Source organism: Mus musculus, chromosome 7, assembly GCF_000001635.26.
Source record: "Mus musculus strain C57BL/6J chromosome 7, GRCm38.p6 C57BL/6J".
Taxonomy (NCBI): Eukaryota; Metazoa; Chordata; class Mammalia; order Rodentia; family Muridae; genus Mus; species Mus musculus.
Genome location: NC_000073.6, coordinates 15,868,308 through 15,933,247, shown reverse-complemented (window position 1 = coordinate 15,933,247; position 64,940 = coordinate 15,868,308). Strand labels below are relative to the sequence as shown.

General features: G+C 45.8%; 3 protein-coding genes and 1 pseudogene across 7 annotated transcripts in view; 2 read left to right on the top strand and 2 right to left on the bottom strand.

Annotated features, from left to right (window-relative positions):
- The first annotated feature begins 10,876 nt into the window (after positions 1-10,876).
- On the top strand, positions 10,877-16,040 carry Selenow (selenoprotein W). Its single transcript, NM_009156.2, has 6 exons — positions 10,877-10,996; positions 12,775-12,799; positions 12,890-12,943; positions 13,131-13,205; positions 13,302-13,400; positions 15,709-16,040. The coding sequence occupies exons 1-5, from the start codon at positions 10,968-10,970 to the stop codon at positions 13,383-13,385; spliced, it is 267 nt and encodes an 88-aa protein (NP_033182.1). The 5' UTR covers positions 10,877-10,967; the 3' UTR covers positions 13,386-13,400; positions 15,709-16,040.
- On the bottom strand, positions 25,656-26,567 carry Ass-ps1 (argininosuccinate synthetase pseudogene 1; annotated as a pseudogene).
- On the bottom strand, positions 29,218-50,631 carry Crxos (cone-rod homeobox, opposite strand). 4 transcript variants are annotated; one of them, NM_001033638.2, is made up of 5 exons: positions 36,991-37,124; positions 35,696-35,844; positions 34,632-34,803; positions 30,241-30,398; positions 29,218-29,548 (listed from the first exon to the last, which is right to left on the bottom strand). In NM_001033638.2, exons 1-5 carry the CDS (start codon positions 37,013-37,015, stop codon positions 29,312-29,314), a joined length of 741 nt encoding a protein of 246 aa, NP_001028810.1. In that variant the 5' UTR covers positions 37,016-37,124; the 3' UTR covers positions 29,218-29,311. The 4 variants fall into 4 exon arrangements, 3 of the variants coding, with proteins under 3 accessions (NP_001028810.1, NP_001138662.1, NP_001192203.1); NR_038092.1 differs by lacking the exons at positions 29,218-29,548; positions 30,241-30,398; positions 36,991-37,124 and adding exons at positions 42,599-42,653; positions 49,705-49,729; positions 50,464-50,631 and having other exon boundaries at positions 32,949-34,803; NM_001145190.2 differs by lacking the exons at positions 34,632-34,803; positions 35,696-35,844; positions 36,991-37,124 and adding an exon at positions 31,511-31,602.
- A 2,661-nt stretch (positions 50,632-53,292) lies between these two features.
- Positions 53,293-64,940, top strand: part of Crx (cone-rod homeobox) — a 14,009-nt gene continuing 2,361 nt past the window's right edge. The window contains exons 1-4 of one of the 2 annotated variants that reach the window (NM_007770.4): positions 53,293-53,432; positions 61,972-62,104; positions 63,754-63,905; positions 64,821-64,940. The exon at positions 64,821-64,940 is cut by the window's right edge and continues 2,361 nt beyond it. In NM_007770.4, the coding sequence (NP_031796.1) occupies positions 62,005-62,104; positions 63,754-63,905; positions 64,821-64,940 (372 nt within the window). In that variant the 5' untranslated portion in view covers positions 53,293-53,432; positions 61,972-62,004. Of the gene's footprint in view, positions 53,433-60,862; positions 60,975-61,971; positions 62,105-63,753; positions 63,906-64,820 lie in introns of those variants that run through there. The other variant, NM_001113330.1, reaches the window with a different exon arrangement.

Sequence of the window (64,940 nt, the reverse complement as noted above, 5' to 3'; positions counted from 1 at the left end):
GAAAGAAAGAAAGAAAAAGAAAGAAAGAAAGAAAGAAAGACAGGGCATGGAAAATTTAAACCACTGAGTTCTGCCTGACAAGACCCCATCTACAGCCCAGAAACATTCTGAGAGGACTGTAACGTTCCTGACAGAATTCAAGTCCACCGCTAAGAGCTGCTACAAACAAAACCACAAACACCCCTGGAGGAAAATAGTCTGAAGAATTGAGACAGCTGTGTAGAAATACAGCGGATTGTAGTCACAGGAAGAAATTCTTGGTCCTGGTTGCTCCAGAGATCTTATTGCCTATGGCTCCTGAGTGCTGAGACTGAAGGTATATGCCACCATGCCCAGTCAGAAACAATTCTTGACTTCTTTGGCAACTAAAAAAGGAAGATTTATAATGGCTACCTTCTGAAGAGACATGTAGCGTAGCTTACTAACCTTATGAAAAGAGTCAATGTAGACTATAGGGAGAATGAGTTAGCTGACTTCTAGAGTCCCAGCTAGAACATAGGGCCTGGGAGTGTGGCTCAGTGGTAGAGCACTTGCCTAGAATCCCCCAGTGAGGGGCTGGGGTGTGGATGGCTCAGTGGTAGAGCCCCTGCCTAGAATCCCCCAGTGAGGGGCTGGGGATGTGGCTCAGTGGTAGATCCAGCTGCTGGGAATTGAACATGTTTTTTGGAACAGCACATTCTCTGAGCCATTATCCCATCCTTGAAGTATTTGTTTTGGTCCATAGGTTTAGAGGCTCAGTCAGTCCATCATGGTGGGGAGGGTATAGCTGAAGAGAATAGTTCAGGCAAGGTGACCCAGAAGCACAGAGAATGAACAATGGAAGAAAGCAGGACAAGCCCTGGTCATAGTTTCTCCAGCTGGGCCCCAGCCCCTAACTTTGCCCACCTCTTGGATATCAGTCATATTGTGAACCCACTGAGATACCAGTGATGCACAGGGTCAGAGCCCTTGGAATCTAATCCTTTCTGGGAACTCCTCACAGACACACTCAGAAGTGTGTCTTTTTTTGTTTGTCATGGGCACATATAGGTGTCACAGGACAACTTTTGCAGGAGTTGGTTCTCATCTTCCACCATGTGGGTTCCAGGGTTTGAACTCAGGCTGTCAGGTTTGGCTGCAAGCACCTTTACCTGCTGAGCCATCTCGCATTGAGATTAAAACTATACATTTTAGAATTACTTTGCCAAGTGAGAAACCAAAGGTCAAGTATCTTAGGATCCCATTTGTAGGACATGTTCAGAATAAGCCAATCCACAGAGGAAGAAGTTATGTGTGGAGAGAAACTCCCCCCCCCCACATTTCCCCTGACCCCAATAGCCATAGTCATTGACTCTGTTCTGTTTCTGAAAAATTCACTCTGGAGCGCAGGTGGAGTAAGAGCCAAGGTTTATTTTTAGCAGGAGAGAAATCGAAAGTACAGAGCAAGGCCTGCCACTGGCATCTGAATTGGCAATCTGAGTTTAGGACTTCCCTCCCCTGGGAGAGTTGGGTGGTCTCTTTCTTGGAGTAGGCAGCAGCTTTCTTAGAAGCTTCCATACCATACCAGGACTAGAGAGATAGCTCAGCGGTTAAGAGCACTGACTGCTCTTCCTGAGGACCCAGCAGCTTACAGCAGTCTGTTAACTAACAAGATCTGTCACCTTCACAGACATACATGCAGGCAAAACACCAATGCACATAAAATAAAAATAAATATAAATAGTTTAAAAAAAGCCTTTCCCACAGTTCAGTCTGTTACAGATGCATTAAATACAGGAATGCTGCAGTATGCAGGTAAGCTGAGGAGCTCATGGTCTAACCTGGGCCACACAGCAAGCCCCCAATGTGTGTGTGTGTGTGTGTGTGTGTGTGTGAGAGAGAGAGAGAGAGAGAGAGAGAGAGAGAGAGAGAGAGAGAGAGAGATTGTCTTCTGGAGAGGGCAATGGTGTCTCGTGTAGGCTCACAGCCTCACAGCCTGTGTATGCAGATAGCTCAGGAGAGCTGTTTGTGACCCAGTAGGTGCCTGTAAGACCAGCTTCCATATTCTTCAAATAATCCTTTTCTTTCTCTAATCTGATCCATTTGGCTATTTCAGACACCAGCTGACCTTGCTTTAAAAAAAATAAAAGGCCAGGCTTTCTCTCTCTCTCTCTCTCTCTCTCTCTCTCTCTCTGTGTGTGTGTGTGTGTGTGTGTGTGTGTGTGTGTGTGTGTGTGCGTGTGCATGCAACTGCAGAGGCCAAAAGAGGGCATTAGATCCCCCAGAGCTGGAGTTACAAGGGTCTTGAGCTGCATACTTGGTTTCTGGGAACAAAACTCCAGTTCTTTGGAAGGGTAGCAAGCCCTCCCAATCATGGAGCCATCAATCCAGCCCCTGATCTTGCTGTTTGGGCCCTAATAAAAGGGCTAGAGAGATGACTCAGTGGTTAAGAACACTGGCTGCTCTTCTAGAGGACCCTGGTTCAATTCCCAACACCCACATTGTGGCTCAAAGCCATCTGTAATTCCAGTCTCAGGTATCTACTGCCTTCTTTTGGCCACCGCTGGCATTGCAGTCATGTGATACACATGTAATGCAAGCAAAATATACACATAAAATAAAAATAAATTCAGAGCTGGGCAGTGGAGGTGTACACCTTTAATCTCAGCACTCGGGTGGGAGAAGCAGAGTTTGAGGCCAGCCTTGTCTATAGAATGGCTTCCAGAACTACACAGAGAAACCCTGTTTTGAAAAAAAAAAAAACAACAAATCATTATCATTGTAGTAGTAAGTTCAGAAATTTATTTCAACTAAAAAAAAAGGGGGCAGTGTTGCATAGATTGGGTGTGGTGTCCAAACATCTGCAGTCCCAGAACCTGGAGACAGAGGCAGGAGGATGAGACCTTTAAGGCCATCCTTGGCTACATAGTTCAAGGCCAGGCTAGGTTACATGAGATCTGATTTGAGAGGGGTCGGGGGAGAGGAGAGGAGAAGAGGTGAAGGGAGGGAGAGAACAGAGGACGGAATGAATTAGGTGTGCTTCTGCAAAAGCAAGAATCCCATGTGGCCTCGGCTGGGTGGGGAAGGGACAGGTAGCAGAGGCCAATCAGAGATAAGAGGCCAGATCTTGCAGAGACTGTTGACTCGTGGAGGACTTTGTCAGTGGAGAGAGAGCAAGCTGTGGCCAGTATGACCTGGTGCCCCCTGGTGGCTGTGTTGAGGACCAGGCACACCTTCAGTCCTAGCACTCAGAAAAGGCTGAGGCCGGTGGATCTCTGTGAGTCTGAGGCCAGCCTGGCTACATATTTCCATATTACCATAGTTCCATGCCATTTGGGCATATGCAGTGAGAATCTCTATATTTTTTTAAAGATTTATTTATTTATTATGTAAGTACACTGTAGCTGTCTTCAGACACTCCAGAAGAGGGTGTCAGATCTTGTTACTGATGGTTGTGAGCCACCATGTGGTTGCTGGGATTTGAACTCAGGACCTTCAGAAAAGCAGTCAGTGCTCCCAACTGCTGAGCCATCTCTCCAGACCCTTCTATATCTATTTCTATGTTTTTGTTTGTTTTGTTTTTTTTAAACTATTTTGACTATTTTTGTTTATATGTATGTAATGCATGTGTATGCTACATGTATTCAGGTGTCTGTGGAAGTTAGATCTCTTGGAGCAGGAGTTACAGGAAGTTGTGAACCGTCCTAACATGGATGCTAAGAACTGAACTCAGGCCTTCTGGAAGAGAAGAAAGTACTCTTAACAACTGAGCCAGCTCTCCAAGCCCCTGTTTTTTGTTTCATTGAGACAAGATTTCACTGTGTAGCCCAGACTGGCCTGTAGCTCACAGACTTCTGCCTGCCTCTTTGAGTGCTGGGGTTAAAGATGTGTGCCACCATGCCTAACTTATGAGACCCTGTTTTTAAAAAATAGAAAAACGGTGACTGGAGAGAGATGGCTCAGAGGTTAAGAGCACTGGCTGCTCTTCCAGAGGTCCTTAGTTCAGTTCCCAGCAACCACATGATGACTCACAACTATCTGCAGTGGGATCTGATGCCCTCTTCTGGTGTGTCTGAAGAGAGTGATAGTGTAGTGATATACAATTAATTAATTAATTGATTAATCTTTTTAAAAATTAGAAACACCAGGTATGGAGAGTTAGCTCAGTGGTTAAGAGCACTTGCTGGTCTTCCAGAGGACCTGGGTTTGATCCCAGAACCCAAGAGGATGTACAACTGTCTGTAACTCCAGACCTAAGAGTCCTATGGCCTCTCCTGGTCTCCTTGGGCACAAGGCATGCCCACAGTGCATACACATATATGCAGGCAAAACACCTACACATTTAAAAATAAAATTTAAAAAGTCTTTAAAAAAATAGAAAAAAAAACCCAACAACAAAAACGGGCAGTGGTGGTGCACGCCTTTAATCGCAGCACTTGGGAGGCAGAAGCAGGCAGATTTCTGAGTTCGAGGCCAGCCTGGTCTACAGAGTGAGTTCCAGGACAGCCAGGGCTACACAGAGAAACCCTGTCTTGAAAAACCAAGAAAACAAAAGAAAACAACAAAAAATATCTTTAATAACACCTATTATATGATTTGTGTGTGTGTTCATTGAGTGTGTATGCCTATATGTGTATGTCTGTCTGTGTATGTTTTGTGTATACAGGTCAGAGGTCAATGTCAAGGGTCTTCCTCAGTTACTCTCCACCATATTTTTTTGTTTTGATTTTTTTTGTGGTTCTGAGGATCGAACCCAGGACCTGATGCATCCTGAGCAAGCACTCTGCCACTGTGCTACCTTGAACCCCTGCACACACACCCCAGTGTCTTTCTTTGAGACGGGGTCTCTTATTGAACCTAGAGTTCTGGACTTGCTTAGGCTGGGTGGCCACCTAGCTCCAGGGCTCTCTGCTTGTCCTGCTTCCTTAGTGCTGAGATTACAGGTACCACAACAAGTTTAGCTGTTTTGTCAGCACTGGGGGTCAAACTCAGGACTTTACCCACTGAGTCATCTCCCTAGCCCCTATCTATATGATTTTGGGGCTTAGGAGGTTATGTTGCTCAAAGGATGTAGTTTTACTAAATTTAAAATTAAGGTTTTTTTTTTTTTTTTTTTTTTTGGTTTTTCGAGGCAGGGTTTTTCTGTGTAGCCCTGGCTGTCCTGGAACTCACTCTGTAGACCAGGCTGGCCTCGAACTCAGAAATCCGCCTGCCTCTGCCTCCCAAGTGCTGGGATTAAAGGCGTGTGCCACCATGCCCGGCAAGGACAACTTTTATTTGGGGCTGGCTTACAGGTTCAGAAGTTCAGTTCATTATCATGAAGGTGGGAACATGTCAGCATCCAGGCAGGCATGGTGCAGGAGAAGCTGAGAGTTCTACATCTTCATCTGGAGGCTGCTAGCAGAATACTGGCTTCCAGGCAGCTAGCTAGGATGAGGGTCTTATAGACCACACCCACAGTGACACACCTACTCCAACAAGGCCACACCTTCTAATCAGGCCACTCCCAGGGCCAAACATATACAAATCATCACATTCTACTCCCTGGTCCAAACATCTGAGTCTATGGGGGGCCATACCGAAACATAACATAATAAAAAAATACATTTAGTCCAACTTCTAAAGTCTTTATAGTCTATAGGAGTCTCAACAACATTAAAAGTCCAAAGTCTCTTCTGAGATTCATCCAATCACTTAACTGTAATCCGCAAAACTAGACAGGAAACCAGGTAGGCAAACTCCAAACTCTGTATCTTTGTGGCTGATGTCAAAGCAGTTTTCAGGTCTCCAACTCCTTTTTCATCTTTGTTGACTGCAACAAACTTCTTCCTCCTGGGCTGGTTCTACTCCCTGTTAGCAGCTTTCCTCAGCAGATACCCCGTGGTGCTGGCATCTGGAAGGGGTCTCCAAGGCAACTTCAATGTTACAGCTTCTTTTTTTTTTCTTTTCTTTTTCCATTTTTTATTAGGTATTTTCTTCATTTACATTTCAAATGCTATCCCAAAAGTCCCCTATACCCTCCCCCCACCCCGCTCCCCTACCCACTCACTCCCACTTCTTGGCCCTGGTGTTCCCCTGTACTGGGGCATATAAAGTTTGCAAGACCAAGGGCCTCTCTTCCCAATGATGGCCAACTAGGCCATCTTCTGCTAGATATACAGCTAGAGACACGAGCTCTGGGGGTACTGGTTAGTTCATATTGTTGTTCCACCTATAGGGTTGCAGACCCCTTCAGCTCCTTGCATACTTTCTCTAGCCCCTCCATTGGGGGCCCTGTGTTCCATCCTATAGATGATTGTGAGCATCCACTTCACGTTCCAGCTTCTTGTTTCAATGTCTGGGATCCACATATGATCTTCTGAGATCCTCCAAAGGGCTTAGGTCACTTCTCCAGCTCTGCCCTCTGTAGCAGTCTAAGCTCAGGTTGATCCACTCCACTGCAGCCTCTGTTCTTGGTGATCATCCCATCTCCAATACACTGGGTTCTTCTACTGCAACTTGGCTTCACTAATAGCCTCTCATAGGCTCTTTTCATGGTGCCAAGCCACAAATCCTTTGCATGACCCCTTCAGTCCTGGGCCATCGATTGCAACTGTGGCTGTACTTTCACCATTGGCCTTCCATGGCCTCTCACAGTGCCAAGCCTCAGCTGTTCTTCATAACCCCTTCATGCTTTCAAAACCAGTACCACCTGGGGGACTCTTACACATTACCAAGTACAGCTGTAGCATGAGGTACAACCTTGGCTATCTCTGGAAAACAGCTTCTTTGCTCTCTTAGAAAACACTTCCCTGGGCCAAGCATATACAAACCATCACAAACTTATTTTATTTTAAAGAATATCCTGGGCTGGAGAGATGGCTTAGCGGTTAAGAGCACTAACTGCTCTTCTAGAAGTCCTGAGTTCAAATCCCAGCAACCACATGGTGGCTCACAACCATCTGTAATGGGATCTGACGCCCTTTTCTGGTGTGTCTGAAGACAGCTATAATGTACTCATACATAAAGTAAATAAATCTAAAAGCTCTGGGTTCAGCCAGAGACCCTGATTTATTTAGTATGTGTGGTACAGAGCAACTGAAGAAGACACTCAAGATCAACCTTTGGCCTCCACACTCTTGTATGCATCCATACACACACCACACACATAAAATGCAAAAATGAATAAGAGAATTTCCTATCCCTCCCCTATTGACACTGAGCTTTGAACCCATGACCTCAAACGTACCAGGCAATCACTCTTTTTCCCATTAATTAATTTTACTTTCTTTACATCTTGATCCCTGTCCCCCCTCCCCATTATTCCTCCCCTTCTTCTCTGAGAGGGTGGACCCCCTGGGTATCTCCCCCAAACCTCCACAAATCGAATCTCTGCAGGGCTAGGTTCATCCTCTCCCACTGAGGCCAGACAAGACAGCCCAGTTAGGGGAACCAATTCCACAGACAGGCAATAGCTTTAGCGACAGCCCTGCTCCAGGCGCTGGGGGCCCACGTGGAGATCAGGCTACACATCAAGCCCTCTACTTTCTAAACCACATCCCCAGCTCCTCTCTGGTTGGCTCCAAGCAGATTTGTTTTTCAGTGGGGGAATTTATCTTTTAAAAAATTATTTTATTTGTAGGAGTATTTTGCCTGCATGTCTGTGTGTAGACCACATGCATGCATGATGCCCACATAAAGCCTGAAGATGCTGTGAGCCAACATGTGGGTGCTAGGAACCATACCTGGGTTCTCTGCAAGAGCAGCCAGTGCTCTTAACCCTGAGCTGTCTCTTCAGTCCAGATCTACCTTTTTGTATATTGCTGTTTAATTTATTCATTTCAGAGCTCAAGGGATGATTTATTTATTTATTTAAAGATTTATTTATTTATTATATGTAAGTACATTATAGCTGTCTTCAGACATTCCAGAAGAGGGCATCAGATCTCATTACAGATGGTTGTGAGCCACCACGTGGCTGGGATTTGAACTCAGGACCTTTGGAAGAGTTCAGTGCTCTTAACCATTGAGCCATCTTTCTAGTCTTCAAGGATGATTTATTACAACTTAAAAGTGGAACAATTAGGTCGCACAAACTGGAAATCGAAGGAGCTGCTCTGAGGAGGAAGATAGAGGAGAGAAAGAGAAGCTAGGGCTTTAGAGATGGCTCAGTGGTTAAGCATACTGAGTGCTTGATCCTAAGTTCAATTCCCAACACCCACTGGTGGCTCGTGACCCCAGAGAAGAATTCAACGCTGTCACAGCTTGCTAGCAATCCAGGCGTGGTGAACATCCATAGTGCAAGTGCCACAGATCTCATACTGAGCATCGATAATGCAGGCTTGAATTTAAACCTCTCACAGAGTACACTAGATACACACTAGAGACTCCTTGTATTTTGGAAGCAAGAAGAGTGGAATCTGATTCCTTTTTCTAGAGTGCATGAAAACAGAACATTCAATAACATAAAATAAATACATCTTTTAAGAAAAGAGAGAAAGCTTCGCTTTCTGTAAGCAGACAGGCAGTTACTTTTTAAGGGTGTGTGTGTGTGTGTGTGTGTGTGTGTGGTTCCTAGTGTGTTTCAGGTGTGTTGTGTGCTTGGAGTTCATGTGCTTGGGAGTTCATGTGCACAAAGTGTGTGCAGTGAGTACTCTCAGAGGTCAGACAAGTGCATCAAAGTCCTTGGAACTAGAGTTGCAGAGGCTTGTGAGCTGTAACGTGGGGGCTGCAAACTGAACCTAGATTCTCTACAAAAGTAGCCAGTACTCTTCACCACTGCGCCATCTGTTTAGCCTGTGCGTAATTCACCTACAAGCCGAGTAGCTCCAGCCGTGGCCAGTGACCACCAGAAGTGACCCCAGAGCTGTGGGGTCAGTTTTCTTTTCAATCCTCAATGTAAGCCAGCTCTGCAGCTACCTGATCTCAGATTTCTGCCCACCAGGAGCACGAGATGAGGTGTGTCTGCAGTGTAAGCCACTGGGGTTAGGGCACTTTGTAAGGGCAAATAAACTGGTACAACTTGTGTCGAACACAAAGCAGACTTTTTCCAGAAAGAATTGTTTTTCCTCCATGGTTGCAGCTGATTCTTGGAGGAAAAGCAGGACTCGGGGTGAGAGGGCTAAATCAGCATGTGTGAAGGCCCTGAGACAAGAATGTGGCTAAGGTCCCAGTGGTCCCTGTCACTGGGGTGTTGGGAGAAAGGGTCAGAGGGGCCATCCATGCTAAGGTTTGGGATTTTGTTCCAAGGGTGTTGGGAACCACAGGAAAACTCGGGACTGTGGAACATTTATTCTTGACCCTTGACTCAGTCTCTGTTCCTGGTTCTTCCAGACTGACTCTTTATTCCTTTTCAGACTGTGGTCACAGGTCCTCCGTCTCGAGACAGAGAGGCTGCGACACTGAATTTAGCCTGTTGGAGATGCCCAACGAGGACACAGAAGGTTCCTGGTTATCTTCACTGAGTTCTCCCCACCACACACAGCAGATTCTGGCTCTCATTCTTTCCAGGAGTCCAAGTGCATGAACAAGCATCCTTTTAGGGAAATACAGTTTTCTTACTGCTTTTAGGCCTCTGAATCCTCAGTTGCCAACGCACTCCTATGAAGTCAAATGGGGAGTGAATGATTCAAATTTCATTTTTCTGTGGGTAGAATCACAGCCCATCATCTGTGTGCAGGGTAGGGTACTGATGGGGAACCAGAGGGCTAGGTGGGAAAATTTCCTTATTTGGTCCCTAGTTAACCATTGGCGGGGATAGCCGGTTGAAGTCAATTAAAGAAGTCAGGTGACAGATAAACATCTCTGCTGGTGAGCCATCCTTGGTGGTGGTGGTGGTGGTGGTGGGAAAGTAGAGAGAGGGGAGGGAGGGGGTGGGCATGCCATTGCCGTTTGTTCATAGGGTGTGGAGGATAAGAAACTAGAGAGCAAAAAAATTCTGTGGGAATGACTATCTCCTGTTATCTGTCCAGCTTTCAAGGAGGAGAAAGTGAGGCTCAGGAATCCTAAACTCAAATATTTTGTCCACTTTTACCTTTTTCTCCCCCTTGAGACGGTCTCTCATGTCTGTCCTGGAACGCTCTACGTAGGCTAGACTGGCTTCGAACCCACAGAGATTTCTTGACTGCTGGCATTAAAGGCAACGCCTGGATTTTTTGTTTCGAGACAACTGCTCATGTAGCCCAGACTAGCGTCAAACTCCCTGTGTAGCAAGGATAACCTTGAACTCAGTCCTTCAGTTTCTTCTTCCCAAATGCTGGGATTACAGGCTTGTACCACAGCCCCCAGATAACAGTGTGCTAGGGACCCAAACTAGGGCTTTATACATGGTAGGCAAGTTCTCTACCAACTGCGCTACAGTCCAAGCCCCATTCCAGGACTTTCTATATATCCTTCTGCTGGAAGGCAGCTGGAAGGGAGCGGGAAGGCGCAAAAAGAGGGGTTGCATGGTTTTGGGGGTGCGCAGGGGGTCTGTCGGTGGTGAGACAGCTGGACCTAAAGCGCACACTGGGACTCCTAGTTTCAGTTTTCCAGACCTAAGGTTCATTTAGTCTGGTCCAGTTAGCGCTGGGGAGGAGGGATCCATCCCAATTGCCTGTCTCCCAATGCGTCGATTTCCCTGCCCTGCCCCTCTCAGCCACTCTGTAACTGAACTTCAGTCTCAACCAATTCTCTGCCTCGAGCCACCGCCCTGAGGACTGAACCATTATGGCATAGAGAAGGGACGGCGAGGGGCTCTCAGGTTACTGGTCCCAGAGACGCTGTCTATGGAGACAACCCCAGATATCAAGAGAACCCCAGATATCAAGATATCATGGAGTCTTGCGTTGAGGTTCGCGCCCCTGGCCACAGACCCCGCCGTGCTCCGGAACCTCGGTCCTCCCGTAGCTCTGCCCACTCTCCACCCCCGCACTTGGTTTGCTCTGACTCGTGAGGCAGTCGGCTGTGCGCACGGCCCCACGCTCAGAGCTTGAGGTCCTTGTTGCTTGTGGGTCGGGTCCTCGTGTTGTGCGGGGATGCGACGTGCAGCTATGGCGCTCGCCGTTCGAGTCGTGTATTGGTAAGTCCGGGTGACTGCAGTTCCCCCTTTTCCTGCTCCCGGCTCGTTGTGCCCTTTCTCTGCTCCCCAACCTTTGTGCCAGGAGACCCTCTCCCACCCTTTTCTTTGCCCCTCCCCCTATCTACCAGGGTCTGGTAACCGAGTACGATGACTGTATTTCAGACCCAAAGGGAGGGATTTCCAAGCGGGTGGGATGGAGGTAACAGAGACTTGAGCCCGATCCCTGGCATCTGACATCTGAGTGACATCTCACCAGTGAAAATGGAAACTGATACTTGGGGCCACTTTGAACACGTGACTCAGCGCTGAGGGGAGGGGAAGGGTAGCATCGGGTTTCTCTGGGGACCTTTCCTTCCCGACAGGCTGTTTCCCTTCCCCCTCACTGAGCGGCATGAGTTAGAGAATACAAGGTGTGGTGTAGTTGGGGGTTTACTCATAAGCGCTGTTGGGAGGTCTGGGGATGTCCCGTACCTGGATTGTAGTGTGAGTTAACAGTGGTCGCACCTCCCAGTGTGTACATGAAAAGGGCGAACTGAGTCACGGAGTGGTGGTGTTGATGCACACTTTTAATCCCAGCATTCGGAAGTAGAGGCAGGTAGATAGTTCCAGGCCAGCTAAGCTGCTTGTTAGAGGCAACCGGGGTGATGTAGTAAGACCCTGTGCCCCGAAAAGAAAAAGTAATATAGGATAGATTGTAGGGTGAGGGTGTAGCTCAGTGGTAGAGTGTTTGCATGAGATGCACCAGATCCTGGGTTCGGTTCCCAGCAATACAAATAACAAAACAAAAAACTCTTACTGGTTTCTGATCAGTGAGTGCCGGTGCTGTTAACCCCAGTTCTTTTCTGGCCTCAGTTTCCCCTTCTGTAGTGTGAAGGAGGTGATGATGTTGGTTAGTTACCTGCCAGCGCTATTAATTGTGCCCCTGCTAGAGGCAGGCGTAGAAAGACCAGCCATTTTCTCTTGATGACTTTTTCCTCCATCTGCATCTGATAATCAGCTGGCTTGCAGTAAGTGATTGAAAAGTGCTTGCTGAATGGATTCTGCACCCCTGAAGTCCATTGAGGGGCTCTCCAGCCATTCTGTCTCCATCTTACAGGGGAGGAAACTGAGGCTGGAAATGAGGCAGGGCCAGCCTGAGGTCCTACTACCGATAACCCTGTAACTTGAATCTGGGGTCCGTGGTCCACCTAGCTGGGTGTGGCCTCCTCCCTCCCAACCCCCTTGAGGGGTCTGATCAGGCCCTAGTTATCAGGATGTCTTTCAACAGCCTGCTTTGATAAATTGAGGCTCCCATGAGGCCACTGCACCAGATTCCAGGCCCAAAATGGCCTGAGGTAGGGGACATGGGGTTGGGGAGCTTATGTTTTGTACTGGGTGCTGGAGAGAGCTTGGATTCCTGAGTGACAGCCAGGCGGGGGAGGGAGTGGGTGGGTGAGATTCTACTGAGGCAGCATTTGTCCTAATTTACTTCCCTGCTTCCCTCCCCATTGGCATCTCTATGTGGAACCTGTGATCTCTTTGCCATCCCGCCTCTCCATCTTGGCTCTTTTGTTTGGGGTGGGCTTTCTATGTATCTTCGCACTGTCGCACACATCTCTCTGTGTGATGAGCACATCTTCCCCTCTTTTGAGGGTCTTTGTTACCTCTGCGTTCTCATCTGGATCTCTGTCTCTCTTTACCTTCATCGCACTGCTATTGCCTGCCTCCCTTGGGTACCTGTCCTGCCTTGGATCCATGCTGTCTTGGTGGGCTGCGACAACCCTGGATTCACCTGACAGTGGAGCTTGAGGCTATAAGCCCAAGGTGAGTGAAGTAGGTCAGGGTGGGTAGGGTAGGGGGGTTTGCTGGGCCTGGCTGTGATAACCCCACCCCCACCCTGTACCCTGTCTCCAGTACCTCCAGCTCAAGGAGAAGCTAGAACATGAGTTCCCCGGATGCCTGGACATTGTGAGTCTTAGAATGGGCATAGGATCATGACGTGCCTTGTTTGTCCCTTGGGACTGGGAGGCAGTGGGAATGGGTTAGGCCAATCCTCTCTATCCTTTTGCCCTATGTTCTTCACTCCCTGGGATGTGATGGAGAAAGTATCCCAGAGAGGTCATCTTAGCCCCGTCTTAATGCCTTATTTTCTCAGTGTGGCGAGGGGACTCCCCAGGTCACCGGGTTCTTTGAAGTGACAGTAGCCGGGAAGTTGGTCCACTCCAAGAAGGTAAATCCGAGTCCTGCCTCGTGGGGGTTGGGTGGGGTGTCAGTGTGGGTTGGTCGGTGTGTGGAGATTAGTTCAACTCTCTTCTCTGCCCCTCAGAGAGGTGATGGCTATGTGGATACAGAGAGCAAGTTCCGGAAACTGGTGACCGCCATCAAAGCTGCCTTGGCTCAGTGCCAGTGAGCCCTAGAGGCAGGGGTAAGGGAGACTGTTTGGGGGGGGGAGGGTGCCACCTTGCGGTGTCGTATCTTTCCCTGTGTATGGACTCTCTGAGTGGAGAGTGGGAGATGGCCACATCCCAGGGGTCCCTGGAGCCAGGAGGGTTGGGTGTGATACTTGGTAGGTTGCAGAGTGGTACTGGGGAGGGGATGGGGACAGGGGTGGGGGTGGGGGCAGGGGCTTGCCTTAAGTGCCCTTCTTGATTCAGGAATGGAGGATGCTAAGGGAAGTTGGGCTTGGGTTGAGGACATTGCTCCGTCGGTAGAGTGCTCACCTACCATGCGGGAAGCTCAGACTTCCGACGCCAACACATAGAGTAATGCAGGGGTAAAGTGACTTCCACCTATAATCTTAGCACCAGGGGAGGGATTGAGTGAGCATCTCTAAGGCTGAAGCAGAAGGATTGCCACGAGTTAGAAGCCAACCAACCCGGACCTCAGGAGACCGTGTCTGAACAAAACAAAACAAAACAAAACAAAACAGTGAGGCTGGAGAGTTGTCTCGGTGGTCAAGAGCACTGGCTGCTCTTGCGGAGGATGTGGGGTCAGTTCCTGGTATTGATAAGGTGGTTCCTAGTTATCTATAACTCCAGCTCCGGAGGAGCTGACAACCCCCTCCTGACCTCTGAAGGCACGGCACACACATGGTGCACAGACATACATGCAAACACTTCATACACATACAGAAACAAAACATGTAAGAATCGACGTGGTGGGAAAAGCCTGTGACCCCACCATTTTGAAGGTAGAGAGGCCTGAGGAACAAGCGTTCAGAGTTACGCTTGACTCCACAGTGAGCTCGATGCCAGCTACAACCGTGTCTCTTGCCTGGGTCCAAGTCCCAGCACCATGTGACGGTCCCCAATGCTTCCTAACTCCAGTTCCAGGGAATCTGATGTGTTCTTGTGACCTCCATGGGCACCAAGCGCTCAGGTTCTTACAGGCACAACACTAAACACGTAAAATAAAATGAAGAAATCTAACAGCAACAGGGGCTGGAGAGATGGCTCAGCGGTTAAGAGCACTGACTGCTCTTCTGAAGTTCAAATCCCAGCAACCACATGGTGGCTCACAACCACCTGTAATGAGATTTGACTCCCTCTTCTGGGGTGTCTGAAGACAGCTACAGTGTACTTACATATAATAAATAAATATATAAATCAATCTTTAAAAAAAAAATCTAACAACAAAGTGCTAGCAAAGAGCCCTAGCAGTTTGGCCCTGGGTCACCTTTGCCCCTTTGATATGACCTGGAGCCATGCCATGTGGGAGCAGGCCAAGGACTTGTGTCTAACCTGATGTCTTCTGGAATACAGCCCTGTTCCCTCTTCACAGCACATTCTTAGTTTTATTTTATTAGTACTGGGGATTGAACTCTGCCTTACACATGCCCTACCACTGAGCTATGCCCCCAGCCCCTCACTGGGGCATTCTAGGCAGGGGCTCTACCACTGGGCCACGCCCCCAGCCCCTCCCTGGGGGATTCTAGGCAGTGGCTCTACCACTGAGCCATGCCCCCAGCCCCTCACTGGGGGATTCTAGGCAGGGGCTCTACCACTGAGCCATGCCCCCAGCCCCTCACTGGGGGATTCTAGGCAAGGGCTCTACCACTGGGCCACGCCCCCAGCCCCTCCCTGGGGGATTCTAGGCAGTGGCTCTACCACTGAGCCATGCCCCCAGCCCCTCACTGGGGGATTCTAGGCAGGGGCTCTACCACTGGGCCACGCCCCCAGCCCCTCCCTGGGGGATTCTAGACAGGGGCTCTACCACTGAGCTAGCTGAATTTTCATTCTTTTTTTTTTTTTTAAATTTGAGACAGTTGTGTCAGGTTGGCTTACACTGAGAGGGGAGCCTTGGGTTTCCTTTGGTTTTTGTTTTCTCGCCAGTTGTTGCAGATGTGCTCTAAACTCAGCCTTCTTCACAACCAGGCAGTATGAGGGGGCCCAGTCCGAGCTGAGTTCTAATATCTGACCCTACAACCTAGAAGATACATCCTTCCATCCTCGCGGCCTTGGTTTTGGTTCCTCTCCCTCGGCCTAGAATTGGGCATCATGCCCCGTTTCCCATGGATTCGATGTCTGCTCTCAGCACGCTTTGCATCAGGAATCTAGTTAGAGTCTCTGCTCGGCCACACACAGTGGCTCGTCTGTGAAAGGAGCATTTGGAGGCTGAAGTAGCACTATTAAGACTGTAGGTGTATAGCATGCCAGCCACACCTGGCTCAGCCTTCCCTTCTACAGCCCCCTCCTCTGCCTCTCAAGCTGACTGTTCCCTCTCTTTCTCTGCAGTCCTGAAAGCTCCTGGCCGGCCTTCCTTGGCAGCCGCTTCATGACAGGAAGGACTGAAATGTCTTAGACCTGTGGTCTTTCCTCGATGTTCCTGCGGCCACCAAGTCAGGCCAGAGATGGATTCTGGCTGTGGGTGCCTCCCCAGAATCTACCCGTGCACGCAGCCTGCCCTGCCCCCCTGCCCTCTTCCCCACCTCTCTCTCTGAATTCCCCCATTGTTTCCCACCCACCCTCCTGCTTTGCTTTCCCTTTCCACCTCAAGACTTCAAGAAGACAGGCAGCCATGTTTCCAGGTGTTCCCGGTTGAATAAAGTTTGGATGAGGTAACCCAAGGGAGATGTTTATTTTGGCTTGCAGTTTCGGGTCACAATCCTGGATGGGGAAATCAAGGTAGCAGAGACTTGAAGAAGCTGGTCACATTGTATCTGCAGGCAGGAAGCAGAGAGAGGTGCTGGGTGAAACAGCCCAGCAGGCAAAGGCAATTGCTGCCAAGACATAGCAATCCTTGAGACCCTTGTGGTGGAATGAGACAACCAACTCTATTGACCTCTGTTGCCTGCTTTGGCCCCCTGGGGAGTACACAAATGTATATGCATCATGTGTTCTCGCTCGCTCTCTCTCCCTCTTCCCTCACTCGTGAGTGTACACACACACACACACACACACATGAGAGAGAGAGAGAGAGAGAGAGAGAGAGAGAGAGAGAGAGAGAGAGAGAGAGAAACTGTAATAAGCAGAGTGAAGAACACAAGAAGACATGTTACTACTCAGCTTGCGTAGTCCAAGATCTCCTGACTGGTTCCATAACACATCACAGTGTTAAAAACACTGGCTGTCCTTCCAGAGGACCTGGGTTCAATTCTCAGTACCCACAACCATTTATAACTCCAGGTTCAGAGGATCTGATGCCCTTTTCAGGCCTTCTCAGGCACTAGGCATAAACCTGGGGCACATATATGCAGGCAAACCACCATATATGCAAGATGATGAAATCATTTTTTTTTAAAAAGATGATTATTCCTGTAGGAGCCAGAGGGGTCAAAGACCACAGAAAAACCCATAAAATGGAGCTTATAGGGACTCAGAGTCTGAACCGACCATCAGGGAACTTGAGTGGGTCTGATCAGGCCCTCTGCATATGTGTGTTATGGTTATGTAGCTTGGTGCTCCTGTGGAACACCTAACAGTGGGAGCAGCGGCTGTCTCTCAATCTTTGCTTGATTTTGGGACCTTTTCCACCTACTGGATTGCCTCGTCCAACCTTGATATGAAGGTATGTACCTAATGTCATTGTAATTGTAACCTGTTAGGCCATGTTTGGTTGATACCCTTGGGAGGCCTGCTCTTTTCTGAAGGGAAATAGAGGAGTGGTTGTGGGGAAAAGGGGAGGTGGGGGAAGGGACTGGGAGGAGAGGAGGGAGGGGAAACTGCTGGGGTGTAATATATGAGAAGAATTTTTTTTTAATGGTCTTTTCGAGACAGGGTTTCTCTGTGTAGCCCTGGCTGTCCTGGAACTCACTTTGGAGACCAGGCTGGCCTTGAACTCAGAAATCCGCCTGCCTCTGCCTCCCAAGTGCTGGGATTAAAGGCAAGTGCCACCACGCCCGGCTGAGAAGAATTTTTTAAAAAGGTAACCACCCCCCATAGGCATGGCTATATTCCCATCTCCCAGAGGAGTCTCAGTTTTGTCAAGCTGACAGACAGCTGGCTGGCCTTGGAATTTGCTATGTTGTCAAGGACAATCTTGAAGTCTAATCCTTCTACCTCTACCTGAATGGCCAGACTTCAGGTATCTGTCACCCTACCCCTGTCAGCACATCATTATCATTAATGTTGATGGTTATACAATACTTTTTTTAAAAGATTTATGTTATATATGTGAGTACACTGTCATTGTCTTCAGACACACCAGAAGAGGGCATCGGATCCCATTACAGATGATTGTGAGCCACCATGTAGTTGCTGGGATTTGAACTCAGGACCTCTGGAAGAGCAGTCAGTGCTCTTAACTGCTGAGGCATCTCTCCAGCCCATCATCCATTCTTCTATTGGGGACTTTATGTGTATGTGTTTAAACACCTGTGTTCAGTTCTTTTGGTATGTACCAAGGCCTTGAATTGCTGGCTCTACAGTGCCATTCTCTCACAGCAGAGGTCATATCAGGACAGTTGTAAAATCCACTTTCTTCTGAATTGAGGGACATAGTTCTTCCTCTGGTCAGGAAGGGTAGGGGGACTGGAAAAGTTTAAATTTTGTCTGAAATGGCTCAGATCCCACATATTTGGAGAAGAGAAGAGGACTGGCCAGAGAGCTCAGGCCTGCGTTTGGTCTTTAGCACCCATGTAAAAATCTAGTCATGGTGTTGGTATGTGTACCTCTAATGCTGATGGAAAGGTGGAGATCTCTTGGACATTGTGAGTCACTGAGTCCCTGGCCCAATGAGAGATGTCTCAAAAATCAGGTGGATAGCTGGCAAGATGGCTGTGTGAAGGTGACTGATGCCAAGCTTGGTGGCACAAATGACATTCCTGGAACCCATTTGGTAAAAGGAGAGCATCAGAGGCTTTTGACCAGCCCGGATTCCACAACACAAGGTCTTTAAAAAGCAGTACACATTGAGGACTACTAGGGCTACAAAGAGAAACTGCCTTGAAAAAACCAAACCAAACCAAACCAAACCAACCAACCAATGTCCCGAGGGAGTCTATGGGGGTAGACAGCTGGCAGTGGGGGATATGGAGTCCAAACTGGTCACCTCCAGGACACCCAGTGGAGGGATAAGGATAGCAACCCACCCACAATACCTTTGTCCCAAAATGTGTCATATTTACAAGATATGTGGGGACAAAAATGAAGCAGAGACTGAGGGAATGGCCCAAATTGAGATCCATCCCATGGGCAAGCACCAATCCCTGACACTATTAATGATACTGTTATGCTTGTGGACAGGAGTCTGGCATGGATGTCCTTAGAGGAGAAGGGAAGGAGGTTTGGGGGAGGAGATGTGGGAGTGGGGACAGATTTTGGAATGTAAAGTGAGTAACGAAAAAAGAAAAGAACTCCACAAACCCTGAATTCTAACAGTGCCCACTTGTGGTCAGGCCTGAGAACTGCACCATAGCAATTGATAACCTCCAAGCCCAGCAACTAACCTCTTACCTCTCCAGTCTGCCTATTTCAGAAGGCCGTGCAGTTGGAATCACACAGTCTATAACCTATTCAGATTTCCCTTTTCCACTTAGCAAAGGCTTTACAGGCTTGTAATTCCAGCTACTTTGGAAGCTGAAGGGCAAAGACCTCAAGTTCAAAGCTGATATCGGGCTCCAGACTAACATTCTGTCTTAACAGAGTAAAATGTGTTGAGGATCTAGCCATGTGGCATGATGAAAATATCTCCATCATTCTAGAAATCAATGCTTTTGGAAGCATTGATCTACATTCTAAATTTAACCTTTGTTTGTTTTTTTTTTTTTTTTTTTTTTTAAGATTTATTTATTTATTATATGTAAGTACACTGTAGCTGTCTTCAGACAGTCCAGAAGAGGGAGTCAGATCTCATTATGGGTGGTTGTGAGCCACCATGTGGTTGCTGGGATTTGAACTCTGGACCTTCGGAAGAGCAGTCGGGTGCTCTTACCCGCTGAGCCATCTCACCAGCCCTTTGTTTGTTTTTTTTGAGACAGGGTTTCTCTGTATTGCCCTGGCTGTCCTAGAACTCACTCTGTAGGCCAGGCTCAGAAATCCACCTGCCTCTGCCTCCCAAGTGCTGGGATTAAAGGCGCAAGCCACCACTGCCTGGCTTTTTTTTTTTTTAAATTTATGTGTATAAACATTTTGCCTGCATGTATTGACTGTGTAACATGTGTATGCCTGGTGTCTGCTGAGGCCAGAAGAGTGTATCAGGTGCCCTGGGACTGGAGTTACAGATGGGTGTGAACAGCCATGTGGGTGCTGGGAACTGAATCCAGGCTCCTCTGGAAGAACAGCTAGTGCTCTTAACAGGGGAGCCATTTCTCCAGCTCGGATTTAGCCTTTTTCCTCCCCAAGTGTACTGGCTGGTTTTGTGTGTCAACTTGACACAGGTTGGAGTTACCACAGAGAGAGGAGCTTCAGGTGAGGAAATGCCTCCATGAGATCCAGCTGTAAGGCATTTTCTCAATTAGTGATAGGGGATGGGGGGAAGAGGGCCCCTTGTGGGTGGTGCCATCCCTGGGCTGGTGGTCTTGGGTTCTATAAGAAAGCAAACTGAGCAAGTCAGGGGAAGCAAGCCAGTAAGGAACATCCCTCCATGACTTCTGCGTCAGCTCCTGCTTTCTGACCTGCTTTTATTATTATTATTTTTTTTGAGACAGGGTTTCTCTGTGTAGCCCTGGCTGTCCTGGAACTCACTCTGTGGATCAGGCTGGCCTTGAACTCAGAAATCTGCCTGCCTCTGCCTCCCAAGTGCTGGGATTAAAGGCGTGCACCACCATGCCCGGCTTTTTTTTTTTTTTTTTTTTTTTCTGACCTGCTTGAGTTCCAGTCCTGACTTCCTTTGGTGATCAACAGCAATGTGGAAAGTATAAGGTCAATAAACCCTTTCTTCCCCAACTTGTTTCATGGTCATGATGTTTGTGCAGGAATAGAAACCCTGACTAAGACACCAAGTAAAGATGAGGGTTGGTAAGAAGGCTTAGCTCTCGCTGCAAAGCCCGATGATGTGATACCACAAAGTTGTCCTCTGATTTCTATGTGTGCCCTGACTCCTATGTGCTCCACTCACAGCCCCCACCCCCAGCGATAAGTAAATAAAAATATTTTAAAAGGAGCACTCTGGCCTCTAGGTTCCACCCTCAGCACTGCAAACGTAAAAAGTCAAATCTAAGCAAAAAGCAAAATCGAAGGACTCCCTGGTCTTCTGCCCAGTCCATAGAATCTGATCTTGTCCCTGAGCGGATCCGAGGGTTTGTCAGGCTGTGTAAATGTTTTATGCAAGCTGCCAGTTCCTACTCCTTTCTCCAGTAGCCTGACACTCGTCTGCCCACACCAGACCTAATTCTGTCTTTCCCCCACCCTTCCCTCCCAACCCCCATCCTCTCCTCCAGGCGGCCAGTCTGGACTTAGAGCATTGTCACATTTGCTAAAGGGGACCAGACAGGGTCAGAGAACCAGCTGTGGGGAGAGCTCGGGGCTGTGAAGGCCACTAGGGGGCAGCAGAGATTCTTCAGATCTGCAAGGAGCTGGTTTTGAGAACCAGAGTCACTTTCTGGGGAGGGGTGGGATGGAGTGTGACTGCACAAAGGGACATATGAGCTCACTGAGACGGAAGCAGCAAACACAGGGCTTACATGGAAATGCAACAGGTCCTCTGTGTATATATTGTAGTACCAGCTTTTGGTATTTTTATGGAACTACTGAATGTGAGAACAAGTGGGTCTCAGATTCTTGTACTTGCTCTTGAAAACTCTTTCTCCTGTGGGGTTGCTGTGTCGTCTAACTTCAATGTGATAAGTTTATGCTTTATCTTATTACATTTTATTTTGTCATGTTTGGTTGTTATCTCTTAAAAGCCTGTTCTTTTTCAGTGAGAAAAAGAGGGGGAGGGAAAACTGGGAAGAACTGAAAGGAACAGAGAGGGGAAACTATACTCGGGGTGTGTTGATATTGTATGAGAAAGGACTCTTTCTTCCTCTCTTTTCTTCTTTCTTTTTTTGTTTTTTTTGTTTGTTTTTTTTTTGTTTTTTGTTTTTTTTTTTTTTGAGATAGGGTTTCTCTGTGTAACCCTGGCTGTCCTGGAACTCACTTTGTAGACTAGGCTGGCTTCAAACTCAGAAATCTGCCTGCCTTTGCCTCCCGAGTGCTGGGATTAAAGGCATGTGCCACCACCGCCCATCTCTTTTGTTTTTTGTTTGTTTGTTTTTGTTTTTTTTTTTGAAATAGGGTTTTCTCTGTGTAGCTCTGTCTGTCCCGGAACTCAACTTGTAGACCAGACTGGCCTTGAATTTAGAGATCCACCTGCCTTTACCTCTCAAGTGCTGGGATTAAAGGTGTGTACTACAACTGCCTAAGAATCTACTTTCAATAAAAGGAGAAAAATAAAATAAATACTGCCAGCTGGAGAGGGTACCAGACATGCACACGGTGCACAGATACATGGAGGCAAGACACCCGTACACATAAAATTATAAATATTTTGTTGTTAAACTTTTATTATTTATTTATTTACTTATTTATTTATATTTGAGGCAGGGTCTTAACTATGTAGCTCTGGCTGACCTGAAACTATGTAAACCAACCAGGGTGGCCTCACACTCAGATTCAAGGTGTGTGCCACAATGCCTGACAATTTGTGTTTATAAGATAAAATACTATAAAGTATAAATCCAGATGCTGGCCTAGCTAGTCACACATGTGGATAACCTCAGCACCTTGGAGGCCAAGGCAGGAGAATAAGGAGACCCTGTACGGCACCCCCTGAAAAGGCGGTCGGCAGTCATCAAGTAAGCAATCAACTTAACAGATAGACTAGTATGCCCTAAGTTGGAATCCCAGCACATCTCCACAGCGGAAAACCTGTCTGCTCAAAACCCAGCTGCTACTTCAAAGAGGGCAAGAGGTGGTTTATTCTGAGCCAAAATTGAGTGGCAAGGCCTGGGACTGTCTGGGACTGAGTGAGGTACAGGCTGTCTGGAAGTGTCAGGTCCTTGCAGCGAAATCCTGGCAAGTGGGAGGCAGAAGTGGAAGAATCTCTGAGAGATCTAATGTCACAACAAACAGAACCACAGACCAAAACAGACTGCTCCGAAGGTAGGTCACACTACACCCTGGAAGCAGTCACCAGAAGGTCCATTTCTGGGGCTGTCGGTCCAGCAGATTAAGCATGAAGGCCCTTTGCTTTAGCTCTTGAGATTCCTATGGAAGGTGTAGCTTTGAAACGGGTAGATATACTAAGAATGCACTCTAGAAGGTTTAGGCCAGACATAATGGTCCATCGGGATACCCCCCTCTTTTCTCTCTCTTTCTCTCTTTCTCTCTCTCTCTCTCTCTCTCTCTCTCTCTCTCTCTCTCTTTCTTTCTTTCTTCCTCTCTCTTTCTTTTCTTTCCTTTTTCTTTTTTTTTCTTTTTTTGGAGACAGTTTTTCTGTGTAACCTTGATTGTCCTGGAACTGGTCCTGTAGATCAGGCTGACCTTTAACTCACAGAGATCCGCCTGCCTCAGCCTCCCAAGTGCTGGGATTAAAGGTGTGCACCACCACTGTCCAGCCCATTTTTGGATTAAAACAAAACAAAACAAAAAATACCCTCAAGCACAAGCCTTTACCTGAACAGTTATACTTCGTTTTGGTTTGAGGCAGGGCCTAATTCTTTAATTATAGACAGTCTTGTTTGTTACATAGCCCTGGCTGGCCTGGAACCTAGAAATCCTACTGCCTGCCGTCTCGAGAGCTAGGATTAAAAGTCTTTGCCGCTATACTCAATTATGCCTGGAAAGGTTAAATAGTAAAAAAACAAACAAACAAACAAAAAACAAGAACAAAACACTTTAAACTGAGCATGGTGACACTTGCCTTTAATCTCAACTCTGGGAATAGAGGCAGTCAGATCTCTGCAAATTCAAGGTTTTCTGGTTTACATAGCTTTCACACCAGCCATGAATCTATAATAAGACCCATTTAAAAAAAAAAACGGGCTGGAAAGATGGCTCAGCGGTTAAGAGCACTGACTGCTCTTCTGAAGGTTCTGAGTTCAAATCCCAGCAACCACATGGTGGCTTACAACCATCTGTAACAAGATCTGGAGCCCTCTTCTGGAGTGTCTGAAGACAGCAACAGTGTACTTACATATAATAAAAAAAAAAAAAAAACAAAAAAACATAGCTGGGCGGTGGTGGCACATGCCTTTAATCCCAGTACTCAGGAGGCTGGGGCAGGTGTTATCTCTCTCTTACTTCAAGGTCATTCATATGAGTTCAATGATAGCCAGAGCTAAGTAGAGAGACCCTGCCTCAAACAGACAAAAGACTGTGGCACTTGCCTTTAATCCCAGAGGCATGCAGGTGGGTCTCTGAGTTCCAGGGCAACCTGGTGTATAAAGTGAAGAGTGAGTTCCAGGACAGTCAGAGCTACACAGAGCAATCTTGTGTTGAAAGAAAAACAAAAACAAAACAAAAACAAAAACAAAAAACCAAAACCAAAAACAAAGCCCATAAATAAATCAAACAAACAAATAAATCAAGAACAAGCAAATTATGGAAGTATATACCTTTGTTCCCAGCATTTGGGAGGCAGAGTCTTAGTGAGTTTGAAGCTAGCCTGGGCTACATGAGCCCTTTGTTGTTGTTGTTTTGTCTTTTTTTTTTTTTTTTTTTTGAGGTAGAGTCTTGGCTGGCCTGAGGTCTGCCTCTTATTTGTATGTGTATATAAATTTGTGTGTGTGTGTGTGTGTGTGTGTGTGAGTGTGTGCACATGTGTGTGCATGTGCACATGCAGAGGCCAGAGTAGGATATTGGTGTCTTTCCCTGTTCTCGCAACCTTCTGAGACAGAGTTCTTAACTGAAGAGCTCCATTTTGGCTAGGCTGGCTGGCCAGCCTGCCTCTGCTCCCCTCCTCAGTACTGGGGTTACAGGCACGCACACCCTTGGAGCACTCTCTCTAGTCCCTGTTGTCTTTAAACAAAAAACAAATGGGTTTTATGTTTTTCATTAAGCAGCTGGCACGTGTGTATATAGCTCAGTAATTTTCAACCTTCCTAATTCTGCGATTCTCTAATATAGTTCCTCATGCTGTGGTGACCCTCGAACCATAACATTATTTCCTTGCTACCTCACAACTGTAATTCTACTGTTGTAAATCATACTGTAAATATCTGGTATGCAGGATATCTGATGTGATCCCAAAGAGGTCACGACCCACAGGTTGAGAACTGATGTAGATGCTCTGCAGCTCCTTCTTCCTTTTTTTTTTTTTTGTTGGCCCCCCTCCCAAAGCCCCTCTCCCCATCCCCCTTCCCCTTTTCCTCTGAGAGGGTATGGTCCCCTGGGTATCTCCCCACCCTGGTACATCAAGTCTCTGCAGGGTTGTTAGGTGCATCCTCTTCCACTGAGGCCAGACAAGGCAGCTCTGTTGGGGAACGGATTCCACAGTCAGGCAAGAGCTTCCGGGAGAGCCTCTGCACAGGTTGCTGCGGGACCTACGTGGAGACTGAGCTGTACCTCGGCTACATGTGCCGAAGCACTTCCTTGAGAGCCTTGCATCAGGCAGAGTGGTGGGCAGAGGAGAGCCTGAGCCCACCTACTGTTCACAGCTCCTTAAGGAGGCTGGGAGGACAAGAGGACTGACATGCGTGACTCCCAAATGGCTGTCACACCATCTGTTGCAGTGTCCCAAGGCTCCCTTCAGTTCTGTGACCTGGCTTGGCAGGGTTCTAAGAGGATTGAGCTAGGTGATGAGTTAGGCTGGGTCAAGGCCAAGGAAATGTGGTATTTGGACATCCTTCCAGAGGCTAATGAGAAAGGGGGACCAGGCACCAGAATGGCTCTGTGAAGCCAAGTTAGGGGCTGCGAGCCTGTAATTCCAGCACAATGGAGGCTGAGGTAGGAAGATTGCCTTGAATTCAGGTGTAGCCCAAGTGGCTTGGCAGACTCCTCACCCCCATTTTTTAGACTGTTAACTTTTAAAAATTGTCATCTTGCTGTTCTCTGCAGGCATTCCCCAGTGCTCCCTTTTATTTAATGAGAGCACTTTTGCAGGCTGTAGGGGTTAAGGACCAAAGAGCTCCCAGGTGGTGGTAGTGGTAGTGAGCAGCCTTAGCCAGGAGATGGGAGAAAAAGCCACAATTTATCACAGTTAATTCTTGAAGCCTAGGAGAGCTGCAGAGCCAGGAGGGCTCCTCTATTTGGCTATTTGTATACCCTGCAGGCCGAGCTAGTTGATGTTGATGAAACCAATGGCATCAGCGGATTGATTAGCACCCAAGCTCGTTCATGCTCCCCAACTCTTCATTACATGCAGAGAGTTAGATTCCTAGCTGCACCTGGCCTCTGAAGACAGACATCTGCAGCCTCCCTTCTGTCTACTCTTGGTTCTTGGCAATGCAGTGGCAGACAAATAAATACCCAACAACCTGCCGGGCAGTGGTGGCACACGCCTTTAATCCCAGCACTTGGGAGGCAGAGGCAGGCGGATTTCTGAGTTGGAGGCCAGCCTGGTCTACAGAGTGAGTTCCAGGACAGCCAGGGCTACACAGAGAAACCCTGTCTCGAAAGAAAAAGAAGAAAAAAAAATACCCAGCATACTGTGTGTACTGGGAATTTAAGGCCTAGGTCCTGCTATCTATCTCACACTGCCTGATCCATGGTGCAGGTTTCTGTGTCTAAATGAGCTCCCTGTTGGGGTATTGTAGATCCACTGGGATTTTATCCCGGTGAAGCAGATTTCCATGACGCCAATTTGGCCCACCCTGTGCTTGCCTGTAATTGGGTTCAGGTACACGGTGAGCTCTAATGATGTGGTTACCTTCCCAGGGACCCCTTTTTTGAATTCTATTTTAAGAATATCTGGGCTGTTTGGTGCTTAGGCAGGATCCTGGGTACTTTGTCCTTGGGATTCTCATCCATCCTTTAGGGGCTCTTGGGTATGACAGGAATGACTCCATGTTGCTTCGAGTACTATCATTGGGGTCCTTGAACTGGGTGGTAGAACTCAGGTGTCTTCCAGGGGGCAATGGCTGTAGTCTGGGAGTGGGGCAGTGAGTAGCAAGGGTCTCAAAGCACATCTGATTGTTCCCCTCTCCTGTTTCATGAGATACACTCTTGACTGCCTCAAGCTGGGTAGCTTCCACCAGTTTGTGGGCTATACAAGGCATGGTGAGAGAGTTAAGTACCATCTATTAATCAGGCATAGTGGTTATACATGGTGGGAGTATGTGTCTGTAATCTCAGCACTGGGGAGGTGGAGGAAGAAAGATCGAGAATTTAAGGTCATCTAACTGTATGAGAACCATTCTTAAAATAAATAAATAAGTAAAGTAAAATTGGGCATGGTGCATGGGGCCTGAGGGATAGCTCAGCAGCTGAGGATGTATGAACTACCAGAGGAATCAAGTTCAGTTCCCAGAATCTTTAGCAGGCAACACACAATAGACTGCACAAAAGACTGTTAACTTCAATTCTAGGGGATGCAGCCTTTTGAAGATACCTGCATGTGTAGGCGGCCCTCAAAGTCTCCCCAAACCTTTAATACCAGCATTTGTACAGGAGAGAGAGCGGAATCTCTGAGTTCCAGGCTAGCCTGGTCTACACAGAAACCGTGTCTCAACACACTCCTCAATAAAGACTCACAAGTTTCCTACGCCTCAGGTTTCTCCCTTTGTCCTCTAAGTCTCCGTGAAAATTGTACGGTCCTCCCTCCCCCTGAATCTTCCCTAGCAGGAGACCCTTAATAAGCAGCCTTGTCACATTGTATCTGCCTCCAACCTCTCCACAGCTTGTCACAGGTCCTTCTAAATCCCCACTAATGCGTCCTGTTTTGCTGAGGCCATGTGGCTTAAGAGGATTGAGTATTTGCTAAAACAGACGAGGCCGATAACAGAACAAACCAGCTGTAGAGACTAAAGAATAGTCATTAGGAATAGCAGAGGGAGACACAGAGGGACCCAGGGCCCAGAGGATATATGAACTACCAGAGGAATCAATTCAGTTCATGAGAACCCAAGAACTCAAAATAGACGAACCAAAGATATAGACTGAAAGAAGAAAACCGTAAGATGTCTGCTGAACTCCACAAAACTGCTGTGGCAGGTGCTCTCATGAATATAGAACTATCATAGGGCCTAGTTAACCCTGTTTCTTATCCAGAAGACTTTTTCTTTTTTAAATTGACTTTGAAGCCAGGCAGTGGTGGCACATATCTTTAATCCTAGCACTTGGGAGGCAGAGACAGGCAGATATCCGAGTTCAAGGCCAGCCTGGTCTACAGAGTGAGTTCCAGGACAGCCAGGGCTACACAGAGAAACCCTGTCTCGAAAAAAAAAAACAAAAACAAAACAAAATGACTGAGTGTTATGCTTTCGGGTATATATGTGTTCCAAGTGAAGGCATCAGCTCATCTGAGAGTGGTTGCAAGCCACCATGTAGGTGCCAGGATTTGAACTGCAGTCCTCAGCAAAAACAATTGCTGGCAACTGCTGAGCAATCTCTTCAGCCTAAAGGGCTCTACATCCTACTACAGAGATAGGGGCACAAGAAACAGCCATAGAGGGAGGATGAAAATGCAGCAGGTATACACAATGGAATTCTTTGCAAGCCGTAAAGAAAAACAAATTCCATAGTGGACGGAACTGGAAAATACAACCCAGATACAGAAAGACAAACACCACATATTCTGATATGTATGTGCATAGTATGTATGCAATGTCTGCAGAGGCTAAAAGAGCATCAGATCAGTATCTAGAGTCATAGACAGTTGTGAGCTGCTATGTGGATGCTGGGAATTGAACCTGAGTACTCTGGAAGAGCAGCCAGGGCTCTTAACCGTTGAGCCATCCCCAACCCTTGGACCATTCTTTTTTTTTTTTTTAAATTTAAAGATTTATTTATGTATGTAAGTATACTGTAGCTGTCTTCAGACACCAGAAAAGGGCACCTGATCCCATTACAGATGGTTGTGAACCACTATGTGGTTGCTGGGAATTGAACTCACGACTTCTGGAAGAGAAGTCAGAACTCATAACCACTGAGCAACCTCTCCAGTTCTTGTATCATTTTTGTTTTGTTTTGTTTTGCTTGGTTTTTCGAGACAGGGTTGCTTTGTGAAGCCCTGGCTGTCCTGGAACTCATTCTGTAGACCAGGCCAGGCTGGCCTCCAACTCAGAAATCTGCCTGCCTCTGCCTCCCAGGTGCTGGGATTAAAGGCATGGGCCACCAAGCCCGGCCCCTTGTATCATTCTTCCAGCCTCTTACTGGTTCCTTTCTCACTGTTTGCTCCCAGGTGTAGTAGTGGTAGTGAGCAGCCTTAGCTAGAAGATGGAAGAACAAGCCACAATTTATGACAATCAGTTCTTGAAGCCTGGGAGAGCTACAGAGACAGGAGGCCAGCTACCTAACAGTACAAAACAACCAGACAGGAAACTGGATTTGGGAGATGAGAGACTGGGATGGGAGTTTGAGCAGGGGACAGGGCAGATTTCTAGAGTCTGGGTCAATCTAAAAGTATGTGTGCAGATGCCATAGGGAAACTTGCTGTCTTTGGCTTTGACAAGACAGGGTTTCTCCCTATAAAAATGCACTGCCTAGCCTTGAGATTCACCTGCCTCATCCTCCTGGATATTGGGATTAAAGACCAGCACCATCTTGTTTGTGCATGCTATCCTCAGGCTTCCAGGATTTAGGGGCATCCAGGGTAACCTATCCACAAGGGTATAAAAACAGAAAGCTAAACATGTCTAACCTCAAGACAACCAAACCCAATCTAAAGTCTCTCCTAGGATATAAAAACTACATACTAGGCTATGGAATAAGACCCAATTTTCTTTTAAAGCAGTCATTTTCGACTCTATGAATGCACGCTTTATTATTAATGTACCTTCTCCCATAGACAGACGCCTGCCCCCACCAAGAAGTTGAAAAGTCAGAAATCTTGTGACATGCCATCTCTGCTTTGGTACCCAGAAGAGAGCTTGAGCCTCTTCAAGGCTTCCAATGCTTCGGGGAGTCCAGGGTCATTCTGAGAGCACTCCTTGGAGTTCTTCTGCCTGTCGAAACTTCTTGTTGTAGAGTACTCACGGGACGTTTTCCAATCCCTGTAGTAGCGCATAAATAACCGTCTGTACCCCCTCATTCTGTGACGCTGAGTGATGAACCAGGACTGGAGAGGTAAAGAGAACATGGAGTAAGATATCAAAATAGGCCCTTGGTCTAGGTGGTGATTATGGGCTCAGGAAAGGAGTGGGGAGACCAATAAAGGCAAGGACAGTTCCCCAAGGACTCTGAGGTTGCCCGCTTGAGGTTTTTGTCTTGTTTTGAAGGGGAGGGGTTGGTGGTGGTCTGTGCAGTTACTGAGGTCTGGAACTCTCAAGGCTTCAATCAGGGATGATTGCTTGGGACACAGGGTCCATGGAGCCCTGGCTAGCCTTCATTGACTGAAGTACCCAGCATATTCTCCAACTTCTGAACAAACAAACCAACAAACAATCTCCACGTCAAAAGATACTGTTTTTTTGTTTGTTTTTGACACAGGGTTCTTCTGTGTATCATCCCTGACTGTCCTGGAGTAGCCCAGCCTACCTTCCAGTTACATTACATAGACCAGGAAGAGATGACCTTGACTCGCTGCTGTGCTAGTCTCATCTCTTTGCTGACCTTTAAGTTACTATGCATGCAGGCTGTCCTGAAACTCCCGGAGGTCTGTGTGCCTCTCATAGGAAAGATGTAGGCCACCATATAGTTTAAACCCTCTTGAGGATTTTGGGTCTATGGGTACATAGGGATGGAGAGCCCCATGCCATCTCTGGGATTGTAGATGGAGTCACCCATCCTGATGGGGAAGAGGAATCTCACTCTGATGAGGTCTTTCCGTAGTTTGAGTTCCTCAGCGAAGGCCTGCAGAGTTTCCTCATTAGGGCAACGGTCTGTCTCGAAGTGCTTTCTTAGCTTCTGGAACTGCTCATCGGTCAACTCCGTCTTTGAAATTAATACAGTTTTGCTATCCTTTAAGCCTGAGGTGAAAAAAAAAATCAATGAGAGCAACCCTTTCTGCCCTGCTCAGGGGACTGTGTTAGATGGTTAGTCTCTAAAGGAGCCTGTCAGTCACAGAAATCTCAGTTGGATTCCAGGGACCCTAAGGTGAGGGAAGAAACCAACTCATACACATGAGGTTTTTTTTATTTTTAAATAAATAAGCTGAATGATGGCTCAAAACCTAAAATCTTGATCCCAAGGGTTGGGAAGGGTATTTTGGGTCTTTCCTTTCAGGCTGTCACTTCCTCCCTTGAGGTTCTCAGAGCCCTCAATGGAACCCAAACACTGAAGGGGCCTGTGGAAGATCCAGACATTCTTTAGCTCAGACACAGAGCCCATCTGAGCCTGAGGAAGGTTTGCAGGCAGTTCTCTAATTGAGGGAGGGGAATGGTGAGTTTGGAATCACTGTGGTGCTATTTCAAAAATTATAAAAGTTATCTGGGCGTGGTACCCAGATCTTGTCATCTCAGTGTTCAAGAGATAACACAGGAGTTACTGGAGTTCAAGGTCATGCCTTGGCTTTTATGATCTACTTGAGAAAGACTCCTTCTACCAGCCTCCCTGTAATCTCCACCAAAAAATCCCACAGAAGAAAAGAGAAACCAAATGCAGGAATTGGGAATAAACTCAGCCACCACACAGGTCCCAGGCTGCCACCAACGGCTACATTGTTATATTCCCCTTGACCCCTTAGCTGACCGGCTATAACCCTGATCCTTGCTGAGGTCAAAGTGCCACATTCAGGTCTTCACCCACATTTCTGTCTTTAACCCAAACCCTACAGCCCAGCTCTGTTTTAGATGAGGCCGGTCAGGTTGGAGAGCTGGGCCAGCAGATCATGGACTGTTCTTCCACAAGTCCTGACTTCAATTCCCAGCAACCATCTGTAATGGGCATCTGATTGCACCTTCTGGTGTGTCTGAAGACACAGTCAGTGTACTCACATACATGAAATAGATAAACCTTAAAAAAAAAAAAGAGCCTCTTCCTCTTTTGCGAGCCCCAGAATAGATGTGCAAAGCCCGAGTTCCAGGAAAGCATCCCTGACCGCCCCTCAGCTTCTAAACATTTTCCTGAAGCCCAAACTCACGCATTTGAACTATCATCCCGTCGATTTCTTCCATCACGAGGCTGCTGCCCACTTGAGTTCCCTCCTTCAGTTTGAGGCTCTTCTCTAGGACTTTTTTGCTTAAATCCCACTTCCATATTGAAACCTCCTATTTAGGACCCTCCCACCAGGAGCCCCTCCCACTCATTTGTTTTCTGCCACTCCCCCCTGGAACCTCCAGACACTCCCTTCCAAGGTTTCAAGGTCTTCCTGAGTAGCTACTCTGAGAGGGGAAAAAAACTGACTTGGCCACACTGGCCTCCTCAATCCTCCAGAGCCCAGAGGGCAGCATGGCCTCACTAGGATCTTGATTCCAGGAAATGGGCCTGCAGCTTGTGACCTCCTTCCCCGTGTTCACCTTATTTTCTTTCTAAAGCTCTATAAGAAGAGCAGGGACCAACCAGAGCTCCTCGTCTGTGTTGTCCCCTTCCTTCACACACCCTGTCCCTGGTTCCCAAGGACACTAGGAATGCTACTTCAGATTCATAGGGCTCCCCTTGGTCGTCTGGACCTGAGTGGTCAGGAAACTCCACTGCTTGGTAGTTTCTCTAAGGTGTGTCTTGGAGACAACTGCTTCTATGCTCTTTTGTGGAGAAAAATTACCTCCCTTTCCTTCCTTCCTTCCTTCCTTCCTTCCTTCCTCTCTCTCTCTCTCTCTCTCTCTCTCTCTCTCTCTCTCTCTCTCTCTCTCTTTCTTTCTTTCTTTCTTTCTTTCTTTCTTTCTTTTTCTGTTCAGTGTTTCAGTCAGGGTCTCATTATGTCCCTGTGGCTGCCCTGGACTCAATATGTAGACCAGGTTGTCCTCAAGATCTCAGAGATCTGCCTGCCTCTAATCCAGGTGCTTGGATCAAAGGCCATCTTTGCTTTCTGGTAATGTGAGCATTGCTTGACCTTGAAGGGCTGATCTTCCAGATTTCATGCTGGGATTACAGGCATGTATATGAGACCTTGGCTTCAATCACTGGAGATGAAGAGTATGAGTCTGAGTGTGCTACTAAAAATGAAATCTAGCAATGTGCATACCACATTCCCAGGTCTTTTGTTTTTGTTTTTTCTTCATAAAGGCTTTGAGCAGGAACTCTGGCTAGTCTGGAACTCGGCTGTGTACACACTGGGCTGTCCTTGCACTCTGCCTCTAAGCCTGGAATTAAAGGCAAGTCCCACCACACCCAACTGTCTCTACTTTTTAGATCAGGCTTTGTTAGGAGGCTAGCAAGTGCAGGTAGTGGTGGTGCAAGCCTTTAATCCCAGCCTTTGGGAGGCAGAGGGAGGCCAGCCTCTAAAATCAAGGTCAACCTGGGCTACAGAGAAACCTTGTTTTGAAAGAAAAGAGAAAGAGATTGGGGTCTAGACTGAATAATTTCATTCACAAATTTAGAGTGGAGGGATGCTTGGTTTCTCACAAGCAGGCACAGATCATATTTATAGACATTGAATAATTTATTGAAACATCACCTGACTGAATTGACAACATCAATCCCTGTCTCAGGAACTGAAGTTATCAGGAATATAAATTTCCATGTCACCCTTGTCTGTTTGGAGGATTCTACAGGGAACCAAGTCAGGTGGCCCATGCCTTTGATGAGAGCACTGGGGGTGTGGTGGGAAGAAGACAGGTGGATCTCTGAGATTTGAGGGCCAACCTGGTCTGCATAGAGCATTCTAGAGCAGCCAGTGTTACTTAGAGACCCTGTTTTAATAACAAAACCCAAACAATGAGGTTGCTTTGTTAGCATTTGGAGACCGTGTGTGGTTAAAGCAAAGTCATCCTGGGCTGTCCAGGGCCGCAGTGTAGCCATACCTATAACAATATAAATCCTTCACCTTTTCTAAAGTATGATCACAACAGTAACTTCCACCAAACCCAAGGAATGTCATCTGCAGCCTGCGCATGTCGGAGCAGACCTTCACTTCCATTACTCAAGAGGCAAAGGCAGGCAGAGTTCTGTGAGTTCAAGGCCAGCCTGATCTCCATAGGCAGGGATGGTCCATGCAGAGGCTTCTAGTCCTGCTGTAACCGGTCTCACTAGTGTAGTCCATACATATACAATAAATTCCTGATTTTCCATTATGTCCAGGTGTTAATCAAACTCTCGGGAGGGAGTTTCCTCAACTTCAAGTCTAAGCTTAAAGACTTTGGGATCAGGGATAGCACAGTGGTGGTATGAGCCTTATATACCAGCACTTTGAGGCAGAGCTAGGCACATCTGGAGTTAATTCAGATTCAAGGTTAATGGTGCAAAGTCCAGGCCAGCTAGAAGTATCACAGTGAAACTTTTACCTCAAAGAGCATCACGCACAAATAAGAAACCTAGCTATTGAGGCGACTGTGATGAAAGACCTTTGGCAGGAAGCCTGAAGAGCTAAGCTCCACTCCAGCACCAGGAGACCCTAATCCTATGCTGTCCTTTGTCCTGACTTCTATACAACAGCCAGCTTCCACACAAAGTATTTTTTTGTGAAAACAACACAAGCTTTTTTAAAAAACCAATTTGTCAACAATTTCATGTTATCAATGAGCCACTCCAAGATCTAAATCCCCAAGCAGGTGCCTCAGAAACACCAATAGACCAAAAAAAAAATACAATCCAATCACACACAAACCAATAAGTTACTCATTGGTACAAGATGAGTGATCAAGGTCAGAGGGAATAAAAATCCAGCCTTGTTAGCCAGTCAATCTCTTGGGAAGTGGTTGTTCTGGCAGTATATGTCAGCCTGTAACCATGCCTTGGGAAAGGAGGCAAGAAGTCAGTGTGATACTGTGCTGCACATTGAGTTGATAGCTATCCTGAAGGAGAGGCCACTTTTGAGGGGAGGCTGTTAAAAGAAGTGGAACCACAGCAGTGGGGTTTGGCCCTGGACATTCAAGTGGAGGCCCTAGGTGGAGACTCAACACCATTTCTGCACCATTTCTGTCCAATGTCATCTGTCCTGGCACCCAGGTATTCAAACATTGACCCTGAGGGTTCTGGGAGGCATCCACCATTTGATGAGTTTGGTGCAGCCAGGCCTGTGATAGGGGGTGGGGAATTGGGGAAACAGTTTTTGTGGTACATGTTGGAGTGGCCCATGGGGAAGGAGGATCAGCAACTGTGCTTACAGCTGGTCGAGGACTCAGGGGGATTGATGGGAATGAGCCTGTACTTCCAGCTTGGTGGCCTGCAGCACAGGGCTTTGTGGGAAGGAGAAGAGGTACCATCCAGGGCAGACTGCTGCAGCCTGGCCAAGGGGGGCCGCATCTCCTCCTCCAAGGATCTCTGGATGAACCAAGCCTGCAGGGAAGAACACATGTAAACATATCTAAGGAAGGACCATGTGCTCCCTAGCCTTTGAGGTCATGCTAGGGGCATCCCCCTAAGCTAGCTCCCCAAAGCTGCCCCCAAAATGTTCTCTAGCCTTCTTTTCCATGAGGGACCCAAAAGGAGGCCCCTAAGGAATACTGAGAGGCCTCAAGGGTAGGGCCTACCATCCAGGGATGCAGCCTGCTAGAGTGCCTAGCATGTATATGGTTTTCAACCTTCATGATGCTTGAGCCTTTAATAAACTTCTTTGTGTTGTTGTCTGCCCAATCCCCAAACCAATAAATTGTTTTTGCCTTGTTGGAGTGGGTAGAGGTTGGTAGGGTGACTCACACCTTTAATCCCAGCACTGGGAGTTAAAGGCAGGCCTTCTCTTAGTTTGAGGTCAGCATGGTCTATGGAGTGTTTTTAAGAAAAGAGCAACCCTGTCCAGTGAAAATTATTTTCACTGCTACTTCATAAGTGTAATTTTGCTACTATTATGAATTGCTATGGTGTGAATGTCTCTGTATTCTGTTGGTCTGGTCTGGCCTCTGGGCAAGATTTGTTCATCCCAGAATCAATGAGTTGGATATCCACAGCTTGAGAATTGCTGCCTTAGACTGGACCCACACTGTTTTCTCATAGGAGGCAGTCTGTCTGTGTCTTCTTTCCAGAAAGCACCAATGTGACCTCCAACCACAAAATAACTCTTGTTTCTATTTCCTAACTGTCTTTTAGTTACTGTTATGAATCCTAATGTAAGTATCTGAAATGCAGAATATCTACAGGGTAATCTCTGAGAATGGGTTTTTTGACCCCAATGGGTTCTCAGTGTGGAGAACACTGACTTAGAGGCATATAAGGTTGGAGATGGCAATCTGACCTCAACTTGTTCCTCTTTCAGTTTCAGTCTGGTGGCCATGATCTTTCGATCCTGGAGGTCTGGGTATGGTTCCACCTTGAAGTATGCTTCCAGCTCTGAAAGCTGCTCCCAACTGAACTTCTGGTCAAGGGGACCCAGGGTACAGGAGGCTAAGACAGAGAAGGAGAAATGGGTCAGGCAATCTCTATCATGAGAGTGGAGAGTCAGCCCTCACTGTCAAGCCTGATGGTGTGAAATGTGATCTTGAGGGACTCATGGTAGGAGCTAACCTATTGAACAAAGAGGTCCTGAGACCTCTACAGCCTTGCCTGCATGTACCCCTGACACAGTTTTAGCCACTGTCAGGAGATGAGTCTCTCTCACAACCCCAATCTCTGATTTTCCTCTTGGGTAGTCTATGCATCAATAAGATACCTGTGACCCACTTTAATTCCCCACTTTCCAATTCCATCCAGTTAAACTTTTCTGGGGCTAAAGACCTGAATCTTTGGGAAAAAAAAAAAGCAAAAGCAGAGTGGATAGTCACACTCTTAAGCCCAGCAATGGGAGAATTGAGGCAGGAGTATGGAAAGTCTGAACTGCTCATTTTGTTGCTGGAATTATAGAGTCTCTATAGACTGAATTTGGCGGAGAATGGCGGTTGTAAGCCTGTAATCCCAGCACTCAGGTAGAAGGATTTCCTTACAAGATTTCAACATTGCCAGGTTCAACATAGCCAGGCATGGAGCTATTAATCTAAAATCTTAGCACTTGGGAGGCAGAGGGAGGTAGATATCAGAGTTGAGGCCAGCTTGATCTACAGGGAGAGACCATGCCTCCAAAGATACACACAATTGTTCAAGATCATTTCCAACATGCCTGTGTGAGGTCTACTAAACTCAACTATTAGCACCCTCCCTGAAGGAAAACCTGTCAAATGCAAATCTTACAAAATGAAAATCAAAACTAAAAGAATTCATATGAGTCTGCAAACATTTCCCTTGCTAATACAGTAGCCTCAACCTAAGCAGATAGGTTTTTTGGAGGAATCCGACCAAGAGCCTCATAATTAGCTGCTGTTACATTGGTTCTCCCTTCCTTAATTGTGGACCCTGGAGGAGCCAAAGTGCCTGGGGTTCAGACCAGCTCTCTTGACACCACCACATAGACCCCCAACTCCACTGTCATGGCCTTACTTTCTACAAGACCCGGTCTGCTCTTTGGGCCAAAAGGGAAATGCAAACCCAGGCCTCACCATAGCAATCCTGTCCACCCGACAGACTTCATGTAACAGGGTTTTTAGGGCCCAGACTTACTCAGGGAACGTGGAGATGCTTCCATTTCGCCTGTAGCTCACTTCAGTTGTGATTGAAGGTATGCTCTAAGGATTTAGGATTCAAACTGAGCTTCAAGTTGGGCGCACTGAGCAGGGACCCTCCAACCTGTAGCCCCTCCCACAATTTAGCATCCAGCCAAGAGGAAGGGCAGGCTCCACCCAGTGTCTCCTTTGTAGGAGGAAATGGACTCCAGCCAGATACCCAGGTGTTCTTCCCCATTCTTTCCCGAATCTGCTTGCTTCTCCTCTATGTCAAAGCACCATCCTAGTGTGTCAGGGGCCCGCCCTGGCCGTCCATTTGTCCTGATTACCAGACAACCTCTAAGATTACTAAGGTGTCTGCCCTTGTAGGCTTGCTCAGGTGACTGCCTTGATTTCTTTGGGGTTACTTTTAAAAATTAGGGCAAATGGATATTCAAGGGAATACATGGCTAATGAGTCCAGGAACTCCTTTGTAGACCAGGCTATCCTCCAACTCAGAAAACCACTGGCCTCTGCCTCCCAGTGCTGGGATTAAAGGTGTGATCCACTTTACAGGCTCATTGTTGACATCTGTTTGAGATGTTGTCATGTTGTCCAGGGAAGGTTGGAACTTTCAACCTTGTGAGTTTATAGGTTTGTGATACCAAGTCTAGCTCCCTTTGGTGGTTTTTTTTTTTTTTTTTTTTTTTTGAGACAGAGTTTCTCTGTGTAGCCCTGTAGCCCTGGCTGTCCTGGAACTCACCTTGTAGACCAGGTTGTCCTTGAACTCAGAAATCTGCCCGCCTCAGCCTCCCAAGTGCTGGGATTAAAGGCTTGAGCCACCATGCCCTTTGGTGTTTCAACTTTTCTTTTTCTAATAAACCTCGAAGCTGTGGCATTGCACATGTTAGTTACTTTACCACTGAGCCAGTCTTACCCTCCCCCCCCCTCCATCTTCCAACAAAGAAGGGATTTTCATACCCCTGCCCATCCTGGAACTCACTATGGAAACCAGTCTGGCTTCAAAGTCAGAAATCCACCTTTTCTGTCTCCCACTCACTTGGATTAAACTGGTGTTCCACCTCTGCCAGATATCATCTTTTGCTTTTAAAGACTGGCTGGTGTTAAAAGGCCAGAGTGACTGGATAGTTCTCTTGTACAAGACATTCCTCCTGCTGAACAAGGGCAGATATAGTTTAATTTTTTTTTTTTTTTCGAGACAGGGTTTCTCTGTATACCCCTGGCTGTCCTGGAACTCAGCTTGTAGAACAGGCTGGACTGGAACTCAGAAAGCCACCTTACTGTGTCTCCGGAGTGCTGGGATTAAAGGTGCTTACTACCACACCTGGCGCTTTCCTGTATGTATGTATGTATGTATGTATGTATGTATGTATGTATGTATGTATGTATTTATCTGATCAGTGTTTCAGTCAGGGTCTCATTATGTCCCTGTGGCTGCCCTGGACTCAATATGTAGACCAGGTTGTCCTCAAGATCTCAGAGATCTGCCTGCCTCTAATCCAGGTTACTTGGATCAAAGGCCATCCTAGCTTTCTGGAAATGTGAACATTGCTTGACCTTGAAGGGCTGATCTTCCAGATTTCTCCTCCCAAGTGCTGGAATTACGGGCATGCATATGAGACCTAGGCTTCAATCACTGGAGATGAAAAGTATGAGTCTGAGTGTGCTACTAAAAGTGAGACCCAGCAATGTGTTATACCACACTCCCAGGTTTGTTTTCCTTTTTCTTTATAAAGGCTTTGAGCAGAAATTCTGGCTGGGCTGGCACTTGGATATGTAGATTGGGATGTTCTTGCACTCTGCTTCTAAGACAGGAATTAAGGCATGTCCCACCACACCCAAGCCTTTGAGATAAGCCTTTGTTAGAAGGCTACCATGTGTAGCCCTGGGGATGTGGTGGGAGGAAGACAGGTATATTTCTGAGATTTGAGGACCAACCTGGCCTGCATACAGCATTTTAGAGCAGTTATAAATTCAACTGTAGCGGGGCTGTGGTGGAGCATGCCTTTAATCCCAGTACTTGGGAGGCAGAGACAGGCAGATATCTGAGTTTGAGTCCAGCCTGGTCTACAGAGTGAGTTCCAGGACAGCCAGAGCTACAGAGAAATCCTATCTTGAAAACAAAACAAACAAACAAACAAAAAACAAAATCTAGCAAACAAAAATCCTTGTGTCTTGAGATGCCTCAGTGGCCAAAGTCTTTTGCTGCCAGGCCTTGGCCACCTGAGTAGTTGCTGCTAGATTCACCCGTTTATATAAATTTTATAGAATATAATTAGAATGAGGTAGACTAGCATAACAGATCATTTTAGCTTATGGTCCTGTTTGGTTTGAGTTACTCACACCCTTCCCTCTTGTAATAACACACTTGGCAACCTAGTTTCTTCCCATGTGGATACTATGCCCACACACCCCTCTCTACACAGTGCACCCAGCAGCCTCAAAACCCCTTGACCCCCACAACCTCCTTGTGTTATTCATTCTTCTACCTCAAGGATAGTATAGATTTCTCTGCCCACAGCATCAAATTTAGATACATTCTGTTCAAGCAGATTCCTAAAGTGTAGGGTAGTGGGAAGAGATGGGCTGATCTAACTGGAACTGGTTTTGGTTGCATGTACAGTGAGAGGAAACTGTCCTTGGAGTGAACTTTTATAAAGAGTCGCTTCTCCATCTCACGCCTATGCACAGTTGGGTGTGTGCATGGTTAAAATCAGACCATAGTGAGGATGGACATTCAAAGTAGATATATGACTTCATCTGTCAATTAGAATAGAGAACTGTGATGGTTTACATATGCTTGGCCCAGGGAATGGCACTGTTAGGAAGTGTGGCCTTGTTGGAGTGATAGTGTCGCTATGGGTGTGTGCTTAAGACCCTCACCCTTGCTACCTGGAAACCAGTATTCTGCCAGCAGCCTTCAGATGAAAATGTGGAACTCTCAGGTCTGGCCTGGATGCTGCCATGTTCCTGTCCTGATGATAGTGGACTAAACGTCTGAACCTATAAGCCAGCCTCAATTAATTGTTGTCTTTTATAAGACTTGCCTGGGTCATGGTGTCTGTTCACAGCAGTAAAATCCTAAGACAAGAACCTTAGGTGTTAAGAGCACTAGCTGCTTTTCCAGGGGACCCACTTTACATTCCGAGCAACCACATGGCAGCTCACAACCCTCTGTAACTCCAGTGCCAGGGGATCTGATGCCCTCTTCTGGCCTCCACCCTCACCAGGCACACAAAGGTACATAGACACATTCTCAGATAAAACACCCATACCCATAAAATAAAACAACAACAAAAAGAGGACCCCTTAAACTGTATCTTTTAGTAACCACCTTCTCTCTTTTTCTTTCTTGGGTTAATGTGTATGAATAGGAATGGCTAGGACTTAGAATCACTCCTGGATAAGCATGCAGATAGGAAGAAGGGCCTTGGCTAGGTGATAAAGTTGACCTCCAGCAGGGCTGCCTTCTTCCTTATGCTCCTGATCCCAGACAAAAAAGCATGGCAGCTTAAAACAAAGCACAGTCAGGTCCCTGCTCTGATGGACTGGGTCAACAAGTTCAAGGCCAGGTCAGGACTTGTTAACCAATAGTTGAGGCTCAGTCAGTGATCCTGTTTGTCTTCAAACTGACCAATCCTAAATTAGGGAAAGAAAGCAATTTGGCAGAAAACCAAACCAAAACAAAAACCATCCCCTCAAGGAGAAACTAGGCCTCTACTTTCTGAGTTTAGTCCTGTGCTCCCCCCCCATTCCCCCCTCCCTACACAGAGGGTCTTTTCTTGGTCTGCTGCCTGTACTTCCTCACCGCTAATAACAGCTGCTTTTTTTTTTTTTTTTTTTTTTTTTTTTGAGAGAGAGGATTTCTCTCTGTAGCCCTGGCTGTCCTGGAACTCTGGAACTCACTCCGTTAACCATTTTGGCCTCAGAAATTGGCCTGCCTCTGCCTCCCAAGTTCTGGGATTAAAGGCATGTGCCACCACTGTCCAGCAACAGTTGCTCTTGATTGGCTGATTCTACCTGCTCCTGCTTGCTGCATTTGAGTGTATTTGCCTGGTGCTATCACTCTAGAGACTTTTTTTTTTCTGCCTTTTAATTCACTAATTAGCAGGGAAAATGAACCTGATCAAGACCCCTAGATGGTAACAAATATTTTGCCTACACATGTGCCTGTGCATCACATATGTGCCTTGTGTTCTCAGAGGTCAGAAGAAGGTATCAAAAGAGGGAAAGCACACATAGATAGCACCACAACCAAATATCAGGAATCAGCCATAAAGGGTCATTGTTATCTCTCAATATCAATGGTCTCAATCCCCCAATAAAAAGACACAGACTAACAAAAGGATGGGGAAACAGGATCCATCCTTCTGCTGCATCCAAGAAATACACCTTCATTTTTTAAAAAAAGATTTTATTTATTTTATGTATATGAGTATACTGTAGCTGTCTTCAGACACACCAGAAGAGGGCCTTGCATCCCATTACAGATGGTTATGAGCCACCATGTGGTTGCTGGGAATTGAACTCAGAACCTCAGGAAGAGCAGCCAGTGCTTTTAACCAATGAGCCATTTCTCCAGCCCCCAAGAAATACACCTTAATGTTGAGGGTAGATATTATCCCAGGGTAAAAGAATGGAAAAGATATTCTAAGCAAAAGAACCTACAAAGCAAGCTGGTGTAGGCATTTTAGTATCTGACAAAGTAGACTTCAAACCAAAATGAATCAAAAGAATAGAGAAGGATACTTCGTAATCACCAATGAATTAAGTCCACTAAGAGGACATTGCAAATCTTAAAGTCTATGGACCAACCACTAGGGCACCTACCTTTGTAAAAGACAAAAATAAAACAAAATAAAAAATAAAACAACAACAACAAAGGGGACCTCTTAAACTGCTTCTTTTAGTAACCAGCTTCCCTTTTTCTTCTTTCTTGGATAAATGTGTGTGAATAGGAATGGCTAGGACTTAGAATCACTCCCTGATAAGCATGCAGATAGGAAGAAGAGCCTTGGCAAGGTAATAAAGGTGACTTACAGCAGGGTTGGCTTCCTCATACTCCAGACCCTGAGACAAAAGCAAGGCAGCAGCCACGTCCTACAATTTAAATCCCTTATGGACCCTTACACAGTGATAGTCCTATAGCTTAAATCACATATTGACCTGAGGGACCCTAAGGGGTTTTCCATTCCCACACCCTCCTTACAGCTTCCCCTAGGCCAGGTTCCATTCTCCACCCACAGGAACATTCTTGAATAAAAAAATTCTCAGAATGTACTGACTGATAGTCACCTGACCCTCTGGAAAGTCAAATGTGTGTCATGCTTGCTAGCCAATAGATTTAAAGGTAAATATGCTTAGCCAATAAGTTTGAATTGTAACCCTGCTGATGTAACCTGTGCCCCTAAAAACTCCTTGTAATAGCCATTTAGGGCCGCCTTCTTTGTAACTCTCCTTGAGGGACTTGAAGGCTGACCCCAAAGCTCCAGAAAAGAAAGCCCTTGCTTTTGCATCGATGTGTGTTTTGGTGTCTTACTCAGGGGTGGGGGGTAGGGGGCATCTCGAAGTAAGTACCACTGACTGAGGGTTGGGGTCTTACAGACCTTTACACAATGAAGTGGTAACTTTCAATATCAGACTCCCACCAGTAAACAGGTCCTACAGACAAAAAGTAAACAGATAAATACCAGAGTTAATAGATGCAATGAACCACATGAATCCAATACATACCTACAGAACATTTAACTGAAACACAAAAGAATATACTTTCTTCTCAGCACCTTACAGAACTTTTTCCAAAACTGATCATATACTTGGATACAAAGCAACTCTCAACAAATACAAGATCAACAAGATATACAAACCCTTATCCAAATTAATGAAACAAAACAAAACAAAACAGAGATCTGAGAATGTTCAGATGAACAAATTCAGAAATGAGAAGGGGCATATGACACCAGACACCCAGGAAATCTAGAGAGTCACCAGCACGTACTTTAAAAACCTGCATTCCACCAAATCAAAAACTATAAAAGGGATAGTTTTTCTTTTTTAGTAGATGCTAATTACTAAAGTCAGGACCAGATAAGTAGTTTTATCAGGGCTATAACCCCTGGTGAAACCGAAGCAGTCATTAAAATTTTCCAACCAGGGGGCTGGAGAGATGGCACAGTGGTTAAGAGCACTGACTGTTCTTCCAAAGGTCCAGAGTTCAATTTCCAGCAATCACATGGTGGCTCATAACCATCTGTAATGGGATGCAAGGCCCTCTTCTGGGTGTCTGAAGACAGCTATGGTGTACTCATATAAATAAAATAAATAAACCTTAAAAAAAAATTGGGGGCTGGTGAGATGGCTCAGCAGGTAAGAGCACCGACTACTCTGCCGTAGGTCCTGAGTTCAAATCCCAGCAACCACATGGTGGCTCACAACCACCAGTAATGAGATCTGACACCCTCTTCTGGTGCTGTCTGAAGACAGCTACAGTGTACTTATTTATAATAAATAAATCTTTTTTTTTAATTAGGTATTTTCCTCGTTTACGTTTTCAATGCTATCCCAAAGGTCCCCCATACCCACCCACCCCAATCCCCTACCCACCCACTCCCCCTTTTTGGCCCTGGCGTTCCCCTGTACTGGGGCATATAAAGTTTGCAAGTCCAATGGGCCTCTCTTTGCAGTGATGACTGACTAGGCCATCTTTTGATACATATGCAGCTAGAGACAAGAGCTCTGGGGTACTGGTTAGTTCATATTGTTGTTCCACCTATAGGGTTGCAGTTCCCTTTAGCTCCTTGGGTAATTTCTCTAGCTCCTCCATTAGGGGCCGTGTGACCCATCCAATAGCTGACTGTGATCATCCACTTCTGTGTTTGCTAGGCCCCGGCATAGTCTCACAAGAGAGAGCTATATCTGGGTCCTTTCAGCGAAATCTTGCTAGTGTATGCAATGGTGTCAGCATTTGGAAGCTGATTATGGGATGGATCCCTGCATATGGCAATCACTAGATGGTCCATCCTTTCGTCACAGTTCCAAATTTTGTCTCTGTAACTCCTTCTATGGGTGTTTTGTTCCCATTTCTAAGAAAGGGTAAAGTGTCCACACTTTGGTCTTCATTCTTCTTGAATTTCATGCGTTTGGCAAGTTGTATCTTATATCTTGGGTATCCTAAGTTTCTGGGCTAATATCCACTTATCAATGAGTACATATTGTGCAAGTTCCTTTGTGATTGGGTTACTTCACTCAGGATGATACCCTCCAGGTCCATCCATTTGCCTAGGAATTTCATAAATTCATTTTTTTAATAGCTGAGTAGTATTTAAAAAACAAACAAACAAACAAACAAACAAAAAAACTTCCCACCAAAAACAACCCAGGGGCAGATGGTTTTAGTTCAGAGTTCTATCAGACTTTCAAAAAAGAGTTAAAGCCAATATTTCTCTACTTATTCCACAAAACAGAAACAGGAGGAACATTGATCAGTTTGTTTTATTTTATTTTTTTAAAGATTTATTTATTTTATGTATATGAATACACTGTAGCTATTATCAGACACACCAAAAGAGGGCACCAGACCCTATTACAGATTGTTGTGAGCCACCATGTGGTTGCTGGGAATTGAACTCAGGACCTCTGGAAGAACAGTCAGTGCTCTTAACCACTGAGCCACCTCTCCAGCCTGACCAGTTTGTTTTATAAGGGCCACAGATACATACTGTGATATACAACCATACAAAGACCCAACACAGAAAGAAAATTCCAGACCAATTTCCCTTACGAACATAGATGCAAAATTACTCAATGAAATACCTGCAAATGAAATCTAAGAACACATCAAAAAGATAATTCGAGTGTTGAGGTTATAGCCCTGGAGTTGCTTGTATTTTGATGCTCTCCTGGGAGGGGCTGCAAAATGAGTACTCAGTACTCGGGTGACTTCTTGTGAACCTTTTCCCCACCTTAATTTGTAAAATAAAGGCTAGAGCCTGGTGTGGTGGCGCACGCCTTTAATCCCAGCACTCGGGAGGCAGAGGCAGGCGGATTTCTGAGTTCGAGGCCAGCCTGGTCTACAGAGTGAGTTCCAGGACAGCCAGGGCTACACAGAGAAACAACAACAACAACAAAAAAGGCTAGAGCCGGTGATTGGGCAGGAGAGGGAAGGTGGAGCTGAAGGTTTGGGAGAGAAGGAGGAGGGGAGGGAAGAGAGGATGACAGAGGGGGAGGGAGGAGGAGGTGGGAGGAAAGGGGAGCAAAAGCACATGGCCTGGAGAAACCGCAAGTTCTAAGGAATCTCATAGATGGGGAAGATGGTAGTGTAGTGGTAGATCTGCCCAATCTGGGTGTGCAGCTTGTTTTCATATTAATCGAGTTGTATTTTCTTTGCCTGGGTTTTTTTGGATTGGAGATTTACCGCAGCAACCATGTTCAAGTAGTGTTTATCCCAGAGATGCAGGGAAGGTTCAATATTAAAAAAAATCTGCCGGGTGTGGTACAGGGCTACACAGAGAAACCCTGTCTCAAAAAACAAAACCAAACCAAAAATAATCTGTAATGTAATCCATGTATAAACAAACAGGAAGAAAGAAACTAACTGATCTTATCAGATGCAGGAAAGGCCTTTGACAAAAATCTAACACCCCTAGTTGGTTAAAGTCCTGGAGAGAAGGGATACAAGGGATATATCTAAACATATAAAGTCAATTTACAGAAAGCCCATAGACAACACCAACTTAAATGGAGAGAAACTCAAAGCAGCTCCACTAAAATCAGGAACAGGAAAAAGTTGTCCTTTTCTCCATGCCTATTCAATATATTATCTTAACTAGAGCAAGAAGACAACGGAAAGAGAACAAGAAGATACAAATTGGAAAAGAATAAGTCAAAGCACAAAGCGTCTTTATTTGCAGGTGGTATAATAGTATACATAAATGACCCTAAAAATTCCACTGGGAAATTCCTACAGCTGATAAACATTTCCATCAAAGTAGCTGGATACAAAATTATCTCACAGAAATCTGCTATAGACAAATGACAAATGGACTGGGAAGGAAGTCAGGGAAATATCTTTCATAATAGCCTAAATAATATGAAGATATCTTGGGCACTCTAACAAAGCAAGTGAAAGTCTTATATGATAAAACCTTCAAGACATTAAAGAAAGAAATTGAAGACATCAGAAGATGAAAAATATCCCATGTCCATGGATTGGTAGGATGGATATAATATTAATGTTTATCCTACCAAAAGTAATCTTTAGATTTGATATAATTCCCATCAAAATTCCAACCTATCTGGGCGTGGTGGCACATGCCTTTAATCCCAGCACTTGGGAGGCAGAGTCAGGTGGATTTCTGAGTTCGAGGACAGCCAGGGCTACACAGAGAAACCCTGTCTTGAAAAACAAAATCTAACCTAATTCTTCACAGATTTTTGAAAGGACAATTTTCAGCTTTATATGGAAACACACACACACACACACACACACACACACACACACACACACACACACACACAAACAGGATAGCTAAAACAATCCTGAATAATTAAAGAACAGTGGAAGTATCACCATCCCCAATTTCAACTGTATCACAGAGCTCTATTCTTCTCCATCCCCCCCCCCACCATTGTATTGGCACAAAGGTAGACATGTTGATCAGTGGGAACAAATTTAAGACCTAGGCATAAGTTCACATACCTATGGACACCTGATTTTTGATCAAGAAGCCAGAAATATACATTGGAGGAAAAAAACCCAGCATCTTCGACCAAATTGTACAGGTCAAATCGGATGCTTGCGTATAGAAAAATGCAAATAGATTCATACTTATTATCATGCACAAAACTCAGTTCAGCAAATGGATCAAAGACCTCAGCATAAAACCAGAGATAGCACTTTTGAAATTGGTTTGTGACAGAAATAATAGAAAGGATGATAGAAATTAGTGAAATGGTGAAATGATGAAAGTAACCCCACCTTGTCCTAGTGTTATTCTTTGCTTACCTGGTCACTTTTCCCCCAACAGCTAAACTCACCTTGGCAATGTTTCTGAGAACAACCATGACTAACCATGATCTTGTAGTGTCTGGAAGATACCACTGAGCCTTTCAAAGAAAGCAGATGTTACCGGGCAACTGGAAACCCATTAATAATGTAAGCTCCACCTCCAGCACTGATGCAATTATGATCTTATCTTTATAAATGTACTCCTGAGCTTGAACACAAAGAGAATTTCCAGAGATGCAATGGTTTGACCATTAATTAAGAACTAAAAACTTACAAGGAAACAAGACAAACCCTGATAGAAGGGGAAGTGGGGAATAGTCTTGAATTCACTGGTATAGGAAAACAATTTCTAAACAGAACACCATTATTAGCACAGGCATTAGGATCAACAATTAAGAAATGTGACCTCATGAAACTGAAAAATTTCTACAAGACACCATTATTCAGACAAAGCGGCAGCCTACACAGTTTTTTTTTTTTTTTTTAGCAACTCTATGTCTGATAGAGGAGTAATATTCAAAATTACACAAACACACACACACACACATACACACACACATCTCAAAAAAAGTAGATATCAAGAAAACAAATTACCCAATTAAAAATGGAGTGCAGATCTAAACGGAATTCTCAAAAGGAGAATTTCAAATGGCTGAGAAACACTTAGAGAAATGTTTAACATCCGTAGCCCTCAGGGAAACACAAAGCAAAACTACTTTGAGGATTTCATCCTATGGCTGTCAGAATGGCTAAGATTAACAACACAAGCGACAGCTCATGCTGGTGAGGATGTGGGATAAAGGAAAGACTCATCCATTCTGGTGGGAGTGAAAACTTATTCAGCCATGGAAATCAGTGTGGCAGTTCCTTAGGATGACGGGGATCAATGTACCTCGAGATCCAGCTACACCACTCTTGGGCATATAGCCAGCATACCCAGTATATATATGGGCTTATACCTATACATCTTTTTACATGCTCATTGCTGTTCTATTCACAATAACCAGAAACTAACTGGAAACAGCCTAGATATCCCTCAACAGAAGAATGGATAATGAAAATGGAGTATATTTACACAATGGAGTATTACTTAGTTACAAAAAAAAGAAAAAAAGAAAAAAAGAAAAAAGGAAAAAAAGAAAAAGAAAAAAAGAAAAAGAAAAAAAGAAAAAGAAAAAAAGAAAAAGAAAAAAGAGATGGTGAAATTCACAGGTAAATGGATAGAACAAGAAAAAACATCATCCTGAGTGGAGTACCTTAGACCCAGAAAGATTAATATGGTGTGCATTTGTTTATCTGTGGATATTATCTGTTAAGTCAATGATTACCAAGCTATAGTCCCTAGAACCACAGAAGTTAGGTACAGGAAGTAGAGGGGACAGGGAAATAAGAGAGGGAGTAAAGGGAGAGACAGCTAAGAGTAAGGGCCATGTGAGGGATAGAATGGAAACCTAATATAGTACAAGCTTCCTAAAATACATACACATATGAAGGTGATCTAAATGAAACTGCCAAATAATGGGGGGGGGGCAGAGCTTCAGGTGGCCATCTCTTGTCACCAAACGAAGCTTCCAGCACCAGGACTGGGTTATACTTAATTGAGTTGTTGGTCAAAGGGGTCCCTTGGGAATCCCCAAGCCACCCAGGCTGTTGACAAGACTACAGGTTGCTCTTCACAAACTGATGGCAAGGCCCCACTGCTGAAGACAACACCTACCCAACTCATTAAACACGGAGAAGTCAAAGCTGGTGCCTACACAGAACCTTCATGTCTATGTTCTAGTGTCTCTGGTACAGGAAGATACTCTGCAAACTACCAAAAGATATATGTAAATACTAACCCAGCCACAGACCTTTTGATCTACAGTGGTGTCCTGCCTGCAAGATAGGCTAGGGCAGTGCCAGCATGAAGTTTGTGGGAGTGGCCAACCACTATCTGACTTAAAGCTTACTCTGTGAGATGGAACTCATATTGACACTGCTTATATGACCAAGTACCTGGACTAGATAACCAAGGAACCTAGGGTAAAGCCAAATGCTACTATTAAAAAGAAAAAGCAGGAGGCTGGCTCAGTGGTTAAGAGCACTGACTGCTCTTCCGAAGGTCCTAAGTTCAAATCCCAGCAAGCACACAGTGGTTCACAACCATCTGTAATGAGATCTGACACCCTTTTCTGGTATGTCTGAAGACAGCTATAGTGTACTTACATATAATAAATAAATCTTTGGGCCAGAGTGGCAGGGCTGGAGTCAGCAGAGGTCCTGAGTTCAATTCCCAGCAACCACATGATGGCTCACAACCATCTACACAGCTACGGTGTACTCATATACATAAAATAAGTAAATAAAAAAATTTTTTTTCGAGACAGGGTTTTTCTGTATAGCCCTGGCTGTCTCGGAACTCACTTTGTAGACCAGGCTGGCCTCGAACTCAGAAATCCACCTGCCTCTGCCTCCCGAGTGCTGGGATTAAAGGTGTGCGTCACTACCCCCGGCTCAATAAATCTTAAAAAAAGAAAAAAAGCAATAAAATGACTCCTAATGGCTTTCTTTTACTCATAGATCAGTGCCTTGCTCAGCCATCATCAGAGAAGGTTCCTCCTGCAGCAGATGGGAAGAGATACAGAGATCCACGGCTAGACATATGCAGAGAGCTGAAGTTCTGGAGAACTCAGCTCTAAAGGGGTGTCTCCATTATATCCATACCTCAACTCCTGCTGTGCAGGGAATCCTGCAAAAGAGGAGGAAGAAAGAGTGTATGAGTCAGAAGGGATGGAGGCCACCAAGGAAACAAGGTTCTCTAAACTGACATATTCAAAGCTCATGTGAACTCACAGATCCCGAGGCAGCATGCACAGGGCCTGTGTGGCTCTGCACCCGGGCTTCTGCCTATTTGTTAATTATTCTCGTTAAATTCTTTTGTGGGATCCTGAGTGTGAGAACAGATCTTATCTTGCGCCTTCTCTTGGTTTTTTGAACTTCTCTCAACTGTGACTCTTAGTTTTTACTTTATTTTATTATTATATTTCATTGAATTATTATCCCTTATAAGCCTGTTTGTTTTCTAGTGAGACAGAAAGGGAGTGGCTCCAGATGAGAGGGGAAAGTGGGGTGTAACTGGGAGGAGTAGAGTGTGGGGAAACCGAAATCAGATATTATGTAAGAAAAAGAAATCTATTTTTACTAACGAGAAAAAAAGAGTAATTCCTTGTCAGATGTGATGAGCACACACCTGTAATCCCAGTTCTGACGAGACAGGTAGATCTCTGTAAATTCAAGGCTAGCCTGGTCTACATAGGTACAAACAGCTGAGCCAGTGCTACAAAAGTGAGACCTGTCTCAAAAAAACTACCTCACAACACAAACAAAAAGGGGGATTGCCTGGAGGTCTGATCCTTAACACATCAAAACAGAAAATGACAACAAACAAACAAACAATAAACAGCAACAAACCCAAAACCCTACCTAAGCAACAAAGCCAAAAGAATGTCTTTCCAGAAATCTCTGAGGTCCTGGGGCTATCTGTGGAGGTCTGTCCTTGGGTGGGGCAAGGCAGGAATTATAGCAAGGACATCTGCTCTCAGCAGCCACCAGCTCCTCCTCCATGCTTCCCAGTGACACCATAGGAGCTCCCAGAACCACCAGGGAGGTTTCCTCATCTATTCCAGTCAGTCTCACTCATTCTCTCAGCCTTCATCAGTGTCCCACTGAACACAAGTGCCAGGCCAGCAAGGTGGCTCAGCAGGTAAAAAGTACTTGCCACCAAGTATCCCCAGGTCCCCATGGTGGAAGAATAGAACCGGCTTCTGCAGGTTGTCTTTCGTCTCTTCCATGTGAACATCCTGCTTTCCACAAACAAACAAACAAACAAACAAACAAACAAACAATGTAGTTAAACCAATTCAGACATGTCATGAATTCATAATTATGGATGAAAAGACAGTCCCTATAGAGAGGGGACACATTTCAATTATTTGGGTAGAGGCATCTAGAGCTAGGGTGATCCTGAGGGAGAGCCAAGTTAGGTACCCCCCCCCCCACACACACACACAATGTAGAGATTGAACCTAGAACCTTGCTCTTGCCAGGCCTTTTAGTCCCAGTCTTTCAAGTTTTCTAAAACAAAAGCAAAAACAAAAAAATCTAAACAAGGTGGGGCTTGTTGATGCACGCCTTTATTCCCAGCACTGGGAGGCAGGGGCAAGTGGATCTATGTGGGTTTGAGGCCAGCCTGGTCTACAGAACAAGTATAGGACAGCCATGGCTCTTTACACAGAGAAACCCTATCTCGAAAAAACAAAACAAAACAACAACAATCCCAAACAAAAAACAAAATACGGACCCCCTCAAAACAACAACAACAACAACAACAACAACAACAACAACAACAACAACAACAACAAAAATCAACCCTCCAAAACTAAACCAGAAAACCCGCTCGTCACATGCATTCTGTAGGACTTTAGGCTAGAAATCTAAAGATGAGGCCCCTGGCCTGAAGGATTGTTTCCTAACCCCGTCTGCATAGTTTAGCCTTCCTACTGGGCTGAGCAAAAACGTGGGCCTGAGCCTCCTGTCAAGCTTCAGAGAGCGTCAGACAACTCCTCCTTTGTGTCATTCTACTAATGAGATCTGCTCTGATTCCCTTTCTGGCCCAGAGGCCCTAATCTCTCCTAGCAGGGGGCTGGGGATAGGGGACAGAGGGGAGGTCCCCTCCTGACAAGCAGTGACCCAGTGGTGAGCAGGGATTAGAGTGTGCGTGTGGCTGTGTGTGCCTGTGAGTGCACGGCCCGGTGTTTAGAGAAGCAGAACCAATTTGAGTGGGGAATGGGACTCGAAGTGATATTAATACCTAGAGAGATGAGGGGAGGGACAGAGGGGGAGGGAATTACTGAGGGGGAGAGAGAGATGGCAGGAAGATGTGTATGCGTGGAGTAGCAATGGAACCTTCATTTCAGCTCAAGGATTGCAGGAAGCAAGCAGAGGCTCTGAGACCAGGCTGTAGCCTCAGGCTTAGGTGGACAGGCAGAAGGGTCTCAAATCCAGGAAGGGACCCACAGACAGTGGCAGAACGACAAAGGAGGGAGACACAGAGGGAGACAATGAGAGAATGCAAACTTGCCTTACAAAGGGAACTAGGGACAGAGTCAGAGACAAGGTGAAGGGCTGGAGGGATGGCTCTGTGGTTAAGAGCACTGGGGCTCTCCAGGAGGACCAGGGCTCCATTCTCAATACTTAATGGTGGCTTATAACCTGTAATTCCCGGTCCAGGGCATCTGATGCCCTCTTCTGGTCTCTTCAGGCATCAGGCACTCACTGTGTGTGAACACGTGGGTGCAGGCACAATATCCATGTATGTATAATCAATAAACAAATCTAAACAAGAGAGACACAGAGAGAAAGAGTCAGACATACAGAGACACTCAGAGATAAAAAGACAGAGAGAAAGAGAGACAGGGAGGAAAAGAGCCAGAACCAGAGCTGCAGAGAGACAGCCAGAGACAGAGAGATAGCGGGAGACAGAGAGTAGAGGTAGAGTCCGACACAGATGGAGACTAACAGAGAGACAGAGAGACAGTGGGAGACAGAGAGTCTAACAGAGACACAGGCAGAGATTGACAGAGACATAGAAACTCAGGGAGAGGCATAGAGACAAAGACACAAAGAAACTCAGAGAGGCAGGGTCTGAAATAGTGATGAAGATAGAGAAGCAGAGACTAGAGGCAATGGAGAAGATACAGAGCAATGGGGAGACAGAGATATAGAGAGCCCTGAGGAAGTGAGGGAAGAAGGGAGAAAGACAGAGAGGCACAGAGAAAGAGAGAGAAACTGAGGCAGAAAAAGGGAGAACCATCAAGAACTACACATTTGAATTAGTTCACTCAGTGGGGTCACAGATCTCTCTTCCCAGTTATTCTAGCTGTGTCAGAAGACTTAAAAGTTCAATACTAGCCTGGGCCACAAAGAACAACCCAGGAAGTCCTGTGCCTTTCTTTTCTGTCTCCCAGGAGCACTGTACACTTCTTTCTGTGCTTTTGAAGACATTTCTTTTCAGATAGTAGCTGAAGCTGGAGGAATACCCTTTAGACCCAAGGAAAGACTTCCCTGAGAAGTGGGGGCTCCTGGTTGCAGGCAGGAGTTGGGCTTTCCCTCCCTTCTTCATCAACCCTAATTGCCAAGATGTCACTGTGGGGGTGGTGGGATTAAGCAGACGGTGCCCTTCCCCCAGCCAATGTCACCTCCTGTTGCCCAGTGAGTCCCCCACCTTCCCTGGGATTACCCTTCCAGATCCAGGCCACAATAGATGACATCACTCCCAGCCCAGGCTTAAAGTCGCCCCGTGTGAGGGGACCTATTTCCTCTAGCCTCTGCTGTCTGATGACACCATCCAGTACCTGAACATCCAGGAGAGTCCCCATTTCTCCTTTCCAAAGGTGAGTCTTTCCAGGAGAGGCTGCGAGAATATTTTATTCTCACCCATGTTTGACATGAAGATGGGTCTTGTGATGCTTTCTGAACAGATTAACATAGGGTAGAGATTCCAGCAGGTGTTCAGGGAAACAGGTCACTTAGGACCATGATAGGAGGGAGTAAAGTCATACCAGTTGGGGACTAGTTGTTGGGATCCAGGAGTGGCTTTAGGATGAATGGATTTTATACTCTGAGGACATTCAGAGGTGGAATGTCTCATCTAAGCACACATCCATGGTGTGTGAGCATGTTCATGTGTTTGTGTGTATGTATGTCTACAATGTGTGTGTGTGTCCATGTGAGAGAGCAACCTCGGAGGACAGAGATAGACATACTGGTTGTCTTCCTAAATACTTCCATTTGCTATTTTTTCCTAGACCTCTCTATGTAGACCAGGCTGGCCTTCATCTGATGGATCTTCCTGCCCCTGCCACCCAAGTACTTAAGGTTAAAGGTGTTCACCACCACACCCAGCCTATTTCAGACAAGGTCTTTCACTGAACCTGGATCTCCCTGTGGAGCAGAGGCTGGCTGGACAGTGAGCCCTGTGTATCTGTTTGTCCCTGTTCCCCCAATGCTGGGGTTATAGTGTGCCCAGCTTTTATCTGGGTGCTGGGGTTCTGAACTCAGATCCTCACGTATGCACAGACAGTGCTTTATCTGTTGAGTCTTCTCCCCATTCCCCCGAAAGAAACCTTTTACATTTAATTTATGTTTTTTGAGAGGGAGTCTTTTGGAGCATAGAGTGGTCTTGAACTTGTTCCGTAACAGAGGCTGGTCTTGAACTCCTGATCCCGTGTACTACTGCTCCCGCTTGTTTTTTTTTTTAACTCTTTGTGATTTTTCTTCTCTGTTTGTAAGGTATATATTCATTATATAAGTATACATGCATATATATTTAGTGTGTGTGTGTCTTCTGACTCCTTTGTTGAAGTCAGATGACAACTTGCTGGAGTCTGAGTCAGTTCTCTGCTTCCACCATGTTTGATTCTTAGGAATCAAACTCAGGGTTTTAGGCTTGGTGGCAAGTGTCTTTATGGTTGATCCCTCCTGTGGCCCCTGAGATTTCCTCTTCGTTTGTGTATATACCAATACATAGATCATCTCTCCCTGGAGAACGCTGGTTCTTTTCACTGCCTGGCACTTGGGTGCTATTTGACTGTTGACAGGATGGATCCCTGTCCTATTAGATTGTTTATTAGTTAAAACACGGGCTGGGGCTGTAGCTCAGTCAAAAGATAAGCGCTAACATGTTCTACACAGCTATTTGCTCACATACAAATGGGAAAAAAATTACACTTAACATTTTTCTCTTTTTTCAAAACTATTTATATTTTTATTCACTTTACATTTGGATCACAGCTCCTCTCCCTCCTGTCTTCCTCCTCACATATCCCTTCTCTCTTTTCTCCTCCCCCTTCTCCCTCAAGAAGGGGAGACTCCCTTGGATACCACCCCACTCTGGGACATTTCAGCAGTTCTAGGAACATCCTGACCCACTGAGCCTCATCCAGGGAGTCCAAACAGTGGGGAAGGGGATCCAATGGCAGGGAACAGAAACCGAGACAGCCCCTGTTCCACTTGATAGAAGAACCACACGAACACCAAGTTGCACATTTGCTACAGATGTGTGGGTCTAGGTCCAGCTCCTGCATTGAGCTGAACATTTTGAGGCCAATGTGGCTGCTAATTTCTGTTCAATGCCAGCTCAACATAGTAAACTGGAATTCTTTCTCTGAGGTCGAGAGCAGGGCTGATGGCTAATGTTTCTAAGGACGCAAGTTACAGACGTTGAGTTTTGAAGGAAAACACCAATATTACTGACATTTTTTTGTTTATTTTTTCCTCAATGGCTGAGGCAACTCTTGTAGTGTCTGTGGTCCAAAAAATTACAGAGACATGTAGCAGGACATAGTGGTATATGCCTTTAAATTCTAGCATTCGGAAGGTAGAGGCAGGCAGATCACTGTTGGTTTGAGGCCAGCCTGGCCTACAGAGTAATTTCTAGGCTAGCCAGGACTTCATAAACTTTATATCAAAGGGAAACCTTGTCTTTATAAAAATGTGGGAGTTGGCTGGCTCAGTGGTTAAGAGTACTGGCTGCTCTTCAGGGAGACCTGGATTCCCATTCCAAGCACCCACAGGGGGGCTCACAGCTGTTTGTAATTATGGTTCCAGGGCACCCAATACTGCTTTCTGGCTTCTTCTGATGGTACCAGGTGTGTTTGTGTTCATAGAAATACATGCAGACAAAACACTCATATACAAAAACACCAACACAAAGAGAGTAACAAAAAAAAAATCCCAGAAACAGCAAAGTTTGATATTACTGTTGCATCTGTCTGTCTATCTATCTATCTATCTATCTATCTATCTATCTATCTATCTATCTATCTATCTTTTAAAAAGATTTATTTATTTAATTTACTTTTATGGGTACACTGTAGCCGAACAGATGGGATTGAATTTTTAGGATCTCTGCTCCCCAGTTAACCCTGCTCTCTCTGGTCCAAAGATTTATTTATTATTATACATAACTACACTGTAGCTGTCTTCAGACATGTCAGAAGAAGGCATCAGATCTCATTACAGGTGGATGTGAGCCACCATGTGGTTGCTGGAATTTGAACTCAGAACCTTTGGAAGAGCAGTCAGTGCTCTTACCTGCTGAGCCATCTTGCCAACCCTGGTTTTTTTTGTTTTTTTGTTTGTTTTTTGAGACAGGGTTTCTCTGTGTAGTTCTGGCTGTCTGGCTGTCCTGGAACTCACACTGTAGACCATAGACCAGGCTGGCCTCGAAATTCACCTGCCTCTGCCTCCCAAGTGCTGGGATTAAAGGTGTGTGCCACCACGCCCGGCTCTGGTTTGGTCTTTTGAAACTGAGTTTCTCTGTGTAGCACTTGGCTGTCCTGGAACTCATTCTGCAGACCAGACTACTTCTGATCCTTCTACTTCCACCTCCAGAGTCCTGGGATTACAGGAGTGCGTCATGATGTTACTGTTTCTTCTTGTGTGTGTGTGTGATGTATGCATGTAAGTGTGCGTGTATTTTTGAATACGCCTGCATATGTAGAGGACAGAGGATAACATCAATGTTTTTTTTTTCTTTCCATTTTTTATTAGGTATTTAGCTCATTTACATTTCCAATGCTATACCAAAAGTCCCCCATACCCACCCACCCCCACTCCCCTACCCGCCCACTCCCCCTTTTTGGCCCTGGTGTTCCCCTGTTCTGGGGCATATAAAGTTTGTGTGTCCAATGGGCCTCTCTTTCCAGTGATGGCCGACTAGGCCATCTTTTGATACATATGCAGCTAGAGTCAAGAGCTCCGGGGTACTGGTTAGTTCATAATGTTGATCCACCTATAGGGTTGCAGATCCCTTTAGCTCCTTGGGTACTTTCTCTAGCTCCTCCATTGGGAGCCCTGTGATCCATCCATTAGCTGACTGTGGGCATCCACTTCTGTAACATCAATGTTTACCTCCATTCCCTCTGCCTTGTTGCTTTCAGACAAAGTCTCTCAGTGAACTAGGCACAGGACATTTTGACAAGGCTGGCTGCGTAGCTTGCTCTTGGGATCCACCCGTTTCTGCCCTTCCTAAGGCTGTAGTTACAGGCACACAAAGCCACGCCTGGCTTTTTACATGGTAGCTACAAATGTGGACTCAGGTCCTCATGCTTTTGCAGTAAGCACTCTTGTCCACTTAACCATTTCTTCTGTTCCCACCCCACCTTACTTTCTAGACAAGGTCCCATGTATCCCAGGGTAGCCTCTAACATCATAAGTAGCCTAGAATGTCATTGACCCTCCAAGCCTCCACCTTCTGAACTGTAGAATTACAGGTGTGTGCCACCATACCCAGTTTATGTGATGTTGGGGACTGAACAACAGGGGCTTTGCACATTCAAGGCAGGTACTGTACCTGCTAACCTGTACCCTGAGCCTCCTGTTGTCATTGTTGGATAGGGTCTGCTTACGAATCCCAGGTTGGCTTTGAATTTGAGTCAACCCTCTTGCCTCAGGCTCTGAGTGCTGGGGGGGGGGGGCAGATGTGAGCAAGCTTCCACACCCACATAGTGAGGGAGGAGGAGACAGAAGGGTATTAGCGAGGTGTGCTGCTTAGAGGTCAGAGAACAACGCGCAGGTGTCAGCTCTTTCCTTCCACCATGTGGGTACTGGGAAACAAACTCAGGTTGTCTGGCTCAGCAGCAGGTGCATTCACCCATTGAGCCATCTCACTGGCCTTATTGTGTGTGTGTGTGTGTGTGTGTGTGTGTGTGTTTGGGGAAGTGTGCACACCTATTGGGACATAAGCTGACTTACTCTATGACTTTCAATACTATTATTTTGCGACTTGTTCTCTCACTAAGCCAGGATCTGGGCTGATAGTCAGCAAGCTCTGGTGAGCTCTTGTGACCCTCTCACACATGTCTTAGGGTTCATGTGGTCAAGTCTGCCTCCCCCACTTTGTATTTTGAGAAAGAAGAATCCTTCTCTGTAGCTCTGGCTGTCCTGGAACTCACTATGTAGATGGAGATGGCCCAGAATGCCAAGAGATTCACCCACCCACCTTTGCCTCATGGGTACTGGGATGTAAGGCCTGAAGCACTATGCCCAGCACACTGACTCGGGTGCTGGATATGAACTCATGTCCTTGTGATTGTGGTGTGACAACTGTTCTTATCCACTGAACTACCTTTCCAGCCCACGCACTAGCATGTATTATTATTATTGAAACATATTCTTTGTGTATTTGCACATGAGTGAGGGTGCCAACCGTGGCCAGTGGAAGGCAATGCCTCCCTTGGAGCTAGAGTTACTGGCAGTTGTGAAATCTCTGATATGAGTGCCAAGAACTGAACTTGGGTTCTTGGAAGAGCAGCAAGCACTCCTAGCCATTGAGGCAACTTTCAGCCTCTGCACCCCCAACCTTTTTAGAATATGTTTTTATTATTAAAAATGATGTGTATGTGTGTGCACATGTGTGTTTATGTGTGTGTGCTTGTGGGTAAGAGTGTGTATGTGTGCAGCTGCCTTTGGGGGCCAGGAATGTACCCAATGTGGGAGCTAGGAACTGAACCTCGTCCTCTGAAAAAGCAATGAATGCTCATAACTGTTTAGCCATCTTTTCAGCCCCTTCTCTCCTCCTCCTCTTGTTTGTTTTTTGAGACAAGGTTTCTCTGTGCAGTCCTGGCTCTCCTGGAACTCAATCTTTAGACCTGACTGTCCTCAAACTCAGAGGTCCACCTGCTTCTGCCTCCCAAGTTCTGGGATTAAAGACATGTGATACTACATCCGGCTCCAGCCCCTCTTTTTTTTTTTTTTTCGAGACAAGGTTTCTCTGTGTAGCCTTGCTGTCCTGGAACTTTGTAGACCAGGCTGGCCACAAACTCAGAAATCCGCCTGCCTCTGCCTCCCAAGTGCTGGGATTAAAGGTGTGCACCACCACGCCTGGTTCCTCTTTTATTTTTTTAAAATAAATATTTGTTTATGTGCATGTGTTTGAATGTATGTATGTGCACCATGTGCATGCAGTGTCTACAGAGGAAGAGGAAATTTGATGTGAGTTACCTTGTGGGGGCTGGGAATAGAACCCCGGTCCTCTGCAAGAACAGCCACTGCAGGGCTGTCTTTCCAGACCCTATACATTATATGTTTCAAATTAGTGCCTTGTTTAAAAATTATAAACAGTGGCATAATGTGCATGTTGACAGCACTGGCCTTTATTCTTTGAATATACACTGTATATAGTAAATATGCTCATAAACTTTATATATCAAATGACACTAAATACAAACATAACAAACATTTATATGATCTATTATTATCTATAATTTGGATATACAGTATATGTAACACTTTTTTTTTGGTTTCTCAAGACAGGGTTTCTCTTTATAGCCCTGGCTGGCTGTCCTGGAACTCATTTTGTAGACCAGGCTGCCCTCGAACTCAGAAATCCGCCTGCCTCTGCCTCCCGAGTGCTGGGATTAAAGGCGTGCGCCACCACCTCCGGCTCAGTATATGTAACACATGCACTTAGTATCAAAGTGTGACTTTGACAGTAACCTCAGTATTTGGGATGTGGAGGCAGGAGTATTGCTATGAGTTTGAGGACAGTCTCGGCTAGTAAGTTCCTGTCTCATTAATGGTACATCCAGGAGATAGTTTATTCAGTAGCCTGCTTGGTTTTTCCAAGTATGAGGATCTGAGTTTGTTTCCTAGAAGCCAGGTTAAAAAAGTGGGCACATTGTGCTTATAATTCCAACACTGGTGAAACAGAAACAGCTGGATCCCTGTGACTTGCTGGCTAGCTATCCTAGCTTACACAGTGATTTCCAGACTAGTGCGAGACCTGAGGAGGTAGACTGCTTGCCTAGCATTTGTGAAGACCTGGGTTTGATATCCAGCACTCCATAAACCAAGTATGGTGGTACTGACTTGTGATCTTAGCACTTGCGAGCTGGAGACAAGAGGTTATTCTCAGCTATTTGGCAAGTCTGAGGCCAACCTGAGCTATATAAGACCTCTCAAAAATAAAATGAAAAAAAAAATGAGGTGAGTAGCTTGATCAATAAATTTGGGGTTGAATTTTAGCCTCCCCTCCACTTGCACACACACACACACACACACACACACACACACACACACACCATACATGCACACATACAATTCCCTTCATATACACAAACACACACACACCCTCATACAAAAACATCCCTCTACACTCCCCTACAGACACACACTGCACTCACAAACACGTACATACAAGCACACACACACATACACACACAGCCTGGGAATGATGGTTAATACAAGTGATCTCAGCACTTGTGAGGTAGAGGCAGGAGGGTCAGAAATATGAAATCAACTTTGGCTACAGCCTTACCTTGGCGAATTTAATGTCAGCCAGGGTTACATGAAATACTGCTGCACAAAGTCAAAAAAGTTTTTATTTATTTATTTATTTACTTATTTTTTATTTGGATGTTGTGGCTTGGTCTACAATTGAGTTCCATGCCAGCAGCCAGGGCTATAGAGGAATTTTAATCTAGCAATATGGCTACTCTGGCAAGGGATCGTACCCAAAGAGATAGGTCTGTGTGATCTGGCTGGAACACAGACACACCCTTAGTACACTCTTTTAATCCCTTTGGCTGGAATATAGACAAGCCCTTAGCACGTACCTTTAATTCCAAATAATGATGTGTGAATTAAGTGGCTGATAAAGTGATGAATCAGAGAAAGATTTGACAGAATGAGTCAGATATAGGATATGTACAACTCTCTTAAGAACTGACAAGAAGCCGGGTGTGGTGGCGCATGCCTTTAATCCCGGCACTCGGGAGGCAGAGGCAGGCAGATTTCTGAGTTTGAGGCCAGCCTGGTCTACAAATTGAGTTCCAGGACAGCCAGGGCTACACAGAGAAACCCTGTAAAAGAACTGACAAGAGGGGGCTGGAGAGATGGCTCAGTGGTTAAGAACACTGACTGCTCTTTCAAAGGTCCTGAGTTCAAATCCCAGCAACCATATGGTGGCTCACAACTTTCTGTAGTGAGATCTGACTTCTTCTTTTGGAGTGTCTGAAGACAGCTACAGTGTACTTACATATAATAAATAAATAAATTAAAAAAAACAAGACAAGAAAGAGGCTACTTAAGAGCGGTGTGTTTGAGGCAATTCAGCTGAATGCAGCAGAGTTCAGTTGAGTTTGTGCAGTTTTGTCAGTGAAGTCAGTGCAGCTCAGTTCGTGGAGTTCAGAGGCAGTTTTTCCAAGAAGAACAATTCGGTCAGAAGCAAGAGAGAAGCCAGTCTGAACCAATCAGCTTGTAGAAGCATTTGAGCCAGACAGTTGAGTTGAACCATCCAGCCAGAGTTCAGGGAGTTCAGAGAGAGCTAGAAAGGATGAACTTATTCAGTACTATATCTCAGAGGCTGAAATAGGCCTAAGTTGAGCAGGTGGAGTCTGGAAGTCAAAGCCTTCCAAGTCTGGGCTTGCAGAAGATTGGATTGTATGGAGGCTTGGAGCTTCCAGGCCTAGGCCTAGGGATAATTAGATAGAAACACTCTGGGCTCAGCCCAGGTTGTGTATTCACACACCCTGGGTACAGCTGTCATCTCATCACTTCATTCGAGGAAATTAAAGTGACAATTACACAGGGCTATATACTGAGGCCCTGAAACTTATTATGTAGACCAGGATGGCCTCAAAGTCACAGAGTTCTGTCTCCTCAGTTAGAAAATGAATGTACCACAACACTTGGCCTCTAAAAATGTGTGTGTGTGTGTGTGTGTGTGTGTGTGTGTGTGTGTATGAGAGAGAGAGAGAGAGAGAGAGAGAGAGAGAGAGAGAGAGAGAGAGAGAGAGAGAGAGATTTTGATGGGCAAGATTGGTTGGATCCCAAAGAAAACCTGAAGCAGGATGTGAGTCTGTGAGTCTCAGTTTGTAAATGCCCAGGCACTGGGCAGAGTAGTCTGTTGGACACCCTGTTCTCTTGTAGGTGCCCTCATCTGGGCCACAGTCTCTGAAGATCATGATGGCATATATGAACCCGGGGCCTCACTATTCAGTCAATGCCTTGGCTCTGAGTGGCCCCAATGTGGACCTGATGCACCAGGCTGTCCCATACTCAAGTAAGTATGTTCTCCTTTCCACCTCCAGTCTGTTTTTTAAGACCTTCTGAGGTTCATTGCCTTCAGGAGAAAAAGCATTCATGGGGTGGAGGGGGGCAGTAGGACCTTGTACCTGCTCTATGTCCATATGCAAAGGAGTTTGGCATTCCAGGGACTTTTACATGTTCCCCAGGAATTCAGAGGAGTATATAGTCATGACATTGACTACCTCTGGAGGGAGGGGAGGGGAAGGGAACTGGTTTGGAAGCAGAATCAATAGGATTTCCATCTGTCTGTAAAGTTTTTTTCTTTTCTTTTTCTCTTTTGGAGTAGAGGTTTTTGGGCTGGAATCCAGGGCCTTGTGGCTTCTAGGTAGGCACATTAGCATGGAACTATGCCCCATCATAACTGCAGGATTCTAGGCAGGGGCTCTACCACTGAGCCATGCCCCCAGCCCCTCACTCTATAACTGAACATGTCCCAGACTCTTGACTCTAGACTCTAGAGTGCTGAGATTGAAGTCCTTCACCATCATGTTCTACTATGATACACTATTACTTGACATATCTCTCATCTCTTGTCTTTCTCTCCCTCCTTTTCTTTCTCTCTCTCTCTCTCTCTCTCTTTCTCTCTCTTTCTTTCATTTTCTTTTCCCTCCCTTCCTTCCTTCCTTCCTTCCTTCCTTCCTTCCTTCCTTCCTTCTTTCCTTCCAACAGGCTCTCACTATGTAGCCCTGGCCTGGAACTCACCATATAGATCAGGTTTCTTTACAAATTCTCAGAGTTCTGCTGGTCTCTGCCTCCTGAGTGCTGGAATTAAAGGCAGGAGCCACCTGATCTAGCCTTTCTTTTTCCTTGAAGGACAAATAAAACACTATTTATTTTTGCATGAAGGGTAGGGAGCAGGGGGCATGCTTGCCATGGCTCCCTTGCAGAGGAGTTGTTTTTTCCCTTCTACCACTGGGTCCCAGGTATTGAACTCAGGTCCTCAGGCTTATACACAAGTGCCTATACATGCTGCACTATCTTGTTAGTCCCCCCCCCCTTCTCTTACATTAAGTTGAACCACAGAGGCTTACCACTTTTATAAGCAGAAGTCATGGTTATTGACAACGTCATGTTTCAACAAAATATATCTTTGAGCATAAAGTTTCAAGAGAGGCATCTGGTACAGTGACCCTTGCCTGTAGTTCCAGAGATTTGGGAGGCTGAGGTAGGAGGATCTCTTGAGACCATGATTTCAGGGCTAGCCTGGGCTATGTAGTGAAACCCTGTTGTAATGAAAGAGAGGGGGAGGGATAAAAGGAAGGGGAAGAGAAAAGGGAGGATAGGAGAGAGAGAAGTAGGAAGAAAGGAGGAAGGGGAGAGAGAGGAGGAGAAGGAAGAGAAGAAAGGGAAGGAGGGGGTAGGAATGAAACAAGAACAAAATGGAAGGGCAAATTCTTGTAGGGCTAAAACCAGTTTCTGTCAGTGAATGAATGACTGGAACACAATTCCTCAATTCCTCTGGGGACTGAGCAGCCACTAGGAGGCCAGAGAATCAATCAAAGCTCCTTGTTTAGGCTGATGGACGTGAAGAAAGGTCTTTGGGACAGGTATTCCTCTGTACCTCATGGCCTCTGGCGAGCAGACCTAGCTATCCTGAGGGTTCTTTAATTTGCCCCCGCTTAGGTGCCCCTAGGAAGCAGCGGCGGGAGCGGACCACATTCACCAGGAGCCAGCTGGAGGAGCTGGAGGCCCTGTTTGCCAAGACCCAGTACCCGGATGTGTATGCACGTGAGGAGGTTGCTCTTAAGATCAATCTGCCTGAGTCCAGGGTCCAGGTAGGATGATCTGCTCCCTGGACCCCTCATACCCTTACTGTAACTTTCTGTGGGCCTGTGTCAGATCCAGAGTGGATGAAAGAGAGAAGCCAAGGGTAGCAGCCATATTTATGAAGTGGTCTAAATGCCCCTCACGTTCCATATGTCACTCTTCTTATATGATGCCCTGTGTATGCCAGGTGTATGCTCTACCACTGAGCTACATCCCTAGCTTTGGTATTATTATATCTATATGTAAAATTGCATGCATATGTGTACTATGAAATTGGCTGTATCATGTATCATGATGGCATGTATCTATGCATATATGTACTTATGCATAGATACATGATTGCATGTATGATATGTGACTATAATGCATGTATGATTACATATACATAATCATGAGTAGGAGCATGTTAATATAATGTGTTCATACGTGCATGACTGTATGTATGATATGTGAGTATAATGCATGCATTCATAAGCAGGAACAAGTAAATATAATATGTTCATATGTGTATGATTACATGTATATATGTGAGGACAATACACAATTGCATACATATTCATGGGATCAGGTGGGTGGCTGAATGCATGTATGTGTATGTGTGTGTGACTGCATGCATATTATGTGAGAATAATGTATGATTGTATGTATGCATGTGTGATCAATCAGGTAGGTAGGTGATACATGATGACTGGTATATGCATGTAGTGTATAATTGCCTGCATGTATGATATGTGTGTGTGATCAGTGCATGTAGGTTTCTGTGTGCACGTGTACATGCATGATTGGACAGGTACACAGATCATGGACAGAGCTGCCCTATCATTGGATGCAGAGTGGTGATGTGTGGGTCTTACCATCAGCTTTGTCTGCTCTTGGCATGTGAGTTCACTCCCCTTCCCCCCATATTTCCTCTCTCTATCTAGGTCTGGTTCAAGAATCGTAGGGCGAAATGCAGACAGCAGCGACAGCAGCAGAAACAGCAACAGCAGCCCCCGGGGGCACAGACCAAGGCTCGTCCTGCGAAGAGGAAGGCAGGGACATCC

What these genes read in the sequence shown, in the direction of transcription:
- Crxos (NM_001033638.2), bottom strand. Translation starts at nt 37,015, where the DNA reads ATGGAAGCATCTCCACGTTCCCTGA. An exon ending in AGCATCTCCACGTTCCCTGA is followed by an intron (nt 35,845 to 36,990) that starts GTAAGTCTGGGC and finishes TCTCTGTCTTAG; the next exon opens with CCTCCTGTACCCTGGGTCCC. An exon ending in TACGGAAAGACCTCATCAGA is followed by an intron (nt 29,549 to 30,240) that starts GTGAGATTCCTC and finishes TTACCTCTCCAG; the next exon opens with TCCTGGTTCATCACTCAGCG.